We start from the raw sequence: 59,551 nt of genomic DNA, 5'->3' as shown, positions 1-59,551 counted from the left end.
TCAGGTATTCTTCCTTCTAAAGTAAAACTCTTTAAATTCACGTGATTTATGGAGTCAAATCTTCTTCCTGGTCGAGGCCTGAAGCTGCTGTGACGCGAGTCATGAGATCCACGGAGGAGACGTAAACGTGTCTAAACATACCAGCGATTAGTCAGAGTCACATGACGCCTGAGAATCACGTTTCAAAGACGAAAAGGCAGAAAGACACGGAAACACGTTTTATAAAACACGCACTTTGTCCGTAAAAATCTGGTTATCTGGTAATGATAAATCTCTGACGTCGACACGAATCAATGCACAAGCTCTGTTTTTTGTTTTTTTATTTAATAAGCTGGTTCATAAATTATCGCACATAAAAGAATCTTTTTCAATAGTTACAAAGTGGAATAGCGACTTCATTTAGCGACCTGGAAAACATAAAAACAAAAACAAAAAAAATGGAACATTGAGGGGAGTTTGATCTCGACAACACAGCGGAGCAGAGAGGAGGAGCCAATAGGGGGAGGAGGGGGAGGAGAGGGGGAGGAGTCAACATCCAACCACTGTCGAGTTATATCCCCGCCGCAGACGGGCGCCGTCTGCGCTCAGACTAGCAGCGAACAAAACGGTGACATGCGTTTCGTATTTCATGCCGGAACAACAGAAGGAACGCTCGGTTCCGGTTCTCCAGTGTATTCAAACAGTCCTAAAAATAAAGCAGAAGGAGCGAGGAGGGGGGAATAAATTATAAAAGAACAATTAAAACTAAAATATTTAAAAAAAAAAAAAGACAGCACTAAGCTACACGTGAGGCTCACGGAAAACAAACCAAACTAAAAGACGTGATGAGGCGGCGTCTTCTCCTCGGGACGAGAAGCTAAACGGGGTCGACAGTGGTTGAGAGCCACATAATTAAATCTTGAAGTTATTATTTATTCTTTTTCTACAACTATCACCCTCCTCCCTCGTTTCTAGTGGTCAAATCCCGACCGGCCGATGAGCTCGCAGGGCGGTTCTGTTAGACGGGACCGTTCCTGACCCGCCTCGCCGAAACCGGTCCGGAGGAGCGGCGGGGTCCGGCATCTCTAACGCTAGCTTCTCTCTCTAGGGTTCTAGCGGCCAGAGCTTCTCTCTGGGCGGCGGCGCCTACTAGGACATCTGCTGCTGAATGTGCTCCAGGAACTCCGGGTAGGAATAAGGCCCCTCAGACCGATCCTCCACCAGGAACTGGAGGAACGACGCTTTGGCCGGAGAGTTGTCCCTGCAGGAGAGAGCGGAGGGGAGAGGAAGACGAGGGTTAGAGGAAGAGAAAGGCACTTTGTGTTCATATTTCATATGCAAAGAGAATAAAGCTTTAAAAGTAAGATACATTTCACATGAGAACTTTTCCCGGATCAAATTAAACTGACTGAAAAGTACAAACTGACAAAAAAAAAAGTTAAGCCAATATTTGTTGTTTGACAGTTTTGGCCGACAAACACGAACACATGGGGAGAAACATGAGGTTCAGGGTCTCAGTGAAAGACACTTTAACACGTGGAAGCAAAAAATAAAAAAAAATCTTTAGCACGATGCTCAAAAGGTATTGAGGTTCTATTGTTTTTCTTTGTTTTATTACTTTGATTCCTCAGTTATGAAACTCATTTAGAGCTGAAACTATTCATCGATTAGTTAAACAGAATAAGTAGATTAATGGGCAACTATTCAGAACTACACACACTATTCCATTAATAATTCATGTTTTTGTCAAAATGTCAAATATTCACTTTTCATAGGCGGCTAACGTGAGGATTTGATGCTTTTCTTTGTGATTTATGAGTAAACTGGAGATCTTTAGGGTTTCTTGATTGAAACCAGACATCTGAATACATAACTTGGGTTTGCAGGAAATCATTTTTAAAAAGGGCATTTGTCACTCAAATAACCAATTGAGAAAATAATCACTATTATGACGATAAAATCCTAGAAAACACCACAAAACCGATAATGAGGCATGAAGCTCAAACTCAATGTTTTTACATATTATTGTTATTTTACTATTTACTGTTATTGGAGGAAAACCTCTTGTTTCGGTAACTGCATCTCAAGAAATCTCCAACTTATCACATGTTTTTGTCATCTCTCAGAGTTACGCAAACTCTGACATCAGCTGTTCTCCACAACAACAACAACAACAACAACAACAACAGAGCGGTGTCAACGTGTGTTGGAGCAACACTGCAGTCCCACAGAGAGGAAACACACAACAAGGCTTCCCTCTGGAAGACTTGACCACCGCTGTTAATCAATGACCTCACTGCTGCTTACGACGAGGTTTCTTCTTCGACCGATCGCTGCTGGGAGAATAACTCCAGTGAAAACACCAAACTGGTCCCACCCTGTTTCCGTGTCTTTCCTGACGAATGACCTATAATAACCAATGAATAGATTTTCTGGTAATTGATTGACTAATCATTTCAGCATCAGTCTACATCCTGAGGAATGATCGCGCTCATGTGAGATTGTTCCAACTAGTTGGACCCAGATGGGCTGAAACCAGGCCGGAGACGACCGGTTTCAATACATCACCCCTACAGTTTTGGAGAATATCAGCTTACAACACAGGAGAAAGATTCACAGGCTGATCATGACCTCTGACCTCAACAGGCTGTGATCTCTGCTTTTGCAATTTAAATAGTGACATATTATTTTAGGTGGAGCAAAGAACAAAGTGAATATTGTTCGGCTGCTTCAAGTAAACAACCTGAAGGTGATTTATAGTTCCTCTTCCTTTAGGATAGGAATATATAAGCATTCTGCTTCTACCTTTACCTTTTCAGTCTTTCTTTTTTGTATAATATATTGTGGCTTCACTGATTGTATTGTATGTCATGATTGACTGAATAAAACACAAACTACTACTCAGAAGATTTTTTCTGTTACTGTAATTTGAGGTCAAATGTCGAAACATTTTCTCCGATCTTAAAACGGAATAAAAGCAAAAGCCTCAGAGCGTCTGCGTGTCAGAGGGATGTGCTCCAGATGTGCGGCAGCGCTCACTTCATGACCTGCAACGTGGAGCAGAACGATCGGTTGTCCTGCAGCCAGTCCAGGAACGCTCGCACCCTCTCGGACAGAATCGTCTCCAGCTCAGGAATGTGACTCTGGGATTCAGAGAGAGAGAAAGAGCCAAACACATCAGCTGCATTGTTTTCACGGCAGAGGGTGAACAGAAACACAACTGTGGTGTAAACTGCGGCGTGTCGACCCTTCTAGAAAGAAAGAAAACACACAACAAGCAGCATAAAGTGCTGACGGCTGCTGTTTGTCGTGGGTGTCACCGGCTGGTAATGACAGAGCTTTCTAGGGAGCTGCACAGTTAAAAAAAAAAAAAAAAAAAAAAAAGCTACAACAGCAAATCTGCTGTTTTGTTTTTGACAACACAGAGAAACGCAGCGTTGTTGTTATTGTGAGCGCTGAGTAAAAACAACACGACCGTTTCCCTGATCATAGTTCTTCTGGCGCGTTCGGTGCTGACCATGTTGGCGGGGATGGAGGCGTAGTCGGGGACGCCCAGCACGTCCTTGATGAACAGGTCGTCGCAGTTTTTGCCGATCCACAGATAAAACACCTGCACAGACGGAAACAGAGGATCAGGAAAAGAGCGTCTTATCTCCTGATAAACTAGTCAAAGTAAATAAAGTGACAAAACAAGTTGAAAAGGCTCAGAAATACACCCTTAGTGACAAACTGATGAATCGCTCACAGTAAGAAGCTGAATGAGGAATTGGGTCTTTGAGAAGCTGAATGAATAGTTTAAAAATAAATACCTGGCCCACAAAAATGGCAGATTGTATTTCAATTACTTCCCTCGCGTTACATCGATTTTTGTGAAGCAAACTTCTTTTCTCACCTGCATTCAAAGGTGAACGCAGAAGTGTTTGTGCAGTTTGCGTAGTACTGAGAATAAGAAAACTTTGATTATTCGACACGAGTTGCGTGATAGTTTGTAAACAAATGTTTTTTTTAAATAGTTGTTAAATCGCTGTCCTCATTTACTTCAGTTCACAAGACTTTCAGAGAGTTTTTTTAATTCTTCGTTCAAGGTGGAGGCATAAGAGAAAAAAATAGATAAAGAAACAGTTTTCTTAAGAATATGACACATCGGTACAAACGATCATATTGTGAGTGAAGTATTCCTTTAACATGACATTTCTTTCAATTTTTATACTTCAAATAACTACAATTACCGTCGAGGGATGAAACCATTTACTGTGATACTTTTAAATTCATGCGACACAAAAACAAATCTTTGAGCCGTCACTTAACCTCAAGGCCAAACTAACATTTGTCTTTAATTTACTTGAAGTAACTCCAGAGGTTCACAGTTATCTAAACTATTTAAAAGAAACAAGACAGATGTGGGTCAAAGGAAGAGAAAGAACAGACAAGTTAAAGGAAGAGAACATCGTCGTGACTTTGTGAGGAGCCACTGAATGAATGATAAACACTGAACGCTTACGTTGCCACAGTCCATGATGAAAGCTCCGTCTCGGCTCACCCTCTCAGCAGTCAGGTGGAGCAGGGGAGGCTGGGGAACCACCGTGTCGTTCAGATGGAGCGCCCCCTGCAGGCGAGACGCAAAAACAAGTTGGAGGACGCTCAAAGTTTGCTCCCTTTGAAAATAGCCTTTTAATTCCATGTTAACAAAGGTAAATCACCACGTATTGCATCAGAAGCTTAAAAAGTGACGTCACTAAAAGTTAAAAGTGCACTCCCGCACTTTGCACTTCTTCTAAACCGACCCATCTTGTCCGGGTCCTACCTGGTCCGAGATGTCGTCCAGCCGGTACAGGTCCGGATGAACCATCCGCATCAGCTGCTGCAGCGGTTGCGTCTTGAACTCGCACATGGCGAAGACCCGCTCGTCCAGCCGCGTGCTGGTGCCCGTCCGCAACGCTTTCTGGAGAGAAGAATGCATTTTCGTCTTAGTGTGCGTCTTGATCACCAATACATTTGGTTTTGTATTTTGCAGAGTTCTGTTTTTAAGCCTGATGTGGCTCCATGGTCTGATACTGCAGCTGATAATTGTCAGAGTTCAACTCTCATTTAACGTGCTGAAGACAGAGTTTTGATTAGATAGTTTAAAGGGATAGTTTTCAAGTGGGGTTGCATGAGGTACTTATCCATCGTGTTTTACCGACAGTGGATGTCGGCACACCCCCGTTTAGAAGAAACAGACCAGAGTGCTGCTATAGACGGGGACAGCAGAAAAACAGGTCTATGCTCTCTTTAAAAACACCGGCCTCCTTTGACAAAAACAGCAATTTTGCCACGCAGAACGCAGCACTAAACCTGTGTTTAAACTGTTTTTGCCGTTGGCGTTCGGTGGCTTTGACGAGTACATAGATGGATACAAAGGCTTGTGTTCCCCGTTCGTAAATGTCTATGTGACGGCAAGATAAAGCTTGAAAATATTCTAAATATAGAGTCCACTTGAGCTGAGATTGATTATTTTTTTAAGTGTTCTAAATACGTTCCACAGCAGACGATTACTTTGCTCCCGTCCGTTTCTCCGAACTAAGTGCATCCACTGTCGGTAATAAACGGACTGATAAGCACCTCATACGGCTCCACTTCAAAACATTCAAACTATCTTTTTAAGTGCTTATAAGTACCACCTGAATATCTTTACATTGTAATGACGGTGAACAGATCTGATGACGCTGAATTGTTTACAATCTGTAATTTTATTTAGGTCATACTTATTAAACACTGTACCATGAATTGTATTTTAATTGCTCAGGGTGTATCCTGACGTAGTCAGACCTTGAGGACTATTAGTCTCAGATGACTCAAAGAGCTGAAAGTGGACACACCCTGGATGTATGAATGAACAAGTCCTGGGTGGATGAGTACAGTAATTGACCATCATACTTCAGGGTGTGTGACCTTGATGCGGAGGAGGATCACTGGGCGTTGACGTGGAATGTGTGACGGCTTCGTAAGCGTGTCCGCGGCCCGTGATAAACCTGTGTGGACGAAGTGTTTGCGCAGACGGACGCACCTGTTTGAGCAGAGCGAGGATGTACGCGGGGAAGAGGCGCATGGAGGCCGGGACGATGAGGCCGGACTGCTGCATGTTGCACACGTTGTTCTTGTAGGCGCTCATCAGGTCCACCACCGCGTTCGTCAGGGCATCGCGAGCGTCCGTCAGGCTGGACGTTATCGAGCGGTCGATGGCTGGGAGGCGAGCGTGGAGGTTGGTTAGTTACAACGTGCATTTCTGGAGGGGGGAGAAGCTGTGGAGTGCCTGCAGCTCACGCTGAGGACATGAACTGCACATATTTATACGTTTAAGAGAAATGTTCTCTTCTACTGATTCTCTATTGTTGTCATTTTTGCCCCTGTAATGTTTTTTTACATGTTGAGATGTCTGAAGAGGTCGGGAGATTTTGAGCAAGAAATTACAACAGTAAAGAGTCGTTTTTCCAACTTAAGATTCAGTGCATTTAGTCTTCCAATAACAGCTCAACTTAATTTTCTAGAGACAGACGGTAAACACAACCAAAACAGGCGTTTAAAAAAAAAAAAAAAAAAAAAGGTGCAGTGTGTAGGATTTGGCACCATCTAGTTGTGAGAGAACTAAGGCCCCATTGAGAGGGAGTCGTAAGAGTAGGGCAGGTCATCTGGAGACGAGCAGAGCCACAGCGTAGTAGGAAGTGAGTGCTGAAGCAAGAGAGGGAGGGCGGCAGCGAAGGTGTGAGCGGTGATGATTTTCCAGTGACTGTACAGTTGAATTTGCCGTTTCTGCAGAAATAAATGCTGCAGTTCCTCAAGACCAACGGGAGTTTCCCTTTTTGTCTTGGTAACATAATTAAACCTGTTCCTCTCTGTGCATCTCAGAAACCGGGTCCCCCTCTGTCATGGGGGATCTTTGAATCCCTTAAATGCACCTCGAGGAGCGAGGAGGCTTCAAGTGGCGTAAAGTATAAATTCCGCAACCGACGTCGCTGACGCTATGGAACCAAGGATGTATCATGAGGCAGCTTCGGGCTCCTCCGTCCTCTCCCTCTATCCCTCTCTCACGTCCTTGCTGGGAGGAGCTAGGACGCGAGGAAGAAGCACGAGTGAAGGAAGCGAGGAGACAACTTGGCGTAATGAAACGCACCGGTCGTCTCCTTCCTACAGACACTCCCTTCCCTTCCAGCTCCCTCACTCGGTCAATCAGCTTATACGTCCCAACTTAAAAAGTATTCCTAGTAGTCCTAGTATTTAAAAAGGATCGTGACCGCTGTTGGTTTATGCGACACTCACCCATGTCGGCGAGCAGACAAGTGATGGCCTGAACGTCGGCTCCGGCGTACACGTCACTCAGCTGGCTGACCACCGGCAGACACAGAGTATGGACCCGGATTCGCCTTTTTCCTGCCGGGACAGACGGAGAACCATCAGATGCAGTAATACTAATCGTGTTTGGCATCATCGACAAGTTGCTGCTGCTGGAGCAGGCGAGGTGTTAAGGGTTGTGCACCTTTACTGGAGGTGTAGAGCAGAGCGGCCTGGAAGCAGGCCAGAGACGAGTCTGCCAGAGAGTCGTCGATAGACATCTGGACAGCGAAGGCGGAGTCCGGGTTCACGTTGGCCAGGGACAGCAGGTCGGTGGAGCGCACAAAGAAGTTGCCGTGGAACGTGTGGATGGATAAACCTGAGGGCAGTGTAGAGAAGACATTTGTAGAGGAGACACTTGGAAACAGGTTGTCTGTGTGAGTCTGCCTGACTGCGGGGACCCGGGTACCTTTAGTGCATCGTATCCTCATGACCGCCTCGAAGCCGATCTTCCTCGTTAGGTAGCGCTCCAGATCTTTCTGGAACTTCTCTAGTTGAGTTGGGTTCTGGATGTGATGGAAGGAGGGGTAGTAGAAGATGCTGCCTGCCGAATACTTGGAGATACATGCTGAAGAAGAGGAGAGAAGTATTAACGACATACTCATTAGGATGGATAAGAGGATAATGCCGCAGGTGTTTTAATGCTTTTTGTGCCATTGTGCTGGACCTCCATTAGGGCTGTAACAAATGTTATGAATGAAGCTTTCACCTTTCAGGCACACGGTCATCATTTGATACTCAAAAGATGGATTTCAGGTCAAATTTTTGAACGATTAAACAGTCCAGTAATTGCTGAGATATTTCACTTTGAACCAAAGTGATGGGGAAGACAGACAAACAACCTTTTTGGGGGCGAAAGAGATGGACATTGAGGTTGAAATGTTGAGGAGTATTCTCACATAGTGAAGCGAGGTCAGTGTACTGGGAGCTGAGCAGGAAAAGGTCCACCCCAATCTGTTGGCCTGAGCAGTCCAGAGCGAGTTTCTTATAGAAGTCTGTGGCGGGGCCGAGGTGCTGAACTCCCTGGAAAGAAAGAAGAAGATGCAACCGATTAGAAGAATAAATCCTCTCGTTCTGTGTTCTGCTGCTAGATACACTATTGTCCACTAAATGATGCATTATGTGCAGAGGATATTTTCTAATATTCTTTTATTTGTTTTCACCCTAAAATTCTCCTGAAAGCACAGAAGCCAACTAACAAAACAAAAGCACATCTGTTCTTCGCTCACTATTGATGGAACTTCTTGGCAGTTTATTGAGATCGAGTAGAAAACAGATGATTAAAGTCAATAAATCACAGTCCCGGGATGACAAAAACACAGATTTGAGCTCAGCATGCTCCTCCATCTGAAACTGAACCGATGACGTTGTGGCTGGTAATTAAAGTGAGTTGTGGCAGGAATATAAATGCAACACAGCAGCACTGAGCATGCCAGGAGAATGAGTATGAATCCACACACTTGCTATATTTCATCCGTCATATGTGAAGGCTTCATAAATCACAGCGAACACTTCAAGGTCTCGTTGCATAGTCGGGGAAAAAAGTTTCCTGGCAAAAATGGCAAAAGAAAACTGCTCACAAAAAACAAAACCCTCTCGTTCGTACCTTAGTGCTCGAGCGCTGGTTGGGGTCTTCCCTCGACTGCAGCGACCCGGCGCCGAGCGTCGGCAGCTGGGTCTGGAACACGGTGATGCGCCCCCCGGTGGGCGACATGAGCTTGAAGGCGGCTTGCAGCGCCGGGCCGAGAGCGCTGTGGGTCTCCTTGCTCTCGCTGAACATGCCGGGCAGAGACGTCAGCAGGTCCTTCACCAGCTGGACGAAGGAAGGAAAAGAGGAAAGAAAAGAGTGTCAACAAAGTGCGATTGCAGCGGTTTATTGAGTAAATAAATAACTAGAAGGGTTGTACCTCTTTGCTTTCCTTCAGGTTCACCATCAGACTGTCATGAGACGGTATGAAGATGTCTGAAAACAACAAAACAGACATTTAGATCACAGAAAGATTCATGGTGATTTTTTATTAAGACCATAAGCATTACAGTGGTGTATTATTTCAAAGAATTGGATAAAGTCTAGCTTCAAATATGTAATTAATCTGTTATTTAACTTAGTCCGCAATAAACTTTCTTTTAAAATAAAACAATCAGCCTCTATTCATGCCCTGAAAACTTGCTTGACTGTATGTGAGCCTATATATATATATATATATATATATATATATATCTCTTATATACCTTAAAATTAAATCAGAGAAAAAGAAGACTTTCATACCGAGATAAAGATCAGATGTAAAAATGTGCAGTACTAAAATGTTGACTCTTTCCTGGTCTTACACCTTGTTTATTCCTGGATACGCTTCAAAATAAACCTTTGCCTTTTTTATTTTAGACACTGCTGCCACCAACAACAAGAGGATAAAATAAACAATCGAGCCCGGTTTCAGAGCGCAGACGTACCATCTATGTCCGACACCACCAGCATCTGCGGCTGGGACAAACCCTCCTGGAGGTTGTAGAAGTGGATCGTGTTGTCGAAGGTGAGGAAGCCCACCCTGATGCGCGTGTCGCCCGGCAACCTGAAGCACATACCAACCCTTTGTCAGAGAAAACTTTTCCTGAGTATTACCTCTGACAGCTGTTCATAACCGTGTGTTTATACAATACAAATAAATACAAATATAAAGATGGTCCGCAAAAGCAAACTAACTCATAAGGAAGCCACATTTACTGCATTGCATCATCGACAGCACTCACTTGTCCAGGTTGTCCATAAGCGATTCACAGAAGTACTTTAGGTAACCTGCTTCCACGGCATTGTGAGACACATCGAGAACAAACAGGTAGGCCGCTGGCTGAGGGGGCCGCAACTGAACACACAAAAACACACACACACAAAACACACGTTAGTGTCGAATTGGAAGTCTGTCAGAGTTCATTTTTACTGCAGTCACGTGTCAGTTTGTTTTTCCCTTTTCTCTTTGAAATCAAACTTCATAAAAGCAGAAACATCTTTGCCTCCAGATGTTGTGGCAGAGGAAAGACTGCCCTCTAGTGGCCCGACAACCACACTGAGCTAACGGTCACAACGCAGCGAGAGCAGCCATCGAGTTTGTGGACAGAAGAGCCGTCTGAGCCGGAACGTCGGCTTACCATGTAGTCCGAGGAGGCGATGAACTCCACGGTGGCGTTTTGGACCTCTGGTCTCTTGTGGGGCTCGCCGTACGACCGGGTGACCGGGTTGTACATGAACTCATCTGGAACTGAACGAGAAGGAAAGAAAAGAGGTTTTGACGCAGAATGATCGCAGGACTCGGGACATTAACGAGTCTGTCCAGGCTGCGCTCGTACCGTCGTTGACCCGATAGCAGAGGTTGCACTTCCACCTGCGCTGGTCGAGGAAGGTGACAAACGGGTTGATGTAGGTGCGACAGGAGCGACAGCGCACTATCGTGTTCGACGTGATCACCGGTAACTGCTGCAGAGAGAGGGAGAGGGAGAGGAAAGACACGAGAACAAAAAAAAACAAAAAAAAGAGTAAATACTGGAAAAGTACAAGTGTCTTTTTAAGGGAAGTCTCAATCACAACCGTTCCCCAACACTGCTCTCTGTATTCATGACTGAAGAGAAGCTTTGTCTCCGGTCTCTTCTGTTTTTGATGAACGTCCTCTCAAAAACTTCCCCTGCTCATGTAGCAGCGTTGCCTGAGAATTTTCCAAATTGTTTTCTTCCTGAGAACAGGCCACTTATTGAACACTGAGGGGTGTGAGGGTGTCCAGCGCAGGTTATGAGGTGGTAGTAAACAAAGCGCAAAAAGCATATTCACAGACATTTCTATTCTGAATAAATAGTCAGCGGTGTAGAGGAGAACCAAATGATCAAAAGCACGGAGTTGTGGAGTGTGAAATTGGCAAGTGGTGAAGCGTGAGTGTGAAACCTGCATCAACAGCCATCGACTACGAGTGTGAACTTGCACTTAGACGGCTGACAAAAGAAGCGCTGAAGTCCACCGGAGATGCACTTGGTTGTTAATCGGTTTTACTGTGTCGAGGCTAAAAACACATTTTATTCAATGAGTCTCTTGTAACTTAAAATATCTTGGACCAACTCACTTTTTTCCCCAGCAATCGCTGCTGCTCAAGTGAACAAAACTTCCACAACTTGTCTCACGTGGTATCCGTCGTCCCTGTTCCCCGTCACTTCGTACCCTCCGACACCACATCAGCTAACACCCCTATAAATACACACCTATCTTCCTGCACCACCACCTCCTCCTCATCATCATCATCCTCGTCCTCCTCCTGTCTGTCCCACTGTCACTGCAGCTGCTCGTCTCACAGAGCTCCACAACAGACTCATAACCGGTCGTCACGAGAGAGAGAAAGACTGCCAAGTTTTATGGAAGAGATGCTGCAGAGAAGACGCATTTTTGAAAGCCGACCAGGAAGTTAGCGGCGCGCTGGTTCCCTCGACAAAAAGCCAATGGGATGATTTTTTTACTTGATTTTTGCAGAAAATAAACGCCTTGGCAAAGAAAGGTTTACATGTTTTGCTCAGCAGTGAACAAAGGAACACCCCTTTTATGATTTATTTAAGCAATCAGCAGAAGTAAAGAGCTAACGTTGGGCTATGAAGGAACTCCACTACGGTCACGTGACTTCACGTCTCCACCGCTAAGCTAAAGGAAGACTAGTGTCTGGTTTTAACACGATTATTTATTCATTTTTCCTGACTCCTGTTCAGCACTTTGTGACCTTTTGGTCTGTGAAAAGTGCAATGTAAATAAACCTTACTTACTAACTAACTAACTAGTGAGGACGTTAAGTCGTCACCTTTAGACTTTAAGACCTAACTGATCTTTTGCCGTTGAAAATCAGTGAATAGATATTACACATTTATCTTTAGAGGTTTATCCTTTGTCACTATATGAGTAAAAAGAATGCATGACAAAAAGTAAACTGTATAAACTGTGTAAACACAGGGTTTGCATGGCTCACGTAACATAACACAATAAAACATTGTCTAAAATCGTGCTATAAGTAGCCAATAAATCTCTATGAGAGCAAAAGCACAGAGGCAACATTGAAATGATGAGTCTCTCTCTCAGTGGGACACGTAAATTATTCCAAATTCAGGGGCATTTACAGAGGAATTTTATGCCATAAAACAAAACGTCAAAACTCTTAAAACGTGTGAGGACCACAGTCCTCATTTCACGTATCAAACCAAAATCACATTTACTTTGAGAAGAGGGAACCAGAAGTATAAACATGTGGACTCAGCCTTGAGCACTCCACATATGTAAAGAAGTAATCGGTTATTGAAATATGATTTAAGTCATAATGGAGAACGAGGAACTAAGGGGTTTTCTGCAACTTTTAGGGGGTTCAGAAATCAAATAATACCTGTAGGTCTCTGAAGGGGTGGAGGAGGAGGCCCAGAGGAAGCCTGGCCTTGGTGAGTAAAGCCTGGGTCTGAGGAATGCTGGTCAGGGTACACCTGAAGGACCTGATCCGCAGAAACACACACGAGAGAGAAAACTAGTTAGATAACACACACACACACACAGATTAGACAATGACAGAGTGAGAGTTTCATAGTAAGTAAGAAAGAGAGATCGCCAACAAAGTCTTTCAATTAACAGAGATGTGAAATATCAGCAGAAACACCGATATTTATAGTTAAGCCTCCTTCGCTTTACTTACTGAGGACTACAGTTGACCTTCTTGAGGTCGGGGCTGAGGTTGGGCTCGGGGGCTTCCAGGGGTCTGGGCGGCAGCAGGTTCCTCTCCTGCAGCAGGTTGACCGGCCTCAGGGCCTGCACCTCCAGCTCAGGGACCCCGCTCAGGCCCCCAAGGGCCGCGGACAGCTGGGACATGTTTGGGAACGGCTGCAGAGGAGGGGAGGGAAGGAGGAGACATACTTTGTTTTTTACTCTTGTGATGAATCAGGACTGGAGTGTCAATACAGCAAGAACACAACAGCTGCTGCAAGAGAGGATGACAAATGAAACTAGGAGCCTGAGTTGTAGCCAAATTGCAACACGTGTCGAAACTTTGTCATCAGTTACTGAAAGATGAAGCGGTTTGTTCCTGTGGTGTGTGAAACAAAACAGTAACGCTCTCTGGTCCAGACAGAGAAACAAAACTCACTGGAAAGCCAAGAAGGCTGCAGCTTCAGCTGCCTTTCACACAAACAAAAATACACATTACAGCGGCTTTAAAGTACTCTTTGGGTTTGTCGACAAGGTTTGAGCTGAAACTAATTAAAGTACCGCGACAAACTCATCATGAACTTATTAAATGTTTATTTATTCTACGGCTACATGCAGTTTAGTATCTCATGGGCAGTGATTACGCTGTTACTCAGTTTAAGACGTCTCCATCTCTTTCACTCAAACTTAAGTCTGGCCCAGAAAGGCTCTGGAGGAAACAGATGTTCATAGAAGCAACAACAGACCTCTGAGACGGCAAAAACAAAGAGAGAACTGAAACCAGGCTGGGAAAAAAATTATTTTCTTGCAAATAATAAATATGAATCCCTTTAGAAGCGTTTTTTTACCTGGGAGTACTGCGGGTAGCTTTGCTGGCCGTACGGGTGGCGGGACGGGGACGAGTCGGTGAGGGGGGCCGGTGGTCCCTGATGGTAGGCCGGCGGCATGCCGGGGTAACCATAGTTACCGTAGGGCGCGACCTGGTTGGTCATGTGGTTGGAGGGCGGCATGGAATCTGGACGAGAGAGAGGTCAGCTTTTAAAGACATCCGAAGCTCGTTTGGAAGACGGGTGCGAAGGTTAGCGTAGCATTTGGAGTGCATTTTGGAGAGAAAAAAAAAATAAAAAAAATAAATAATATATATATATAACTACATATGTGTGTGTGTGTGTGTGTGTGTGTGTGTGTGTGTGTGTCATTTCCGTCACAGGCTTTTACATAAATTGAGGTGCATCTCATCGTTCTTTCACTGCAGAAGAATATATCACCTCTCTCGTATCTCTTTTACTAGTTGAGTTTGCGCCAACATGTTTATAGATAGATAGATAGAAGGAATGAATGAAAAATACTCCATATATACACACACACACACAACAAAACTTAATTTAGGAAATTAAACAAGAAAGAAAGTGCAAACATGCATTTTATTTGGAGGTTGGGAAATGTTTGGTTATTTATAACTAATCTGCTGTGTTTTTCTGCCCCCGTGTGCATCTACAATGACGGCTGCACCAGGAACTTAATTGAAATCTTATAATAGAGTTGGAGAAAGGAAGGACTTTTGGGAATAAAACTTTATGAAAATCGCACAGACGAGCGCGGTCAGCAGTTTAGCGATGCGACATATTTGTTGCGGTGCGTTTGTGATACCTGGATAGCTGCCTCCTTCCAGGTTATCGTAGCTGTTGGGCACCGGAGAGGCACTGCCAGTACTGGAAGAGGAAGTGTCACCACCTGAGAGCAACAGAGGGACACAGAGAGAATTAAACACGGAAATAAAGTGTTTAAGAGGACCGGAGGAGTGAAGAATGAAATTCCTTTGGGAACAACACGACAGAACAAAGTGCGACTAAAGAAGCAAAACTAAAAAAGGAAGACAAACGAGCAAAAACAAAGACCTGAGAAAAATAAAAGGACAACAACTGTGAATCAATAAAAACAAAAGAGGATAATAATGAAATAAGAGGAGAAAAAAGGAAACATTAAAAGGGAGTGAAGAGTAGTTATATTTTATTTTTGTTTATGAAGCGTGTTTGGACTCCTTCGGGCCTCAGACGGATGAAAACATGAAAAGATGCACTTAAGCCTCGAACAAGCAAACAGGCCTCTGAGGATGGAAAACACGGCGGATAGAAACACGAGAGCAGAAGATTACAACGGTGATGCGACGGCTACAGAAAGACCACGAGGTCACTGCTATCATCTTAAATACAGGTTTGTATCGACCGGTGGAGGTAATACTCTGACTATGTAGAAGTAAATCACACAGTCACACTTAAAAACAGCCAAACTTTCCCTTTAAAGTTAATCCTTGATCACATTTTAAACTGGAGTTGTACATTTTAGTGTGATAGAATTAAATTGAGAGTAAAACTGATGTTTAAATGGAATGTCTCTTTGTTTTAAGATGGGTTTAACCAATATTTAATCAATCTTAAAACTGGATCCTTGTCGTCTCATTAATCCAGAGCCACTTTTCCCAGAGGCTTAAGAAACAAAATGCAAGCTAGCACAGCGCAGAATAATATCATTTATAATCCGCCACATGGACGGACACATCGGATCAGTAGCAATCAAGCAAATTAGATTATTAATAAAGGCACTTAATCACACGTTTGATGTGATTAATAAAACGAACATATGAACGGTCAAACTGACGCACGCTTTACATTTACTACGTTTCTCATGTTTAACAGCAAGAAGCTCACTTCTTCCACACATGGACCTTCTTATGGAACAACCTGGACATTATTCATGCAAAAAAAAAAAAAGGTTGTTTATAACCGTGGACGTGGAGCAGCAAGTAGTAGTTTATGTTGGAGTTTGTTTACATCCATTTGAATGCGTGTTGTGTTTAGAAACCAAGTTTTTTTCCTTTCAAGTGCGATCCTCGACATGCATGACTTTAATGTTGATGTTTTAGGAGGAAGGAATATTTGTTTGGTTTTAAGCAATGTTAGTGAATATTAAACATAACTATTTATTTACAAGGAAACTCCACAGTGTACCAATACATTTGTGACAGTTGATGTCATACATTTCCCAGAATGCCTAACAAATCAGAGGGGTAACGTAGGCAGGAAACTGAAGAGTTGTGATTTATTAGTGGATCGAACTCAATGCCCAACAGGTCTTGCAGATGGGGCAACACACAGTGCATGTTTTTTTGTCTGTTTTTTGGGCCTGATCTGATGTGAGGTCCTGGGACAGGCACATTTGTAATTTGGGATTATACAAAAATAAACTGAATTGAATAAAGTGCATGTTTGAAGCACGCTCTGGCTCTCTGCGCGCAAAGTCTCGTGGACGCGTTGCATTGTGGGTGTAATGACGTTTATAACTCTCATGTCCGATAACGAATCGTGTTTTCAAGAAGGATTACAAGAGTAGAATATTTGAATGAACATGTTAATCCATGTGGGCCGACAAGAGGGACAGCAACCCGAGACACGCCGGGCCCTCTGGCAGGCAGCTCATTGGACGGGGAGGGATCCAATTATCTCAGACTAAATCGGACCAGTAGACCACTGGATTATCTGCTCTGGAGGGGGAGGAGGAAGAGACCAGCTTAACCCTCCTCCTCCTCCTCCTCCTCCTCCTCCTCCTCCTCCTCCTCCTCCTCCTCCTCCTCCTCCTCCTCCTCCTCCTCCTCCTCCTCCTCCTCCTCCTCCTCCTCCTCCTCCTCCTCCTCCTCCTCCTCCTCCTCCTCCTCCTCCTCCTCCTCCTCCTCCTCCTCCTCCTCCTCCTCCTCCTCCTCCTCCTCCTCCTCCTCCTCCTCCTCCTCCTCGAGCTAGCCAGGTGTCATGAGTGTAATTAAAGCTTCCTTTCCGAAGCGTTCCTCACAAGTGTCACTGATCTGATCATCTACAGCCACCGATAACAGAGAAGAAGAAAAGTCTCTAGATATCTCTCCGGACTGAAAACTGTGACCAGAAGCAACACGTGCGTTGTGTGTGCGTTGTGTGTGTGTGTGTGTGTGTGTTTTGTCACTCGAGGAGACTCATTGTTTTTGGCTCGAGTGACTCAGCAGGTTAAGACTGCAGCGAGATTACAATGAGGCCGCTCGAGTATTTGTTACCAGTGTAGTTTCTTCATTATTGCTGATTAACTTTGTTATTCTGTTTGTAAATCAAACATGGGAAGAAGAAGAATTGTACATATTAGAAATTCCCCCAAAAAGGTTTTTGAACTTTTAATTTTGTTGTGGTGTTATTAACCTCATAATAGCATCACATTGTATTATTATTTTTACCCAATTCTGCTGTCCAAAAACAGACAACAAAAATGTGATAAAAAAAACAAACAATTGAATTATTGTTTTGTTTTCCACATTTGAAGAGTAATGCATAACACATGACATAAAGCATGACTGCGGCTACAATACAGACTGATGAATGCATGAAGCTAAAAACAAGCGCCTCTTTTCATTAGGAGGAGTAAATGGCAGCCGGCTGTGCCGCCGCGCGCCCTCATGGGGAGCCGGAGAGTCGGCAAACATGTAGAGAGAGCCTTCAGCCGCCGGCCGGGGAGAGGCTGCATTTAAAAACGCACTAAACTCTGATGACACAACTCCTGAGGGAGAGTCATCAGCAGAACACCCGAGTGGTGCAACACACACACACACACACACACACACACACACACACACACACACACACACACACACACACACACAAGTCTGAGCTCAGGAGAATACGCTGTTGTTTGTGCCCGATATTTCAGTAAAAAAAAAAACTTCACCGCACACATAAGAGATATTTTAAGTGCAGCCTCAACGATTGTAAGCAAGTTATGCAACGTCAACATATCGACACTTTAAGGGCTGCAGCTAACGTCTATTCAACCCTCTTTAAATTTGAAAACCACTGTTGAGTTTTCTAATTTCCGACAGACCTTGAACGCCTCCATCAGGACAAGCAACCCAATGTCAGCTTGAAATAGTGATATTTCATCAGAACCCTTTTAATATACATATTTCTGGTGTATTTTAACATTTCATTGCTACGTTCTGTGCTCCTGGAGCCGTGAAGGTTTCGGGTGAGACCAACAGTCACGGGACAAAATCTCTGTTAAACTTCAGATGAACTGCAGGCTGTGTTTACACGACGCAGAGGACAGGAGAGCGTGTAAAAATGTAAATACTTCAACATGTACAGCATGTGGAGTCCCCCTTTTCCAATAATGGTAACACTGTCATGTATATAGATTTCATGGTTTCATGTTTCCACCACCAATCATGTCAAAGAAATTCAACTTTAGCGTTTTTAAGCTAAATTCAGTTTTTTCATATCAGGTAATATAACTGTTGTACTGCAAAAACTATATTTTTTGAGTTCTCCCTACTTAGTCATGATTGTATTGCTTCCATAAAAAGGTGTGACAAGCCTGAAGCTGCTTGGGGTTCAGATGAAATGAGTAATTAGTCTGTCAAATGTCAGAAAATAAAGAGAAATACTTATCACAACATTCAAATTGCGAGCTTTTTCCCCCCAAGCAAAGGTCAAACCCCAAAGATATTCAATGTACAATACAACAACAATTAAGAAAAGCAGAAAATTCACAATTAAGACAAGCAGAAACTACCAGAATTAGAGATCAACTGAAGCACTGTTGTGTAGAAATGTAAAGAAAGACAAAATTATGGGTGTGAGCACATGAATGTTAAAGAGAGAGATGCACCGGCCGGTCGTCAGTCTCATTCAAAATTGAGAAATACTTATCATTCTTTGATTTTAAAAAAGGACAAAATATTTTAAATGCACTTCCACATGCAAATAAACAGAGCTGCTTTCACATTCCTGCTAATGGTGAAACCTTTGCATCAAATAAGACTTTAAATCGGGTTCTTCTTCCCCTAAAGTCAGTGCATTTTCATTTTGCCCGTAGAATATATAGCATTTTCTTCTCTGGGCTGTAGCTGCAACTTTTGGGAACGCTGTTCTAGGAGAAACTAAGTTATGTAATGAACATACTATTGATTTTAAATTGTCCACAAAAGAAAAGTGACAACAAATGTTGTGTCTGCCGTCAGTCATAGCTCTCAGGAGGAACGAAAAATCGGAATCAGCCAAGAAATTTGCAACCGGTGCATCTCTAGTTTAGGAAACAGCGGAATGGGTTTATGGGATGGAGACAGTGGTAATGCATCGGTTTATGGGTAGGTAAAAGCTAAAGCAGACCTGCTTCCTCATCCTCCTCCTCCTCATCATCCTCATCATCCTCAGAGCTGCATGACGAGGGCGCTGCGGCCGGGCCTGAGGTGGCGGCAGATGCAGAGCTAGCTCTGCTATTAGCAACATATCCGTACTGCATGCCTGTTGGAAGAAGGGGTGGAGAGGCACACGAGAAAACCGTCAAGGCCGGGTGATCGATGGCAGAGAGGCGGAGACCAGATGACCAGATGAGTGTTAAAGTCTGCGCTGAAGCAACAAACAAACTTTATCCATTGACTGATCAAAACTGACAACAAAAAAGGAAAGTTCACGCTAAAATTAAATACATATTTTTTCCTCTCCTAGTAGTGAAATTCATCAAATGCGAGTAGCCGAGTGAGGAGGTAACGGGCGTAGAGATTTCTCGCCTTGCAGAAGGAAGTGCGCATGAAAATAGTTCCTGCACGAATCTGCTGACAACGAGGTCTACGGATTCTCTTGAGTAACCGGGTCATGATTTCTGGGAAAAGAGAGATTGTCGTTGAGTTTTTTTCCTTTTTTAATGCATGTATTTATTTTGGCACTTTGAGCACCACAAGCCAACGGCCACATAGAAGGCAGTCATTTCTGCAGCTGAAGCAACTCACACCAAAACGATCTAGATTGATACATAGAATGACAGGTAAGAGGAAAATATGTAGTGGTAATTTTGTGGTGCACTGTCCCTTTAAGAGCAATACGGACAATCTGTGCTTACATGCATCGGAGTCACAGACCCTCCAGAAAAATAGTTTGAGATTCTTCAAATTTTCTGCCGATGGGAGAAGGCAAACTTGTTCTGCAGCAAGCCGGGCTGCTTAACATCAATTCTTTCTCCAAGTGAAACCAACAACATTTTAGAGGCCGCCTGAAAAGTCCACGCAAATAAAAGTAACAACTTAAACCTCACATGAACACAGAATTAGGTGCAAAGCAGGCATGGATTAGCCGGCAGTGGAAAAAGTCTGAGTCACGAACAACATAAACCAGCAACTGGCTGGGAAGTTCTAACCTGAAACCCTCACATTTGTATAAATACTCGTTCCTGCACATTTGAAAGCGTGTGTGTTTGTGTTTGGAAATGTACCAGGCTGCAGCACACACAGATATGAATATGTAAACCATTTACCCACACACACACACTTGCACACACTTGCACTGTAAGTTTAGAGCAGGAGTTCAAACATTTATATTCAAAGGCTCGTGGAAGAGTTTGCACCAGAAATGACAAAATCCAGAGCACAGCCAAACCGAGCGCTGTCATTCGACCCTCTAACGACTTTTTGTTCAAACACCAACGCCAAGCAGGTTAGAAAACGTTTAAAGGTTTTCACTTTGATGCAAATTTCAAACTAAATTCAAACGAAAAGGACACCTGCTGAAACTACCAATGCACAGATGAGGTTTTCCTCCTGCAAGCAGGAAACGGTTTCATGTTGAGCTCTAAAGAGAGGCAACATTCCTTAGGTTCAAAAATGTATTTTTTGTGAATGTGTTAAGGTAAAAATGGGTGTTACCTTGGTGGTGGCCCGGCGAGGAATGGACTGAAGTGGAGGGGGTCCCTGAGGGCGGGTGTTCTGCGTCGCTGGGAACGACCCCGCCGTAGGAGTCGTAGCTCAGAGGAGCCGGGTGGCTTTGGTCATAGTGTTGGTGGCCTGTGGTTCGGAAAAAGCAACACAAAAAAAAACGCACACAAAGATGAAAATAGTGAGACATTTCAAACAGGAGAATGGCGGTCTGCGTAAACAAAGCTCTGACTCCTGAATACGAAACACTCCGTACTTCAACTGCTGTTTGTAGTTCTTCTATTTCCTAACAGCCGTCAATCAACATTTTTTTTAGTCTGATACAAACAGAGTTTTTTTGGAGTCGTGACACAAATACAAATGTAAAAACTGGTGACGCCTTTTAGCCCGGCCTACGTAAGTGTGAAAAAGTACACGACTAAGACACTGTAGTTCTGTAGATCATTTGAAAGTTTAAGAGACACATACACCTGGAAGTAAACTAGTCGACCGATACCATTAAACAGCTAGTCTGCATGCTTCTGCAATCACAAAATGTACATAGTGCTTTCCACTAACACTGGAGTTTTAAGCAATGTTTCCTTCCAGCCCCACGTACCCGTGCCTCCTTGACCATTGACGGTCGGCGCCAGCTGACTTGGAGGAGCCGCGCTGTACCCGGGCTGCACTGCTGCTGTGGAGGCTGGCCGGGAGGTGCTGTACTGATGTAGCGGGGCACCCATCTGGGTGGGCATGACTCTGTGCGCGGTGGTGCTCTGGGAGGAACTCAGGGTGCCAAACTGGCTACTTCCTGGCGCAGACGGGTACGAAACGATCGGGTAGGCGGGAGCTCCGGGACCGACAGCCGGCGCGGGCACCAAACTGGGCTGCTGTTGAGACTGCTGTGCTGGAGGAGCGTGGTACGACTGCGGCCCATAGTAGGATCCCGGAGGGGCATACGGCGGCGGATGCTGCTGCTGCTGCTGCTGCTGCTGTTGTTGGCTGTAGTGGGCATTTGATGGTGGTGGTGCTGAAGAAGGGAGAGTGGCGTACGTCTGAGAAGGAGAAGCAGAGCTTGGGGAAGCACTGTATGGGGAGGGTGCTACATGATGCTGGGAGAGGGGGTGCTGCTGCTGCTGCTGCTGATGGTGGTTGCTCCGGTAGTAGTTAGCACTGTGGGCACTGTTCATGATGGGTGCTTTGCTGGGAACAGGATCGGGGTGGGCAGGGATGGTGGGGTAGCTCTGTTGTTGAGGTGCTCCATAGCAGCCTGTGGGTGGATGCATGGATTGGTACGTCTGTGCTGGACCTGAAGAGAGGGCGGAGGGGTGGTCACGTACACGTACTTAGGGTCAAAACGTATATATTCTCCTGAGAGCGCACAAATGAACAGCTTCATTAGCAGCTGAGAGGGTTAATACCGGCTAGCTCTCAACTGATAAAAAGGCACCACAACCATCAACAAAAAATCAATAAAAACGAAATTAAATGCTTGATACTTTTCATCGACTGGTTGTTTATCAGACCCACAACGCAAAGTGGAAATTGTGACGTGACACCGCTATTGTCTAGCTAGCATTTATAACAGCTACCGTTGTACTTTAGCTTTCAAGCTAGCTAGCTAGCTAACTAACGACTAGCATTACCCGAAAGCCTCGGTTTCACCGGACTTCTGACGTCATCCCGGTTTATCTTTAAGGCTATTTCTCTGATTGATGCCAGAGAACAGTTGTACCGAATAATACAATACGAACAATAATAATAAATAAAGCAGCGCGACAGACTATATGCTAGGCAGAGGGGTTATAAAGCACGCGGAACGCTCGCGAGCTGGCTAACCAACCGCCAACCGTCAGCCGCTAGTCGTCAACCGTCAGCCGTTACCGTTCCGGTGGGGGGCCGCCGGGTTCTGTCCGTAGCCGACGGAGCTGTTGAGGTTCGTGTAACCCGGCGCAGACATCGCTCGGTCCCTCCCGTCCTCACGCCCACGGACTAACGGGTGGGTAAACTACTCATGTCCCCCCTCCTCCTCCCCAGAAGAAATGCGGCAGAGAGACCCGGAGAGACTGGACCAGGTCTGCTCGGCGGAGCGCTGGAGCTGGAGGATCTTAGCGGACCTCCTCCTGGCTGTGGGGCCTTCGCGCCCCCTGGTGGAGGCTCCACGCAACTACACACGTGACTTATGAGCACATCTTTGGTTAACACAAGATTCTTTCTGGAGAAACTCAGTTTTAAAAAAAACAAAACAATGATGAAATCCCATTTTTACACAAGCAAGCGCACACACACACACACTTATAAATTCATGTCTCCAGTTCACTACTAATGAGGCATTCCAGTTCCAGTGTTTTTTTTACATTATTTAATTAAACTCATGAATTCTGCCGATGCATTCTTACATTTTCTCAATTAAAGATGGATTTATCATATAATATCAGACTCACAGATGACTATTTTCAGAATACAACTCCATAGAAACAATAAAACTGACTTAAATCCCAACATTCATATAAAAATTCATAACTTTTTAAAATATACTGGGCTCCTTCCACTAAATAAAGTTCGGGCCCAAGCACCGACGACGTCGGTCCAGCTGTCTTTATCTGTGTTACATGACATTTACCTGACGTTGTCTACAGTTGATATAGAGCAACATAAAGCACGTTGACGCCAGTCGTTTTGCGCCAAAAAACGTCCAACTCGTGGAGGCGTTGTCCGACGGTCTTGTGACATTCTCGGCCGCGTGAGCCGGCATCCCGCCAGCACATCCGACGTGCACAAAGGCGCGAGGGCCCGCACATCGCTGCTCGCAGCTTTAATTGTACATTGGGATTCACTTCCCCTGTCGAGTGGCTGCAGGCGTTGACGTCCAATCGTGACCTTCTCTGTCGCTTACGCATCCTGAGGGATTCTGGGACGTCCGTCAGTGCACTCGCACTCCTCCCTGTGGTGCGGAGCCCGGCCTTTGGTTTGGCAGGTGTGGCAGCAGGCGGTGTGTCCGCCGTCCCGTCGGCAGGCGGGACAGGACAGAACCAGCTGGCAGCAGAACTCGGTGGAACAGAGTTCGTACTGGTCCCAGGGACCGCCGCAGTACCTGCAGTCTGAACAGAGACGCCGAGTCGTGAGCTTTTACCACAAAGACTACCATTCGGTGTTTATTCAGTACTTTCTTCATATTACTCAACGTGCGGATGAGGGCCTTCGTGCACACACTAACCTGAGATGACGTCCTTGTTGGAGGAGATGGCGAAGCGTTCATCAAACACAAAAAGCTTTCCTCGATAGAAACCCTCTGGGAATCGCTCCAGATACTTGTGGATTCCCCCTTTCAGCTGGTAGACCTCTTTACACACATCCTACAAGTAAAAAAACAATAAAACAAATCCCATTGTAGAATGCAAATATCAGGGTTCATACACATCCTGACCAATGGATTTCCATGACTTTAAACCTTTTTTGAAAATTTTGAAATCTCGACGTAAACAGTAAAAAGTGAGTAAATGTAGTATTTAAACTAACAATGAGAATACAAAGCATACAGTAAACCTTAAATGACACAAAAGAATGAGACAATAGTTTGATTAAAAGAATAAACATTTATATAGATGTCTGTATGTATGCCTGCTTATATTTGGAGCGTCTTTCTTTTAAAAGCATATTCATTATTTCAAACTCAGCGTAAATGAACGTCATGAACACATGAATATAACACATTTACATGACTTTTCCAAAACCTTTGGGATTTCATTTTTTTCAAGGACTTTTCCAGGCCTGGAAATAACCATTTAAAAGTGTTTCCAGGTTTTTCTTGACCATACGATCCCTGAAATATTGACACATTTGCATTAACATCCATTCCCGTGAGCTGGGTCACATTTAACACAAAGAGTGCCCGTGGCATTCCTTTAGTTCACATGCAGAACAAGTGCCCTTACTTTGGAGCGGAGGTACGCGGAGCCGCGCTCACAGCGGATCCCTCCTGTGCAGTACATCAACACCTTCTTGTCTCTGAACAGGTCCAGGTTCTGGTCCACGTAGTCCGGGAAGTAGCTGAACTTACGGATGCTCGGGGCCAGACACTGAGTAAACTGCCCCTGGAGCAATAAAATAACCACGGTTACAACCTGGCTTTTGTCCTGAGTGATGATGATAACTGTGTGGAACGTGTCAAAGTTAACACTGAACCTCGTAGGAAATCAGCATTTATATGAACAGTCAACCAGAAAATGTCTCTTTTTCTACTCTAACATGTTAAACATTGTATTTTTAGTGGTATAGATGAAGCACAAATGGTTGAAATTAAACAAAGAATCAGATTTTGACATCTAATATAGCCTTGAGAAGTTTTTGGGAGAAAAACGGACAGATTACTTACAATTTTACTCTCGTAGAAATTGCGGCAGTCCAGGAGGATGGTGTCATTGGAGGAATCCCCTTCAGCCAACAGAGCCTGCACTTCTTTATGAAACTCCTCCGGCTCCAGATGAACTCCTGAGAGGAGAGACCCATCAGCTGTTAAAGGACCTCTTAAAGAGAGTAACACCTGTACTTATATAAAGAATACAAGACATAATAGACTTACAGGAACCAGTGTCACTGGTAGGATTTGTTTGTGTACTATCACAATAGTATTTTACCTGCCAGCTGGTAGGAAATAGCATCAGGATCCATTCCCATGGGGACGATTTCCTTATAGACCCCAACCCTCATGTCTTTGAAACACTCTGGGCCGCCATCACTTGTCTGAAAACACACATACGTATGTATTTTCATATAATGAACATAAGGCATATTGGTATATTCTGATGGTGGAGACAAATCATGATGTTGGTAATTCAAATATATGAAGTAACCACATGGTGAAGCCTATTACTGTATAAACCTGTGTGAATGAAATATTTATTAGTATTTTCTCCTTTAATTAATAAGTTAAGTGCAACAGTTTCAAGTGAACTTACGAAACAAATACGTGAATATAATCATTTTCCAGCTGTGCATTATTGAACTACACTGGCGTATTGCAGTTAACAGAATCATCCAATAATCTTGTCTGACCTTAAAATCCTCCTCCTCCATCTTGAAGAGCGGGTGTGAACGCATTGCGTCGATGTAAAGGTCGGTGGCCGTGTTGGTTCCTCCGACGGTCCCATTGATGCCTTCGGTCGCCAGCCTCACCTGAAGGAACGACCACGACGTATTTACAGCGACATTTAGTTACATTCGATAAAAGCGTTTGGTCTTTTTTCTTCTTCTGCAGCCTCCCATTTGGATGCAGGATCAGAGAATGTATTCACCTTGCCAGTTAGGTGGAGCTTCTCACACAACGCTTTCTGCCAAGCACGGATGACATGTGGATCCTCCACTGGACAGTAACGGTAAAAGAGGAGAACCTTGCCTGGACCTCTGAAAAGAAGAATTCATGAAAGACATCAGTATCTATTTTAAAAAGCTGATATTATAATCAGCTTTTTATAAATGACGTTTGTTTACACGATTTTAAGATGGATATTCCCCTTTAAAAACAACACAAGATGGATAGTATGACGGGAGCGTCAGAATTTGACCAGTACTTCTGAAGTTGCTCCTCAGAGATGTGACCAGTTTCAGGAATCCAGGCAGAAATGTCCACCGGCTCGACCTCGCGCTCGGTCGGCCGCTGCGTTTCAGCTTCTTCTTCTTCCAGCTGGCTTAGCAAACGCTCGTATGAGGCCTGCGTGAGCTGCCGGATCTCAGTGTCATGGGTCCTGGCCGCGTGTTTGTGAACGGCACAGTGTTCGGTGAAGGTCTGGCCACAGCAGCGCCAAGACGGGCTTCCTTCCTCCGGACCGACGTTCCTCTTGGACGCCACAAAGGCGGAAAATGACTGTGAAGAAGGACAGAAAGTGTGTATTTTTGTAGGATTAAGGACATACAATGATACATATATAGTAACTCTTATTTTTTTGTTAATTAAGCCCGTAATCATCTTACAACCGCTTTGATTCCTGACTCCCAAAATGGGAACCATTGAGCTTAGATATAAACTACAGGCCATTAGGTTTTGAAATAAATATAATTTCTGACAGCGTATCGTTATGGGTTTGAAAAAAAGGCAACGTTGCAACCAAGATACATAAATAGGACAGTTTATAGTCAGTACACTTCATGTAATGTGATATGTAATAAAGCATTTTGTGTGTATTGCTAGTTAGCTGACATACATACAGATACTGACAATGCCACAATCACATTTTATATATACCTAGCTCTATTTTGTAATTGCTTTGTGTACAATGAATATTCATATTTTCTCTATCGATGTATTTCAAGTAAAGAAACGTGTTGTTGTCACTCACCTTCCTCCTGCAGAGGCTGTAGCACCTCCTCTGAGAGGCGCACAGCTGTTTCTCCTGTTTAAGTCCATTACATCTCGAAGTTTCAAGTTCCAGGTCCATGAACTCTGAGCAAGGTGTTTCATCCGCTGCCATGTTTTTTTTAATTGTTAAATCACTTAAAAATACTATCAACTTAGTTAGCTAAGAAACAGTATTTAGCTAAGTTGAAAGTAGCTACTTTCGCTTTGCATTCTAAAATTGTATCACCAAGACATTCAGTACTGACCAAATATTAAATAATAAAGTATTACACATGACAGTATTTACATCATACACATCAAACTATCATATTATTATTATTAGTTGAGTTTTATTGGCGGTTCACGTCAAACTATCGACAAACGTGCAGCAGAAGAAAAAAAACAGCAAGCGGTAAACATCGGACGGAAAAGACCGACGCAACTTCCGGCTGCCCCGGTTGTGCACCACTTGAATCCGACCGCTGTTGTTTTTTTTTCAGCACTACGAGCAGCGGCCAGGCTGTATGATCTAGAAGCTTCTTCTGACGACTTACTGGGTTTTTAGTTTAATTTCCTTTTTCCTCGTCGAATCAAGCGGAGTGTTACGACAACAAAAACAGAAGAAATGTCCCGAAGACGACACAGCGACAGCGACAATGAGGGTTAGTGGACCTTACATGTGTATCACGAGCTACTGAGCTAACGGCTAGCTAACGTTGGGGACGTTAATCTCACGCTAAAGATGATAGTAATTGACGAGGCTACGGGTTTTCCGTCTCGTTGTGGTTAACAAAATGGTTAATATCCGTTGATATTTGGTTTTGCAGTTAACTAGTAAACGGTAGTTCCGTTTTTTTCTTTCATCGTTAGCTGCTGTTAAACAGTGACACAAATACACGAGAGCAGTTTTTATATACTACGTATAATATATGTTATATTGTGTTCTGTCCTCCACACTGTTACATGTGATCCACGGACACGATGTTGATTATAAGTGTATTTATTGATCAATTTAGGAGTAAAAAGGGGGGAAAGCCACCCTGCAAGGTGTTGCTGTTTTTACTTGATGTTGCCCAAATTCATGCATTATATATAAATTATGAATAGCAAAATAATCAGTTTGATTGCTGGCATTGTGTTTTATGTATCCAGTTAAAGAGCAGTACTTCCCCAGCTACTCAATTTGAATGAATACTCCAGAAATTGAGTGTTACTCTTCTTCTTGTTGATGATGCAGGGTTAATTGATTAACCTGATGGTGACAGATTGCCTCCGGTCTTTTATGTAAAAACATTTTTTTTTTTAACTGGGCTGTGTATCATAATACACAGTTCATGTGGATGTCCATATCAAAGGTGCCCTTGAGTCACACTCTCGGCTCGTGTTTCTAATGCCACTCAGTCTGTGATTAATATTCATTTCGTGATTATTTATTTCCCCCTTCCAGGAGGTCAGGCACACAAGAGGAGGAGAACCTCGGAGCCCATTGAAATCGAAGACCGCCTGGAGTCGCTGATATGTCGAGTCGGGGAGAAGGTAAAGAGGCAACTCCGGTGGTTTAATCTCTCAAGGCTCGTCGATCGTTTGCTGCTCTTCAATGCACCGTAGTCCAGATAAAACAAACTAAACTGCTTCATTTTCTTTCTTTCTTCACAGAGCACGTCGTCCCTGGAGAGCAACTTGGAGGGCCTGGCGGGCGTGTTGGAGGCCGACCTTCCGAACTACAAAAACAAAATCCTGCGCATTTTATGTTCTGTGTAAGTTCACAGCTCTTCTACCTTCTCCGTTTTCAAAGAATCTGTTTTTTCACAGGTGGTTTTCCTCACCGAGTTGTTTTGTTTTCTCGACAGCGCCCGCATCCTGCCCGAGAAGCTGAGCGTGTACACGACGTTGGTCGGCCTCTTGAACGCCAGGAACTACAACTTTGGGGGCGAGTTTGTGGAGGCGATGATCAGACAGCTCAAGGAGACGCTGAAAAACAACTTGTACAACGAAGCCGTTTACTTGGTAAAACTGGCTCTTTTTTTCCGCACCTAAACTGATTCTTGCGTCTTATTTTTATTTATTTATTCAACACTTTGTCTTCTTTTCGCAGGTGCGTTTTCTGTCTGACCTGGTCAACTGCCATGTGATTGCTGCTCCTTCTATGGTGGCCATGTTTGAAAACTTTATCAGTGTTACTCAAGAGGAAGATGTACCTCAGGTACGTGATCGTGCTGTTTAGTTTACGAAACGCCAGTAATCAAGGAGTTCATTAACTTCAGTTATTAATTTGTAAATCCAGTCGTGGAGCAATCTTTGACTTAAACACCAGCTAACTTTAAATGTGGAAAACATTTAATTATTATTATTATTATGGGAAATTGCGGTTGGAAAGAGAAGCGCCTGGGCTTTTTGGTTAGCCGCCACATTTGCGTCCTCAGGTCCGGTCCGACTGGTTCGTGTATGTGGTTCTGTCCTGCCTGCCGTGGGTCGGGAAGGAGCTCTACGAGAAGAAGGACGTGGAGATGGACCGGCTTCTCAGCCAGATCGAAGGCTACCTCAAGTGAGACGTTTGGCTCTCTTCGTCTCAGCTCTCGTCTCTTAGTCGCCTTCATCAATCGGCTCTTTATTAACGTCACACTCGTCTGTATTCTCTAGGGGACGAGCGAAGACTCACGTCCCAATGCTGCAGGTGTGGACAGCAGAGAAGCCCCACCCACAAGAGGAGGTGAGAGACGGGCGGAAGAGCTACATTTATCCCCTTAATTGTTATAATAATAATAATAATAATAATAATAATAATAATAATAATACGTGCCTGTTGCATATGAGATACATACCCATGTGTTGGATAAAAAATTGCAGAACAATCTCAGCTCTATAATTTGAGGCACTATTGTCCTAAGACACAAGTGTAAAGTGATAATATGGCCATAAAGCTGAAAAATGTAAGCTCAATTTTTGAAATTCTTCATATCTCTTGTGAAAACATAACTTTACTCATGTGGATGAACTGTTTTTTGTGCTGGAAATTGGTTTACCAAAGGTCTTAGGTTCACAAAAGCAGTGGAATATATGAATATAATGGTAGATAAATGTAAATAAATGTCTAATACAACATTTTGTATTCTCGGATTCACTTTACATGGAGAAAAACAGAAACAATAAAAGCAATTACAATATTGACAAGAGTAAGAAACAAAAACATACATAACTAACATGTCGACTTAAGTAGATAAACATTGTCAATCTATTTAGAAAATGGCTGAAAAACACAATTCCCTGTATTTCCATCTAATTGGATGCTGACACACAAAAGGAAAATTAAACCGCAGTCAGTGGTTGTTGTCGGCTGTTTTTCCTGTTACAAACGACTTGAAGGCTTTTGCTTGCAGTGTGTGTGTGTGTGTGTGTGTGTGTGTGTGTGTGTCTCTGTCTCTGTCTCTGTCTCTGTCTCTGAGAACACTTTGTCTCCGTGTCCCTCCGCAGTACCTGGACTGCCTTTGGGCTCAGATCCAGAAGCTGAAGAAGGACCGCTGGCAGGAGCGCCACGTCCTCCGTCCGTACATCGCCTTCGACAGCGTGCTGTGCGAAGCCCTGCAGCACAACCTGCCTCCCTTCACCCCGCCGGGCCACATGCCCGGCGCCCAGTACCCCATGCCGAGGGTCGTCTTCCGCATGTTCGACTACACCGACGCCCCCGAGGTACACGCAGCTTTTTGGAAGAGAATAAATATGTCGCCGGTTCTCTTCCGCCTGTCGTTGCTTCAGATGAACAACGCGTCACCGAATGTGCAACAAGCTTGTGTGCGCTTTGTGCTCAGGGTCCCGTTATGCCCGGCAGCCATTCTGTGGAGCGATACGTCATCGAAGAGAACCTGCACTGCATCATCCAAACTCACTGGAAAGAGAGGAAGACCTGGTGGGTAACGAGCTTCATCACTCGTCCGCCAAGTCCAATCAAATCAAAGGTTCTAACATGTTTTCTGTATTCCTTCTCAGTGCTGCCCAGTTACTGAGCTATCCGGGGAAAAACAAGATCCCGCTCAACTATCACATCGTGGAGGTGCGCAGGTTTTCACAAGCGATTTACACGCTGAGAAATAAGACGAAAGGGTCGGTTTTAAAATATTTATCCGTTTCGTGTTTTTTCCTCTTTTTTCCTTTTTTTTTTTTTTCTAGGTGATCTTCGGAGAACTTTTCCAGCTGCCGGCCGCGCCCCACATCGACGTGATGTACACGACGCTGCTCATCGAGCTCTGCAAACTGCAGCCGGGGTCGCTGCCACAAGTCGTATCCTTGATTCTTTGCGTCGCCGCGGTTCATGTTCACGACCGCTTTCAACCTCAGAGCCCGATTTTTATGATATGTCGCATCATCGTATACTGCTGCTTAATGCATTTATTGCTAGATTTTTTGTGTGTGAACTCTGAAAAACACATATCAGAGGTTGAACATGGGATCATCAGTGAGACAAATGTCTTCCTCGCTTGTTTCTATAAGATGACGGGTTTTAGTGAGGAGCTTTAAACACAAGAAGCTTTTCTTTAACACCCGCCTGTCAGTTGGCTCAGGCCACGGAGATGCTGTACATGAGACTGGAGACCATGAACACCAGCTGCATAGACCGGTAATCTAACGGCTCATTTACTGAGAAACTCACTGGAGTGAAGTGGTTTTTCATTTACTGGTTCCCCTTTTTTTCCCCCTTCCCATTTCCAGACTAATCAACTGGTTTTCGCATCATTTGAGCAACTTCCAGTTTCGATGGAGCTGGGATGACTGGTGAGTGGGGGACGGAGAGAGCTTTCATAGCAGCTGGTTATTGATATTAAAGTTGACCGTATGATCACGTGTCCTCTCTGAAAGGTCTGACTGCCTGGCCGTGGATGTGGAGATGCCCAAGCCCAAGTTTGTCAAAGAGGTTCTGGAGAAGAGTATGAGGTATTGGAGCGTTAATCACATGTTCCCTTCACATTTGTGTTTTTAAATGCCTCGGTTTTCTGTGTTGAGTCAGAACATTGATGTATTTCCTCTTAAAGAAGTTGATTATCGTGCATGTTCCATCATTTGTACTTGGATATATACATTGTCTTTCCTTTTTGAATCTGTAAAGCGTCTCCTTGAACTAACACCGTCCGTTTGCTCCGCGTCCCTTCAGACTTTCATACCATCAGCGGATGGTGGACATCGTCCCCGCAACCTTCTCGGCGCTCATCCCGGCCGAGAACATCTTTATTTACAAATACGGAGAAGAGAGCGCTTGTAAGAACACTTTTTAAATCACACGCACCATTTTATGTAAATGTATTCCCCCGACTGGTCTCTCTGTCACAAGCATGTGATGTAAGTTTAGACGTGTTTACCTGACACCATGTCCCTCCTGCCTCACAGCTTCGTTACCGGGTTACCCAGCATCCATCACTGTCGGGAACGCCATAAAGAACCGGGCGTCCAACGAGGAGATCCTGGCCATTCTCAAAGACGTGCCCAACCCCAACCAGGAAGACGATGACGGTTTGTTTGTTTTCTCTCTATATTTTATTTAATCATTTCAGGTGTTTTTTGTGTGTTTCTTGAAGAGAATGAACCTCTTTGTCTCCTTCCAGATGAGGGAGAGAGCTTCAACCCTCTGAAGATCGACGTGTTCCTGCAGACTCTGCTCCACCTGGCGGCCAAATCCTTCAGCCACTCCTTCAGCGCCCTCGGCAAGTAAGTTTACCCGCCGGGAAGACCGTCCACATTTACCCCGTCTTCCTACCTTTTGGTTGTTTTGTGGTTTCTCTGCGTGGTCGAACGTGTTTGATCCTTTTAACGATTTAGCCCCGAAACGAAAAGGCTTTTTAATGTTTCCATCCTTTGATCTTCCTGTTTGTCCTCTCATGTGTTAGATTAAAAGACACAATGAGTAGGATTTCCCACAAAAACACAACAACAATGAATAGTGCTAAAATGTAGTTTAAGAAACTGCCTAAATATCTAGATTAGAATCAGAATCAGCTTTATTGGCCATGTGTGTTTACACATACATGGAATTTGACTCCGGTTTCACTTCTCTTCGTACTTGTATACATATACAATAAACAAGATAAATATAAAAAAGACGTAAAAGACAATCGAGACAACAGTAGTCAGAGTAGTGCAAATAAATATACTTTTAGTTGTCCACTAACATGAGTATGATCCTCCAGGTTCCATGAGATCTTGAAGGCGCTGACGGAGCGCGACGAAGGGAAGCTGCACATCCTGAAGGTCGTGTACGAGGCGTGGAGGAATCACCCGCAGGTACACGCGCAGGAAGCTAACATTTTAGCGTAGCGGGCAGTCGACCGGTTTAACCGTTTTGGTGTCTTCTCAGATGATCGCGGTGTTGGTGGACAAGATGATCCGGACGCAGATCGTGGACTGCGCTGCGGTGGCCAACTGGCTCTTCTCCCAGGACATGGCTCACGAGTTCACCAGGTGAGCCGGGTCGTTGAAGCCGACGCTCCGCTCTTCTCCGCCTCTGAAACCATAACGTCTCCCTTATCCCTCGTCTAGACTCTTCGTTTGGGAGATTCTGCACTCGACCATCCGAAAGATGAACAAACACGTCCAGAAGATCCAGCAGGAGTTGGAGGAGGCCAAGGACAAGCTGGAGAAACAGCAGAATAAGAGGGTAACGTCACCCTTCGTCGCACGCTAGCGATTCAAAAATGGACTAATGTTGGTTTGTTTAAAGCTTCATGTCTTGTTTGGTTTGTTGCCCAGCAAAAGGACAGCGGGGACGAAGAGGACATGGACAAGAACAGCGAGGATGAGGAGGGTCAGCTGGAGGAGCAGATCGACCGGCTACAGGAGAAGGTGGAGTCGGCTCAGAGCGAACAGAAGAACCTCTTCCTCGTCATCTTCCAGGTACCTGCCGTGTATTCTCCTTCTTTCAAGGAACCACGTCAATGACGAAACACTCTGATTTTAGCACCGTATTATCATGGATAGCATCCAGATCTCCAATTTCAATCTTTTGTAATATTTCCGTCGTAGAAACGGGACTTTAGACGTCTTACTTTACAGGGTTCTTACGGTCATGGAAAACCTGGAAAAATCATGGAATTTTAAAGTGGTTATTTCCAGAACCTGGAAAAGTCCTTGAAAAAAAAAAAAAAAAAAAAAAAATCCCAAAGGTTTAGTAAAAGTCATGTAAATGTGTTATATTCATGTGTTCATGACGTTCATTTACGCTGAGTTTGAAATAATGAATATGCTTTTAAAAGAAAGACTCAAAATATAAGCAGGCATACATACAGGCATCTATATAAATGTTTATTCTTTTAATCAAACTATTGTCTCATTCATTTGAGTCATTTAAGGTTTACTGTATGCTTTGTATTCTCATTGTTAGTTTAAATACTACATTTACTCACTTTTTACTGTTTACACCCAGATAACACGAAATGTTTGCTCATGGAAATTTGGTTTAAAGTCATGGTCAACATGTGTATGAACCCCGCTTTATAATTCCGGCTAATAAGATGAAGCTTTAACATCCGTGTGTGTGCCGTTCTTTTACATGTAGCCTCTCTTTTCCCCCTCAGCGTTTCATCATGTTGTTGACGGAGCATCTGGTTCGCTGTGAGACGGGCAGCGTGGACATCAGCACGCCCTGGTACAAGAACTGCATCGAGCGGCTGCAGCAGGTCTTTCTCATGGTAAAAACACACACACACACACACACACACACACGCTGCAGTAACGCGTTCCCTCTCGCTGACCTCTGGCGCGTCTCCTCGTCTCCGCAGCACCACGTGACCATCCAGCAGTACATGGGAACCCTGGAGAACCTTCTGTTCACCGCAGAGCTCGACCCTCACATCCTGGCCGTGTACCAGCAGTTCTGTGCCCTCCAGCTCTGAGACACACACACACACACACACACACACACACTGGCACATGCAATTGGATGAAATGTGTGCTTGTGTTCAGTGCCTGTGCTAAACCTACACATTAGAAACTACCAGCTCTTGCATCAAGAATATCCTCATTTCGGTTCTGTTTTTCTTCGTGTGTTCGGTGCCGTTCGTTACGACTTTCAAAAGTAGGAATTCAAACCGTTGACGAGACCTCCATTCATTTGCTGTCGTGTTTTTTCCCCTTTTTTTTTTTTTCCTCATTCTGTTCATTTTTACACCCTGCTCGTATTGTTATGAATGGGTCTTTTTTTTTTAACTGTCCAGACGTAGCTGGAGGAATGATGACATTGGGAGGCGGGGCTTCAGCTCGGCTCAATCCTGAATCTAGAGAGCGCTCTACCTTTTTCTTTTTATATTTGTTTTATGTGGAATTGGAAATAATTAAAAACTCTCCAGAGTCTTTATCCACCTGCTTGTTTGCGTCTCTTCTTTTTCTGCCCTTTTCTGTTATTAAATACGTATTAAGAACACAGGATCCTGGTAAACTCAGAGGTTCCCAACCGAATGTTCTCTGTTCTAAACCCTCTCTAACTTAGTTCTGCTTCACTTTATCAAAGTCAACCTTTGCAGAGAGAATGTTCACATATTGAGCTATGATTTGGGTTAGAGAATGTTCACATATTGAGCTATGATTTGGGTTAGAGAATGTTCACATTGAGCTATGATTTGGGTTAGTGAATGTTCACATATTGAGCTATGATTTGGGTTAGAGAATGTTCACATATTGAGCTATGATTTGGGTTAGTGAATGTTCACATATTGAGTTATGATTTGGGTTAGAGAATGTTCACATATTGAGCTATGATTTGGGTTAGAGAATGTTCACATATTGAGTTATGATTTGGGTTAGAGAATGTTCACATATTGAGCTATGATTTGGGTTAGAGAATGTTCACATATTGAGCTATGATTTGGGTTAGAGAATGTTCACATTGAGCTATGATTTGGGTTAGTGAATGTTCACATATTGAGCTATGATTTGGGTTAGAGAATGTTCACATATTGAGCTATGATTTGGGTTAGAGAATGTTCACATTGAGCTATGATTTGGGTTAGTGAATGTTCACATATTGAGCTATGATTTGGGTTAGAGAATGTTCACATATTGAGCTATGATTTGGGTTAGTGAATGTTCACATATTGTGTTATGATTTGGGTTAGAGTTGGACCTTACAGCTGCATCATTTCAAAGAAATAATCATCCTGAAAGTGATTTTTTTTTTTTTTTATCGGCGGACCTAAAACCTTTTCATTTTTTTCTGTGTCATCTTCATTTACTCTGAACCAGTAACATAAATACTGATATTTACACATCTGAACAACATCTCACATGTGTACCTTTTTATTATAACACACACATTATTCAAATAGCTCTAGTGGTTGCAGAGATGCACCCTTTTTAGTTTGGGTACGCAATTTTCGAGGAAAATTCCTCTTCACCTCGTCCTCCCAATGATGAGAAGTAGACTAGAAAATGAACCTTTGAGGTGACATTTTATTGTCATTTTAAAGTATTAAAAACAGGAAACGTGGTCGTATTTACACATGGTTTCTTTAAAATGAAAACACTGGAGCCGAACTCTCGTCCTCCAGCTCCAGTTTACATCATTCAAGTTCTCCTCAATCTGTCAGCAAACATCACCCTAACCTCTTTGGAGAATAAAACAGTCCAGTGATAAACATCGACCGCATACGGGAATCAGAACTATTTGTTCCTTTTATTGCACAAAATCCACCACCGTCTCTGAAGCCTGAAGGCTTCCACGTCCTTAAACTAGAAGATTTGTATATACATGTAGGTCATTAATAAGTAGTTAAAAGCTGTAATGAAGACTTGTTTTTCTTCTCAATAAAAAACAATGGCTTTCTGTTTTGGTTTGTGCTCATTAAAACAGTTGTCACCAGCTTTCATTGAGGTTCGAGTACAACACAAATGTGACGAAGCATCGAGTGGCTTCAGATCCTTCTTGAGTCCGAGGATCCAGAACGTAAACGTCAGGTTTTTGTTGGTCCGTCCTCGAGAGGCGATACAGAGTCCACCGTTCCTCTCTGCACCTGAACGCAACGCAGCTACGAGGCCGGCGGTGCGTTCGAGGGCAGCTCGGAAGAAGTGGAGTCGGCGGATCGAGGGAACGTTTCCAAGGATCTACAAGTGAGAATGTTTCAGTTTGCTTTCGTTTTCCTATTAATACAATCAAAAACCCTAAAGACATGATCAGTGTGAGAACTACTTTCCAGCTAACTGGAATATTTAGAGAAGCAATCGTTTCAAGAAACTTCCTTTCTTAGTATCAAATATGTAAATAAAATCATCGTTTATAGATGCAGGACCTCTGTAACATTCTGAGGTTTTCATTGACAGAATGAATCTGTTATTGTAACTCAACGTCGTGCAAAAAAGAGGAATGTCCATTAAAAATATGAGGTCGCCAATAAAAACTTCCTTTTCTACTTTGTACCACAGCAATCAAACTGCAGGTGTGAGCCGACCCATAATGCCCTCTGTCTCTGGTCTCACGTCTCCACGGCCGGCGCGTCCTTGGGGTCCGGCGAGGCGTCTCTTTGTTTGGTCCCGTACACCGCCTGCTCCTCGGCCTCCAGCCGCCGGTATCGCGTTTTGAAGAAGATCACGAAGCCGCAGGTGAAGAAGGTGCACAGCCCGGCCATCACCATCATCGGCACTGAGGGAGGAGGGATCCAGGTCAATTATATCCAGGTCAATAATATCCATGTTAATAATACAGCAGCATCAGATAACGGGGAAATAGAGGAACTCCATCAGTGGGAATGTGGTTTTATTTTATTTAAACACACATGCACACCTGCAATACATATCTATTGTTCTTATTGTTGCTATAAATGAGTTACATCTCACAGACTGTACGAGAGTGTTGGAAGATATTAAATGTATTTATTAAAGAATGAATATGGGAAGAGCGTCTTGTTTTTGATACCGTTGCGTTGAAATGGATGAGGATGAAACAGGTTAAATTAAAAAAAATCTAAAAACATTTACAACGCCGGTGCAACAATTACTAAAACACATTTTAATATCACGGCCAGACTTTCAGTTTCTGCTCCCTGAATTTTAATGCCCAGACGGCATCGCTTTAAATCTGAACAAATCAAAAAAATACTTATTTATTACGTTTTGATTTTTTGAGAGCAACGTTTTTTTTTTTTGAGCAATTTTAAATTTTTTGAGAGCAACGATTTTCTTTTGGAGAGCAAATATATATATTTTTTAGGCAAAGATTTCTGATTTACAGCCAAACATTCCAGTTACTAAAACTAACAAATAATTTACTTACAAACGAGACATTTGCGTAATAAAGACACACATCTACCTTCATACACCAGGATGTTCTACTACATCGAGCTGGCATCCTTTTTCTGGCCCTTCTGACCCACAATGCTTTGCTCAGCAGATGTAAGAGCGACCGGGTGCCGCGTGATGACTGAGTTCATACATGACGCAGCGCACCGAGGTCACGTGACCTACCCTTCCAGCTCAGGACGGCGTCCCCGCAGGTGGACAGCGGAGAGTCGGCGAGGCGCGTGGTGAGAGCCTGAAGGACGACGATGTAGAGGACGGACTGAACCTGTCTGCAGGAGAGCGCATTCAGACGGCCACGATGAGTATGGATCACACTGAGAGTTCATAGAGGACGTCAGGGAAACCTAAAAATACTGTATCCTGGTTGTTGTGTGTTTTTTTTTTACCCCGACACGAAGACGAGTCCGGCTGACGTCGCTTCCCCAACGGGATAGGAACACTCCACCGACAGCTCCATGGCCACCGGGTAGATGGAGAACCCGAAGAAGCCAAAGAGGGAGCAGACGACGGCCACGGCGGCTTTCTGGTTCCGCAGCTGAGAAACCTGAGAGGAGGAAGAGGAAACATCAATTATGAAATCAAATGATAAGGGGTATCTCTGTGTACCTTTACTGCCCAATAACTTCCACGTAAATGTACTAATATTCATAGCAGAGGGTCAAAGGTCAATGCATGTTCTGAGAGGAATGTGACAGTGCAAAGTAACTTAAAACTAAGATGAACCTGAAATAAAACCTTCTTACTATTAAACATAACTGTCCAGAGTAAATGAGTGGATATCTTGCCCCCGGCATTCTCTCCTTAATCTTAAATTAAGATGTGATCTCCCGCGCTCACCACTGAGAAGGCGATGCACACCAGCGCGGTGAAGCTGAAGTTGACCTTCGTGGCTTCGGTGAACTTCTTGGTCTTGTCGACGAAGACGCCGAGAAGGGCGGCGCCCACGACGCCGAACACGATGAAGAGGGCGCCGCAGACGCCGGCGAAGGTCTGCGGCGATGAGGCGATAAAGGGCGGCAAGTAAATACATATATTTATGCATGTATAAAGTAAACAATCAATGTATTTAGCACTTACGTTGGTGTAGCCTTGCACGCACAGGATCTGCTCCAGCAGCGTGGAGAAGCAGGTGAACACCGCGATGCCCGACCCGAAGCACAGCAGCAGCACGAGGTAGGCTCTGTTCGTCAGCAGCTGCAGAGGAAGCGGACAAGAGGATTGGTTTTGTGAGGCGCGGTTCACTTTGATTAGACTGGTAAGAGAATCGAGGCGGGAGGGAGAAAGAGAAAAGGTCTCAAGGCTTTGTTGAGTATTTTGTTGGGCATTTTAGTCAAAGAAAAGTGTAACTATTTAAGTTTTAGTCATTAGAGCATGTTTAACATTTTAGTCAGAGACAAACCATCACCTCGTTTCTTCCTGCAAAGCCTTGTTGACATTGTTAACTTTCCCTCAGTTACTTTTCACTTTCATGTTGTGTTGGATTTGGCACCCCCCTGTGGACTAAAGCGGTAATGTTTCTGCACCAGGTTCCCTTTAGAAAACCTCTCGTTTTACTGCAGCACCTCTCAGTCCTGGTTCTGGTTCTCCCCGTGCCTCCCCTCCCTCCAGCAATACGTCCTGGGTCTCAGGAGGAAGAGGAGGAGGAAGAGGCGGTGCTGTTGGTTCTGGTGAACCTGCATGATGTCATCTGGTTTCACCAGAATCCGACCCGGTGGCTCCGATGAGGAGCTTTAAGAAGAACTCTCTAGAACCAGACCATCTTCTCTCTGGTGGTCTGGTTACTGATGGAGGTCTACAGGGGACCAGGACTACACTGAGGTCTATAGAGGACCAGGACTATATGATGTCTGTAGAGGACCAGGACTACACTGAGGTCTGTAGAGGACCAGGACTACACTGAGGTCTGTAGAGGACCAGGACTATATGAGGTCTGTAGAGGATCAGGACTACACTGAGGTCTGTAGAGGACCAGGACTATATGAGGTCTGTAGAGGACCAGGACTACACTGAGGTCTGTAGAGGACCAGGACTACACTGAGGTCTATAGAGGACCAGGACTAGACTGAAGTCTATAGAGGACCAGGACTACATGAGGTCTATAGAGGACCAGGACTAGACTGAGGTCTATAGAGGACCAGGACTACACTGAGGTCTATAGAGGACCAGGACTACATGAGGTCTATAGAGGACCAGGACTACATGAGGTCTACAGAGGACCAGGACTAGACTGAGGTCTATAGAGGACCAGGACTATACTGAGGTCTATAGAGGACCAGGACTACATGAGGTCTATAGAGGACCAGGACTAGACTGAGGTCTATAGAGGACCAGGACTAGACTGAGGTCTACAGAGGACCAGGACTACACTGAGGTCTACAGAGGACCAGGACTAGACTGAGGTCTACAGAGGACCAGGACTACATGAGGCCTATAGAGGACCAGGACTAGACTGAGGTCTATAGAGGACCAGGACTAGACTGAGGTCTATAGAGGACCAGGACTAGACTGAGGTCTATAGAGGACCAGGACTACACTGAGGTCTATAGAGGACCAGGACTAGACTGAGGTCTATAGAGGACCAGGACTAGACTGAGGTCTATAGAGGACCAGGACTAGACTGAGTACTCACTCGACTTTTCCTGAACCAATAAGAGTTGTGTGTGGTTGAGGTCATGACGTGTTTCTGTGTTTAATCACAAGTGAATCCAGTTATTCTGTAAAGTGACGGATGTTTCATTAAAACCCGCCTCATGCAGGTCTGGGTCTGGTTCTGACTCCTCCCGCCTCCCCGTCTGGTCTTGACTCCTCCCCCCTCCCCGTCTGGTTCTGACTCTTCCCCCCTCCCCATCTGGTCCTGACTCCTCGTCTGGTCCTGACTCCTCCCCCTCCCCGTCTGGTCCTGACTCCTCGTCTGGTCCTGACTCCTCCCCCTCCCCGTCTAGTTCTGACTCCTCCCCCCTCCCCGTCTGGTCCTGACTCCTCCCCCCTCCCCGTCTGGTCCTGACTCCTCCCCCTCCCTGTCTGGTCCTGACTCCTCCCCCTCCCTGTCTGGTCCTGACTCCTCCCCCCTCCCCGTCTTGTCCTGACTCCTCCCCCCTCCCCGTCTGGTCCTGAATCCTCCCCCCTCCCACCTCCCCGTCTGGTTCTGACTCCTCCCCCCTCCCCGTCTGGTTCTGATTCCTCCCCCCTCCCCGTCTGGTCCTGACTCCTCCCCCCTCCCCGTCTGGTCCTGACTCCTCCCCCCTCCCCGTCTGGTCCTGACTCCTCCCCTCTCCCCGTCTGGTTCTGACTCCTCCCCCCTCCCCGTCTGGTCCTGACTCCTCCCCTCTCCCCGTCTGTTTCTGACTCCTCCCCCCTCCCCGTCTGGTCCTGACTCCTCCCCGCTCCCCGTCTGGTCCTGACTCCTCCCCCCTCCCCGCGTGCTCACCAGTTTCATCCCCTGCAGGAACGGCTCGGAGCTGGAGGACTCGGCGCTGGCCGACGGCGGCGTGGGCGGCGAGCTGCTGCGGATCCCGATGGTCGTTACGAAACAGATGACGCACGCCGGCACGGCGTAGACGAGCAGCTGAGAGGGAAGGAACGCAGAACGAGTGATTAATGGAGGCTAGCGCCTGGAATACGCTTCATCATCATTAGCAGGTGAGGCGCCACAGAGACACTCAGCTCAGCTGCTGACGTTTTATGAATTAGCAGCTGCAGTCTTTTTTTGTGACAGTTTTGCCCCAAAAGACCCAAAAGACCCAATGCAGGGACATTTAAACTGCTCTATTTGCACATCCATTAAACACGTAGCTAGAGTCCAACCTTCTCTCTGGGTTGGTCTCCAGAAAAGCTCTCAGATGAAACCCACACAGTGAGCTACAAAGAGGATAAAAGACTCGGCTCACCAGGTTGGGTAAACCCCCCGGAGTTTGAACGACCAAGGGAGACAGGATGCTGGCGAGCAGGACGCCCATGGGGTTGGCTGAGGGGGGAAAGGAGAAGTGGAGCTCGGGTTATTCTGCTTTTCAGAACCAACCCTGTTCCCTGTTTCACTTGTCTTAAAGTGTTGGTATTATGAAAGCTGTATCTTCAGGATATTTCTCATATTAAAAAGTGTGACAGTGACACGTAAAACTAATTGATTGATCGAGTGTGTGTGTGTGTGTGTGTGTGTGAGAGTGTGTCTCTCTTGTATTTCTACTATTTAGACCCATTTTACCAACATTCACAAGCTGCTGTCATAATCCCACCAGCAGAATGCATCATGTCATAAAAGGAACGTCTGATAAGAGACGTGTCACAAAAACAGGTATTTCACCATCTTCAATCTTTTGTACTTTAAGTATTAATTAATTAATCCCCTTACCTGCAACATTAGTGATGCATATACATGAATGAATAACTAATTATGATCTAGTCAAAATCATAATAATCATAATATATTATTCTGAAATGAGCATCTGCATAATAAGTCATTTTACTTTCAGCACTTATATATATTTTTATATGAATACTTTTTTCTTTCTTTCTTTCTTTAGTTATTCAAGTTTGTTTAAGTTTAAAATGCAAAGTTTACTTGTAACAGTATTTTTTACTGTGGTATTAGTATCTTTGTATCACTGTGGTATTACAGTGATGCACATATACTAATACCACAGTGATACTAATATACTAGTACCACAGTGATACTAATATACTAATACCACAGTGATACTAATATACTAGTACCACAGTGATACTAATATACTAATACCACAGTGATACTAATATACTAGTACCACAGTGATACTAATATACTAGTACCACAGTGATACTAATATACTAGTACCACAGTGATACTAATATACTAGTACCACAGTGATACTAATATACTAATACCACAGTGATACTAATATACTAGTACCACAGTGATACTAATATACTAGTACCACAGTGATACTAATATACTAATACCACAGTGATACTAATATACTAATACCACAGTGATACTAATATACTAATACCACAGTGATACTAATATACTAATACCACAGTGATACTAATATACTAGTACCACAGTGATACTAATATACTAATACCACAGTGATACTAATATACTAATACCACAGTGATACTAATATACTAATACCACAGTGATACTAATATACTAATACCACAGTGATACTAATATACTAATACCACAGTGATACTAATATACTAGTACCACAGTGATACTAATATACTAATACCACAGTGATACTAATATACTAATACCACAGTGATACTAGTACCACAGTGATACTAATATACTAATACCACAGTGATACTAATATGCTAATACCACAGTGATACTAATATACTAATACCACAGTGATACTAATATACTAATACCACAGTGATACTAGTACCACAGTGATACTAATATGCTAATACCACAGTGATACTAATATACTAATACCACAGTGATACTAATATGCTAGTACCACAGTGATACTAATATATTAATACCACAGTGATACTAATATGCTAGTACCACAGTGATACTAATATACTAATACCACAGTGATACTAATATATTAATACCACAGTGATACTAATATGCTAGTACCACAGTGATACTAATATGCTAATACCACAGTGATACTAATATGCTAATACCACAGTGATACTAATATACTACTACCACAGTGATACAAAGGTACTACCATCTTCAGTCACTTTATACTTTTCAACTAGATATTTAAGAAATGTTATTTCCAGATCAAATAGATGCCAGACAATCAAAATGAGTCTCAGGGCATAAAAAGATCCCGAGAAGCTAAAATAAATAAATAAATAAAGTAAAGGTGTTTCATGTCACTCACACATGGAGGCGATCATGTTGGCGGTGGCGCGCTGGTGGTCGGGGAACCAGCGAGCCGCCATCTTGGTGGGGGCGAAGATGATGAGCGGCTGAGCCACGGCCCCGAGGGTCTGACCCAGCATCACCACCGCGTACCTGCCCGCCACGCCCTGCAGGTACAGGGACGTCCCGGTGAAGCGCAGCAGGGCGCCGGACATGTTAATCCACGCCGCCAGAATCATCTGCAGAGGCAAGACGGTCAAGTCGTTATGCGTGTTCAATATGTGCCAAACTCGTGCAATGCTCTTCCATCACGCACACACACAAAAGAAACGTACAACTCATTCAAACATGCCTGCCTGCTTATTGGTGGATGTGTGTCTTTGTCTGGTTTAGTGTTGATGTACGTTATGTGTGTTATATGTGCTTATAGGCACACTTGTATTTTGCTTCGATGCAAATTAGTTTTGTCGATACGTTACCGTCTGTCTATCCATGAATCTTAGTTGCATTATGTTATTGGAATTTTTTTAATTTTAGGCTGCCATAAAAAAATCTGGCCAGGGACCGCAGATGAAAATTATCCTCAAAATAAATAAATTGTAATGCAAAAATAATAATATTTGATTGCCAAAAAAAAAGAGTTTAATGCAAAAAAATATATTTTAATGCCAAAAGAAAAATACATTTAAATGCTCCAAAAAAAACTTTTAATACCAATTAAAACTTTTTCAATGCCAAAAAGTATATTAAAATGTTTGTGCATAATATGTACGCATATTCACTTTGCAGCGCTGTGAGACCAAGATGATGTCTGTGGTTACTTCACATGTCCATAGTAACAGCAGAGTGTCATCTAAATGAACAAGTGAAGGGAAGGAAACGTTCAGAAACATCAGCTACACGTCATTTAGGAAATTAGGAGGATATTTGGCCTTTTGGTGCTTTTCATTCATTTGGCATGAAGCCATGAAACTCAAATCCTGGCTTTTGCTCGTGATGTTTTAGCAAACCAGCTTCAAAAGTGACGTATATTCTTTTTTTAAACAAGTTCTGTGCCGTGGATCTTGTTTATGTCGATGCGATGAGTGCTTCGTGTGGATTTAGAAAAGTGACAGATATAAATATATATATAGAAACTTAAACCTTCATACCGTGGTCCGCAGCCCGAGGACGTCCAGCATCCACGTGGTGAGGAAGCTGAGCGGGATGGCCACCACCATGTAGACCAGCGACAACCAGTTGACCTGCTCCAGGCTCACCGCCAGGAACTTGGCCGACTGGTCCGCTACTGGGGCGAAGGTCAGCCATAACTGGGGGAGACACACAGGGAGGTCAGTTCTTAAAGCCAGAGATATGAATACATGATGGCAATTTTCTATAACGAATGAGGATGATGACTTTTACATTCTGTCTGGATACACCAATGTTTTATAATCAATATCCTGCAAAAAGCTTAATCTAGAAGCTCCTTATTATAGGAATTACAGTTCCATTGTATAATTGATGCTGAGTATTTATATAGATATTTAAAAAATAGGAAATGTATGATAAAGCTTTTTAAAAGAAGAAAATCAAAGGGTAAAATATGCCTAGAGGCTGTGCTTCAAATATAACTGTAATACATAAATACATGTATCTGTTATTAATCCTTTATACGAGTGGTGTTTTACTGTTTTAATTACATAAAATGTCATCTCAGATATATCAACTGTTTTACTTATTCATGTAGTTATATAGTTTTAAAAGTGTGCCGACAAGATTGTTAACATGAGATGATATACATGTAGGAACTGATCAGACACAACGTCATCTCTTAAATAACACTCATCAAAACACATCAACCACAGTCCTGGTTTCATCTTCTTAGTGGTCACAATAAAACATGTAAAGCTGCCCATCAGCAATCAGACGTATCGTGCTGCGGTCATGTGACCTGGACACAAAGGGGAAATGAGAGAGAGAGAGAGAGAGAGAGAGAGAGAGAGAGAGAGAGAGAGAGAGAGAGAGAGAGACTCATGTGACTCCGCTGAAGCAGACTTGGCACAAGCGTAACACGTCTCTTTGTCTCGGGCTTTTATTTAAGTACGATTTCTGAAACGACAGCGTGTTTTTGCATCATGGCACTCAAATTCCACCTCAATTATGACGACACATCTCTGGATGTCGGACACGTACGTCACCGTATCTCTTAAAGGTCAGACTGGTTCTCTGGGAGGAGAAACCAGTTCACCCAGTGACCGTTCTGCAGGAGAGAACCAGGAGTGCTTGGTCAGTGCCTGCAGAACTGGGTGTGTGACTTCTCCTTTCTGTTCTTTTGTTATTGTCAATATGTGCATGATTATTAAAGGATCTCTTTGGCAGCGGTTCATCCTTGTGTCCATAATAATTTAATCCAAAGCTGACTTAAAACTGAGACTTTATTTTAAATAAAGAACAAGCTTCTAGAAACCTGAATATGTTTTATTGTTTACTGCTTCACAGGAATCTGTTCATCATGCACATTCAAACTAGCATCATGAAGGGTAAAATGCAGCATTATAAGGGTAAATGCAGCATTATAAGTGTAAATGCAGTATTATAAGGGTAAAATGCAGCATTATGAAGGGTAAATGCAGCATTATAAGGGTACATGAAGTATTATAAGGGTAAATACAGCATTATAAAGGGTAAATGCAGCATTATAAGGGTAAATGCAGCATTATGAAGGGTAAATGCAGCATTATAAGTGTAAATACAGTATTATAAGGGTAAAATGCAGCATTATGAAGAGTAAAATGCAGCATTATAAGGGTAAATGCAGCATTATGAAGGGTAAATGCAGCATTATAAGGGTAAATGCAGGATTATGAAGGGTAAATGCAGTATTATAAAGGGTAGATGCAGCATTATGAAGGGTAAATGCAGTATTATAAAGGGTACATGCAGCATTATGAAGGGTAAATGCAGTATTATAAGGGTAAAATGCAGCATCATGAAGAGTAAATGCAGCATTATAAGGGTACATGCAGTATTATAAGGGTAAAATGCAGCATTATAAGGGTAAATACAGCATTATGAAGGGTAAATGCAGCATTATAAGGATAAAATGCAGCATTATGAAGGGCAAAATGCAGCATGTAGGACACAGAGACTGGATGAATCAGAGCTGTGAACTAAAGCCGAGGCCACAAAGGCAGCAGCTCGACTCTCCGTCTGCTGGACAATGAAGGAACCCCCTCACTCATGCAGCTGGTCAGCTGGTCCGCTGGTCACCTGACCGCACAAGGCCGTCCTGTCTCCTCCAAACTGCTTTGGATTTTAAATGTTCACGCGGGCCGCTTTTTTTCCTCGACAGGCTTTTCTGTTTCCTGTCGACAACGAGTGAGCTGCTACAAACCGCCACTTCTCCTGTTTCCAATAGTGGAGTTTCATATTGTACTGAAACTGCGACACATTACTTCAATTCAGATGAACAGAAACACGTTTATTTAAAAGTAAGACTGCATCACTGTCGACCTTTTTGCAAATATCAATTGAGAAAAGGCCCCAAGTCTAAAAACGCACACATATAATTCTATCATAGAGCTAGACTGATAAGTTGCTTATTATTATGATCCGTATCTCCGTTACAGTGACATGTATTGTGTGCCACTACTAAAAAAAGAGAAGGAAATGATAAAAGATTGACACAAATGGTTTAAAAAAGTTATCACGGATTCAGGAGGTCACTTATTAAATGAATTCTCAGAGAAGGTGGGGCTGAGTATCGGTACTGGTGACGATACGATACTCAGTACGGAGTACACACTTTCAGTTCTTCACGTTAAGGAATGTAAAACGACAAAGAAAATGTTTTGTCTCAGCCACACAATAACTTCAAAATAATTCAGTCTAAATCAGAATATGTCTGATCAGGATATAATCAATCGAGGCATTCAATGCCACCTTTTGGAATTGGACAGCGTATTTCAAATCGGTGAAGAAGGCTCAGTCTGCAGGGCGGAGACGGGAACTCTGCTGCTCAATGACAATGGAAAATGTGGTAAAAATAGGTTTGTGCACAAACCCGTTTCTTATGATGCCCGTTTGGATTAATGTCAGGTGTGTCCTGATTGTGTAGATATTAATAACTCTTTTCAAGTACAAGTACAACTCTGAGCTATTGTACTTTACCAGAGTGATTCAATGATATGCTTCTTTTAACCTAAACTCCACAGACAATATCATACTTTTTACTATCTTTATTTACTTTATGGATTAGTTCATGAACACAAAATATAAATGAACACATAAATCCTGATGCTTTATTTTGGATTAAGGAATCCCTTTAGCTGCAACATTAATGATGCATACACATGAATGGATAACTAATTATGATCTAGTCATAATAATAATATATATATATTATTCTGAAATGAGCCATTCTGTAAAATAAAGTACTTTTACTTTCGGCACTTGAAATATATTTTATATGAATACTTTTTTGTTCTTTCTTTTTTCCTTAGTTATTGAAGTTTCTTTTGAGAAAAAATAAGTTTTACTTTAAGTTTAAAATGCAACGTGTACTTGTAACAGTATGTTTACTGTGGTATTAGTATATTATCACTGTGGTACTAGTATATTAGTATCACTGTGGTACTAGTATATTAGTATCACTGTGGTACTAGTATATTAGTATCACTGTGGTACTAGTATATTAGTATCACTGTGGTACTAGTATATTTGTATCATTGTGGTATTACAGTAATACAAAGATAAGAATACCACAGTGATACAAATATACTAATACCACAGTATTGTTTCACTGTGGTACTAGTATCTTTGTATGTGGTATTACAGTAATACAAATATACCAGTACCACAGTGATACTAATATACTAATAGTAATACAAGACTACTAGTAACACAGTGATACTAGTACCACAGTGATACAAAGACACTAATACCATAGTGATACAGCGATACTGATACCACAGTGATACTAATATACTAATATACTTCGGTAATACAAGAATACTAGTAACACAGTAATACTAATACCATAGTGATACTAATATACAAATATACTACAGTAATACAAGAATACTAGTAACACAGTGATACTAATACCACAGTGATACAAAGATACTAATACCATAGTGATACTAATATACTAGTACCACAGTGATACTAATACCACAATGATACAAAGATACAGGTATTAGTATATTTGTATCACTGAGGTATTAGTTCGGGGTGTTTTTTAACGTCAACTATTTTACGTAATTTTCTTGAAGCAAGTGAACGTTCTTCAGCTCGATGACCTGAAGCCTCAGACATGAAACTAACTGTGTAGGTTCTCCAGGTACGGGCAGCAGAACCACTCACCGTGGCGTTGGAGCAGTTCAACAGACACAGAACCAGCAGAACGAACCACCTCCTCTTGTAGACCTTGAAGAACAGAAGTTTCTTCAGCTCCTGATTCGGTGTCCTCGGATCCTCGGAGGAAGAAACCGAGGAAGAAACCGTCTTGATCTCTGCGGCACCATCCTCCATTAGTAGCTACAGAGTATCAGAAAAGTCGCTCTATGATTCCGGTGTACCGAAACATCAAAGATCTTCTATGAACACGATGAAACTCTCTGCCATTAAAACAACGGACCCGGATGTACACATTCATGTCTACAACTCTTAAAAAAAAAAGTTGAGCACATGAATGTTGATTGTAGGGACATTGTAGCACATATATGTAGAGGAAGAAGAAGTATTCAAGGTATTCAGCTACTTAAAGGGGACATATGTTAATTTTTTAGGTCCATGCTTGTATTTTGGGTTTCAGCTGGAACATGAAAACACGCTTTAATGTGCCAAAAAAACTTTTATCTTTCTCATATTTGTCCGGATCGCCCCTCTGTCTGAAACGCTCTGTTTTAGCGCCTGTCTCTTTAAATCCCCCTCCCGAAAAAGTTCAGTCTGCTCTGATTGGCCTGCTGATTGGTGCACTTTTGCACAAGGAAAGTTAAAATGTTAAAATGTCATCGGGGTACACTTTTTACATGTACAAAGTTCGGTCAAAGAAGCACCTGAGAAGACCCCATCACTTTATTTCTCGCGCTTTCTGCTTTAACCACAGACTGAAAAAGAAGAGGACGTCATCACCCATTGGTTAGTGGACTGCCGTTTGACGTATTTACCGTCGCCATCTTGGATTACGGTTGTCGCCATGTTTTTTTTTTATGCAACCGATAATCAGAAGTTACCATATTTGGAATGCGAAGAACGTAGAGAAGTTGTATACGTCTCTGTTAGCGGTAGGAAGACCTGTCAATCACCGTGTAGCCCCGCCCCTAAATCATCCCCTGCTTTATAGTCTGTTTGACTATAAATGACCATAATTTATAAATGAACATCATGCTGTATTGAAGAAGACTTGAAACTAGAGATTGAGACATAAACTCATGTTTACAATGTTTACTGAGGGAATAAATCAAGAGAAGTAGAGTCATTTATATCGACTTCTATACAACCAGAGGAGTCGCCCCCTGGTGGTCAGGAGAGAGAATGCAGCTTTAACACATGAAGCATATACTTCTATACAACCAGAGGAGTCGCCCCCTGGTGGTCAGGAGAGAGAATGCAGCTTTAACACATGAAGCATACACTTCTATACAACCAGAGGAGTCACCCCCTGGTGGTCAGGAGAGAGAATGCAGCTTTAACACATGACGCATATACTTCTATACAACCAGAGGAGTCGCCCCCTGGTGGTCAGGAGAGAGAATGTAGCTTTAACACATGAAGCATAGACTTCTATACAACCAGAGGAATCGACCCTTGGTGGTCAGTAGAGAGAATGCAACACTTCTGCATTGACTTCACTCGGCAGAACGGAGGTTGCTGCCTGGATACAACACATGGGAGGTCAAATGTGATCTGCACACGTGCACCAGAAGAAGAAAAAGATGCACTCTTGTTTTGCATTTCGTATCTGGTAAAAGGAAGGGAGTGAGAGCTCTTCACTTCTTTACCTCTCTGCGTAACGTGACAACACGCTCCTCCCTTCTTTAACCCTTTGAGAGTCTCTCAAATCCCTTTAGTTTACAAGTTTACTTAAAACAGAAACTGATACTACGTGAAAAGGAAGTGATACTAAGGGACATTTCTACAATTGAATCATGAGTCCAGTTAAGATGTTCTTATCAAACTGGTTTAATGTCCTTTATTCTGTCTTGTTTATTAGAAACAATAGACATTATAAAATATTGATGAAAAAAGACACACAATCTGTCACAATAACAATGTTATTATTATTATTAATACAAAATATTTTCAAAATGTGTAATGATCTAATTCATAACCTGATGGTTTCAGCATGAATACAATACAAATGCTCACGAGTTAGTGCGAGCACTGACAATGATGTTTTTTTAAAGAAAGAAAAAGGTGCATCATTTATTCATAACAGCTGGGACAAGAAGCCCAATAATCCTGGTAAGAAAAAGCATGTTTCAAACTCAATTCATAGGGAATCCCCAGGTTGTTATCACACAAGGGGATTAATGCAGTGCTTCATCACGGCGAGTGATAAAAAAGACATTTTATAGTTTTAACCAAATCAAAACCAATTCCCCTCTAAGGGGGAAACTGAGCGATTGTTATATAAAACTGTAAATCATAGGTTGTTTTATGAATAAAAGAAAATAAAAAGCCAAAACTGCTGTATGTGGATGTATTGGACACCATAAGTAATATATAAGTAAAATATATGGTTTGGCACTTGAGAAAATTCAAATAGCATTCACATAGCATTCAAATAGCATTCACATAGCATTCACATAGCCCAAATGGGCCCCAAAGAGACCTCGCCTGAATGTTCTCTGTTCTAAACCCTCTCTAACTTTGTTCTGCTTCACTTTATCAAAGTCAACCTTTGCAGAGAGAATGTTCACATATTGAGCTATGATTTGGGTTAGAGAATGTTCACATATTGAGTTATGATTTGGGTTAGAGAATGTTCACATATTGAGCTATGATTTGGGTTAGAGAATGTTCACATATTGAGCTATGATTTGGGTTAGAGAATGTTCACATATTGAGCTATGATTTGGGTTAGAGAATGTTCACATATTGTGTTATGATTTGGGTTAGAGAATGTTCACATATTGTGCTATGATTTGGGTTAGAGAATGTTCACATATTGAGCTATGATTTGGGTTAGAGAATGTTCACATATTGAGCTATGATTTGGGTTAGAGAATGTTCACATATTGTGTATGATTTGGGTTAGAGAATGTTCACATATTGTGCTATGATTTGGGTTAGTGAATGTTCACATATTGTGTTATGATTTGGGTTAGTGAATGTTCACATATTGTGTTATGATTTGGGTTAGAGAATGTTCACATATTGAGCTATGATGTGGGTTAGAGTTGGACCTTACAGCTGCATCATTTCAAAGAAATAATCATCCTGAAAGTGTTTTTTTTTTATAGGCGGACCTGAAACCTTTTCATTTGTTTCTGTGTGCCATCTTCATTTACTCTGAACCAGTAACATATAGACTGATATTTACACACCTGAACACAATCTCAAATGTATACCTTTTTTTATAACACCAATATTATTCAGATAGCCCTAGTAGTTGCAGAGTTTGGGTACGCAATTCTCGAGCAGAGGCCTAAAAATAGGATGTTTTTTAAAAGGTTTTAAGTCACAGTGATCAGAGCTTAAGAATCACACTTAACCAGAAAGTAACTCGTACTGTGGCCTCCTCACACAAAGCTCACCGGCTCTTGGAAATGACTCAGACTTGATTGAATTAATGTAACCGCAGCGCCCGGAAAGGTTCAAATTGAGTTACATGTACATCCTGCACAAAGGATGGAAAAATAGATTCTGTGTTGTGGTGAAGACGTATGCACACGGTGAAGAGAAACAACAACACGGCTGCAGCGCCGTGAGGCTGAGTCCTCTGTCAGAGACTCAGAACCTTTTTGTTTTCTCATCACGCCATAGTTCATCACAACAGTTGGACCGCGTGTTGCATGCCGGCCCTGATCTTAGCCTCACGGCAGCCATCTTCCACCTCGTACACTTTAGCATCATAGCCCCCGTAGAGTGGAGCACTTTACGCCGCCGTTGAATCCCCGCGTTGACTTCCTGTGTGTCAAAGGATCCCGTTACTCTGCAGAGCACTAAATGGTCTCGAGCCCATAAATCTCTGATTTACTTGAGCGTTAAGAAGAACCCAGAACAGGTCCACTGAGTGGTTTTTAGGATCAAAACCTCGCCGAGGGGAAGCAGCCAGCTTTCAGTTTTTAAGCCCCCCACGTGTGGAACGAGCATCCTGGACACCTGACGTCTTCTCATTTAAACCAGGCCTTTAAACATGATGGTTTACTGCAATTTAAATAAATAAGTTACATAACTTATACATTTTGTACCAGTTTTAATGTTTCTTAACGTTTTATACATTTAATATATATTCATACGCCCCTGCAAAGCTCACTGAATTGTCCTGTGTCTTTAAATTAAATTGCCTTTCCATTCATGGCATTTCTCTCCATAGAACATTCATTGTGCATCAACAACAACAAATACACTGTTGGTGTTTACGGCTTCCTCCATTGGGGAGTTAAAGAGCATGAAAGGTAAGTTGTAATGTTTAGTTTTGAGGATTTTAAATCATCTATTTCAATGAATTTCATAGAAAAATGGGATTATTTTGAGTTGCATAACGTCAATTTATGTTAAGGTTTAAATCCATTTTTCATACATAGATATAAACTGCATATTTTGGATATACTTTCACCTTTACCGTTTATAATTTCACTCTATCCGACCGCTGCACACCAATTTCCCTCTGGATAAATAAAGTTATGGCATCTGTTGTCTTTATTTTACACAATTTCATAAATGTGACGACAGCAAATGGAAAAAAAGGGTAAAATGTATCAGCTTAATGGACAAAACATGGAATAAAAACCACTGTGAAGACACATCTGTTGCACTTTACAATGAGTTTAAAGAACATTATCTACAGCTGGGGGCAATAAAACACAAATATCTAACAATTCAACACAATCCAATACATTCTGTCTTCAGTTAGTTTGGTCTCAGCCGGTCTCTCACGTTCCCACACACCTGTTCCCACTTCCCTCTTCTCTGCCGTTACCGTCCTGACCGCTCACCTGCTTCTCATTCCCTCATCAGCCTCTCGTTTCTTATAGCGGCCCGGCTCCGTTCATCCTCTGCCAGACCTTTAGAGCCACGAGCTTTTCCAGAGCTGGACTCACCTGGACCTGTGAGCCTGGATGAGACCCCACTACATTTAATATGGAGCAGGTCTGTAACATGGATGCACCGGTATGTATGTTATCTTCTCTTAATTGCGTATAATGTGTGTAACTATACCTTTTGCACTTTGTTGTGTTGCACAGTAATTTGTCATTTGCTGGGTTTCCCTGGAGGAAGACGTCGTTTGGGAAAAGGGACGTGTGGAATACCTGGAGGAAAGGACCTTAACTCTAGCTACTTGTTTTACTTTACTTTCGATTTTCATTGCATTTCACAATTTGGTGGGTTGCTACATATGTAGACAAATTTGGTACCTGAATAAATATGGATGAATTTTTTTTTGGTTTTGTTAAGTAGCTGTTCTGGAGCTTTTGATTGCAACACATGACCTTCCTCGTCAGCTGGATGGAGTTTGTTGAGTTGACAAAGAGTTGCAAGTGTAAAACTGTTTTTTTTTAAAGTTGAGATTCAGACTCCTTTCTTGACATTACAACTTAAACATTGTATCTTGTTTCAGAATTAATATATTTATAAAATATCTCATTTCTGTAAAGTCCCTAAAACGTTACTTTGTCTTTAGATAAATATAAAGTGTGCAAAGTCAAACATTAAAACTATTTGTGTCTCACTCTCATAACGAAAACAACCGTCGACTTCGAGCCATTTCCTCCAAAATGAATAATGAATGCCACACTCCACGGATCAATTTTAAAAACGAGTTGCACTCTTTCACCCTCCTCCTTTCCCCCTCCCTCCCAACCCTTCTGTCTGTTCTCCGCGCATGCGCAGCGCCGCTCCAAGGATAGCTGTTTCGGCCTGTTCCGCGGCCGCTCGGTCATTTTCGCCTCTTTGTTGTACCGATAGTGGATTTAACTCGGCTTCAACCCCGATATCCAGCGGACCGTGCTGCTCCCAACCAGGTGAGTTCGTCCAGCGGGACTCGTCCTCCTCGTGTCCGGTCCCCGGTGGGGTCTACCGCCGCTTTACGGTCCCGGTTCATACCCCCCCCCTCTCTCTCTTTACCACCACCCCCTCCTCCTCATTTTTTTCGCATGTCTTTCCGCTTGGTGCTACGGGGCATGCTATACGTGTTGTTTTGTCTGTGTTGGGGGGTGTATGGCGGCCCTGCAGTTGCACACAGCGGGGATGGAGGCTTTTCTTTTCGGGGTGAAACGTGCACCGCGGCGGCGGCGGCGGCGCTCCGGCTAGCCCGGGATGCACACGGTTAGCCGGCCGAGGAGGAGGAAGGAGCCGCCTCGCTGCCTGCCTCGTCTTGTCTCTAAATGCTGCCGTTTCCTCTCAAACAAACACACACATTCTGCCCCAATGAGCCGGAATGTTCTTGTAGACACACACTAAAAAAAAAAAAAATCATAGTCCACCATTAGGCTAACCTCTTCCTCCTGCCGTCCAAAGTTCAGTGTGCGCGTGAGTGTGAGAGGCTCTACATGAGGTTTAGATTAAATCAAGACAAAGTTGGTGCTTTTCTTCTGAATGTCGCCCCTGAAGCGAGGATCCCTGTGTGACATAGTGTGTGTGTGTGTGTGTGCATGCACAAAGCAGCCAACAAGTCAGTGCAATATATTATTTATTTGTGTGGTTGCATCGTAAACGTGGTCTCCTTATCACAGGACCAGGCTTTTTGCATTCTGGGGTTCCCTTAACTTTGACTCCTCTCTCAGGGGGAAACTGCAGACACAGGAAGCCAGTCGGGGTGACGAGCAGGTCAAGGTGTGTGTCTGAAGTGGATGTGGTTGTGTGTGTGTGTGTGTGTGTGTGTGTATAAAAACACTTTGTCTGCACGATGCTCTCTTTAGCAGCTCACCTGTACCCGCTTTCCCTTTGACACCTGAAAGATGTTTTCACATCAATCTGCTGGAGAAGGAAACTTTCTCTGTGCAACACGTGAGCGTACGAGCAGGGGTTTCTGTTGTTTGTGTGTGTGTGTGTGTGACAGACCCAACTAGTTGTCACACGTGTGATGTTTTGAGTATTAAAACGTTTTAGTGGCCAGCTGTTAAACTTTTTAAATGACTTGCATGGCCGGTAAGATCCTGGACTTGAGGGGCAGATTTTAATGAGGCGATTTTTACTGCTTAACGGCCTAAAAACACACACCAGACATAATCATTCAAAGAGCCTTTTCCTTTATTCAAAAACAATCTTTGGAGCTTTGGATCATTCAAGTTTTTGTTTGCGACAGACCTTATTCTTTTATTTCTTCTCCTCAATGGAATTTCTTGAAAATGCAGCTTTGTACTCTCCCCTCACTTGATTTAAGAAAACACAGAGCAGATTTGATAAGTTGCAGAGTTTTGCAGCGTGAGGTCGAGTCTAAAAGCTTCCAACTCTCAGTCTAGACTTCTTTTTGATCTGTAAACCTCAAACTGTCACACTGAGCAGACTTGCAGGGGAGAAACAATCGGCGGTGAGGCGGTGAGGTCACGCAAGGTCGACATTAAAGCCACCTCAGGAGGCGGCGTTCATGTTTAAACCTCCACAACCCGACTTGCTTTTAAAGCGCCGCTTGACTCACATCTCACCTGCTAATTCATTCACTTTTTTTGTGATATTGAAAGTGTTTCTCGCCGCTTTTGTGAGCTTCAGTAGCCTCAAATCCTGCATCCTCGGCTCTCTGATGCCTTTCTTACCGCCGGAGAGGAGAGCGATCCAAATCCGGCTTTCACTCGGTCTTTTGATTTCCTTCAGAAGTTAGAGGAAGTCCACCATCTCTCGCCACCGCCGTCGGTTTCTAACGCAGAACCCCTCGGCCCGAGCTCAGGAGATGCCATACGATATGGCTGTTGCGTAAGACGGCACATGCCGGCCGAGCTGTAACGCTCATGTCTGGTTTCCGCTTACGTTGACCTCTGACCTAAAGCTGAATAACGAGCTGGATTTCTGCAGCATTACGACATTGATTTTGACCCCAAACTTGCGTCCGAGCTCCGTTGAAACGATGTTAATGGTCCCACTGGGCTGTCGGATAACAAACCGCCTCCCCTGCAGGACTGTGGAGCAGAATATGGCCTCTTGAGGGCTTGATAATGTAAAAAAAAAAGTGATTTTTAAACTCCTCCCCTGTGGCAAGAAATGACCCCAGACAGCTTCTTGAATGAGCTTCTGAGTAACTGTAGAGAATCTCCCTCTGCTAGAGCTGCTGTTTAAATCCTCAGCACCGGCCTCACTTTCTCCTCACACACTTGATGAGGAATGTAGATTACAGTTACATATGCAGTTATATCCTGTTCGATTCTGATGGAAGTTATTGATCGGTTAAAAACGCTGACAGCCGAATGGCAGCGAGTTAAAAAAGAAACACCCCACGGGGTCAAAACAGCCGTTCACGATTCTGTACTCGATCCCCTCGTGTAAAGTTATCGCAGCTACGCTCCTCGCCGTGACGCGTCGAGTCATTGACGCTGCAATTTGTGTCGGCGCAAAAGTCAAAGTTCAACTTGTGTGCTGAGCTTCTCACGTCATGTCCGTACTTAGTTTGACGCACATTTTGGAAAAAAAAAGTGGGTTGTGCAGAAACTCAGTTTTACAGATCTGTCGATTTCTAAAATTAACTTTATTTTCGTCGACAAAATCGAGTGTTAGTCGACCAAGCATTTCTTCGGGCAGGACACAGGCATTGTTTCTCACTTACCAGAGATTCACATCCACTCCAGAATTAAACGGCGTCGTCCTCGGCCCGCGCTTCACCCGTGCACCAAATTCTGGTGAGTAGTTTTCCCGTAATCCCGCAGACAAACGGACGAAAAAACTAAAACCGAACCGCAATCACAACCTCCTTTCGCAGAGGTAAAAAAAGAGACAGTGGGTATCGGCATGTTTTCCTTCTCTTGAATTTCTCTCTGGGGACGTTTAGATCAGGGAACAGCACCACTCTTAACTGGCCGACGGATAAAAACCTGAAGCAGCATCAAGAGCGCGAGTCAAAAAAAACCTTTGAATCCAAAAGTGACGACTCATTTCCCAGAGTTACTATTTAAACTTGAGCACATAAAGGAAAATTATCACAAAGATGTTTTTATACTACTCTGTAGTCAGTGCACATAGAACCAGAGCAGAGGACATGGACATGAGTGAGCATTAAATCAGAGAATACACATTAAATCAGCTCAGAGCTACGAGAATACACACTAAATCGGTGCAGAATGACAAGAATACATATCAAATCAGTGCAGAGCGATATCTTCGGGTCAGGTGGGGCCATGCCGACTCGCCCGACTCTCTCTCTCTCTCTCTCTCTCTCTCGTCCACCGATCGCATCTGTTTTATGTCAACATCTCGACTAACTGCTCGTCAACAGGTCGTGAGGATTTAAACGGTCTGACTGGCTTTCATGTCGACATTAAAAACACCGGCCGACGGCCACGACACAAAGCAGTCGCTGTTTCAGAAGCGGCTGCTTTCTCTTTTCTTTTCTGCTTTTATTCCAGAGCTTTTGGCTTTTTTCTTCTTTTCCTCAAAACGTCAAAGTTGATGTACTTTTTGGAGCCCGTTTGTGGGTTTTCCAGACGTTGTGTACATTGAGCGTGCGGATGCTGAAAGCTGCTCTGGAAGGGTTTCTCTTTGGGCTGCAGGTGACGTAACCCCCCCCCCCCCTAATTATCGGCCATATTGGCGTTTTTTCTAAATTTCAATGTCTCTCTCAACAGTAGAAGTTACACATGTGGATTATCTCTCCTGCTCTTGACTGATTATTGATCATGATTGAGTTTGTTTCAAGTTTGAAGCTCCAGTTGATTTACAGGCTTGTTGTGCATGAAGCTAGTTTACGGCTCGTTTGGTTGCTTTAAAAAAACATGAAACTCCAGCGGCTTGTTTGTGTTTACTTTTGGAGCAGTTGGGTTGACTTTCTTTTTTGCCTTGAAACCCACAATCAAATAGGATGTTGTGGAATGCATTAAATGTGTTTACAACAGTGTTTTTCTGTCATATTATGCAATTTCTGGGGTTTATTTACCCACAGCTGGTTCTCAACCAGGTCAGAGTGCCAGGAAATTTGTGTTTTACCTGCCAAAATGTGGCAATATCAGTTATCGCACCCATCTATGCCTCAACGTCTCTTCATACCTCCAGGGGGGAAAAAAACAACCCAAAACAATCTTGTTATTCCACAAGTTGTTT

At 43.3% G+C, this 59,551-nt stretch overlaps 4 protein-coding genes across 4 annotated transcripts; 1 reads left to right on the top strand and 3 right to left on the bottom strand.

The window, feature by feature from the left end:
- Positions 1-337: 337 nt before the first annotated feature.
- On the bottom strand, positions 338-22,710 carry sec24b (SEC24 homolog B, COPII coat complex component; the record flags this gene model as incomplete). The annotated part of the gene is made up of 24 exons (XM_079228219.1): positions 338-1,240; positions 3,019-3,122; positions 3,497-3,589; positions 4,481-4,585; positions 4,784-4,921; positions 6,026-6,201; positions 7,276-7,386; positions 7,493-7,666; positions 7,757-7,915; positions 8,247-8,370; positions 8,954-9,160; positions 9,255-9,310; positions 9,802-9,920; positions 10,099-10,211; positions 10,495-10,604; positions 10,693-10,819; positions 12,747-12,849; positions 13,047-13,231; positions 13,903-14,069; positions 14,705-14,788; positions 19,234-19,368; positions 20,763-20,900; positions 21,370-22,059; positions 22,635-22,710. The coding sequence occupies 24 exons, from the start codon at positions 22,708-22,710 to the stop codon at positions 1,129-1,131; spliced, it is 3,606 nt and encodes a 1,201-aa protein (XP_079084345.1). The 3' UTR covers positions 338-1,128.
- A 493-nt stretch (positions 22,711-23,203) lies between these two features.
- On the bottom strand, positions 23,204-27,217 carry tstd2 (thiosulfate sulfurtransferase like domain containing 2; the record flags this gene model as incomplete). The annotated part of the gene is made up of 9 exons (XM_079228459.1): positions 23,204-23,851; positions 23,968-24,106; positions 24,686-24,844; positions 25,126-25,241; positions 25,388-25,493; positions 25,806-25,925; positions 26,045-26,153; positions 26,321-26,613; positions 27,086-27,217. The coding sequence occupies 9 exons, from the start codon at positions 27,215-27,217 to the stop codon at positions 23,643-23,645; spliced, it is 1,383 nt and encodes a 460-aa protein (XP_079084585.1). The 3' UTR covers positions 23,204-23,642.
- A 393-nt stretch (positions 27,218-27,610) lies between these two features.
- Positions 27,611-35,367, top strand: ncbp1 (nuclear cap binding protein subunit 1). Its single transcript, XM_079228909.1, has 23 exons — positions 27,611-27,746; positions 28,532-28,620; positions 28,741-28,841; positions 28,935-29,091; positions 29,180-29,287; positions 29,508-29,629; positions 29,725-29,794; positions 30,556-30,771; positions 30,891-30,988; positions 31,069-31,132; positions 31,249-31,359; positions 31,632-31,696; positions 31,789-31,851; positions 31,936-32,010; positions 32,228-32,331; positions 32,461-32,583; positions 32,676-32,778; positions 33,258-33,351; positions 33,425-33,528; positions 33,607-33,724; positions 33,817-33,960; positions 34,641-34,754; positions 34,845-35,367. Exons 1-23 carry the CDS (start codon positions 27,710-27,712, stop codon positions 34,956-34,958), a joined length of 2,394 nt encoding a protein of 797 aa, XP_079085035.1. The 5' UTR covers positions 27,611-27,709; the 3' UTR covers positions 34,959-35,367.
- Positions 35,368-36,954: 1,587 nt separating this feature from the next.
- Positions 36,955-49,672, bottom strand: slc49a3 (solute carrier family 49 member 3; the record flags this gene model as incomplete). The annotated part of the gene is made up of 11 exons (XM_079229172.1): positions 36,955-37,161; positions 37,534-37,696; positions 38,518-38,621; positions 38,739-38,896; positions 39,190-39,342; positions 39,430-39,546; positions 41,780-41,917; positions 42,240-42,316; positions 44,178-44,397; positions 45,310-45,468; positions 49,505-49,672. The coding sequence occupies 11 exons, from the start codon at positions 49,670-49,672 to the stop codon at positions 37,086-37,088; spliced, it is 1,533 nt and encodes a 510-aa protein (XP_079085298.1). The 3' UTR covers positions 36,955-37,085.
- Positions 49,673-59,551: the final 9,879 nt, after the last annotated feature.

The sequence above is a fragment of the Taurulus bubalis genome (genome assembly GCF_910589615.1).
Source record: "Taurulus bubalis genome assembly, chromosome: 13".
Lineage (NCBI taxonomy): Eukaryota > Metazoa > Chordata > Actinopteri > Perciformes > Cottidae > Taurulus > Taurulus bubalis.
Note: the sequence above shows the minus strand (reverse complement) of the source record. Positions and strands in the feature narration are given on the sequence as shown.

Bases quoted from the DNA above. Each gene is read 5' to 3' on its own strand.
- ncbp1 (XM_079228909.1), top strand. From the start codon at position 27,710: ATGTCCCGAAGACGACACAGCGACAGCGACAATGAGG. The intron at 33,961-34,640 runs GTACCTGCCGTG...TTTCCCCCTCAG, and splicing joins TCTTCCTCGTCATCTTCCAG to CGTTTCATCATGTTGTTGAC. The intron at 34,755-34,844 runs GTAAAAACACAC...TCGTCTCCGCAG, and splicing joins TGCAGCAGGTCTTTCTCATG to CACCACGTGACCATCCAGCA.